Source organism: Amblyomma maculatum, chromosome 3 (assembly GCF_055883805.1).
Source record: "Amblyomma maculatum isolate TAMU_Amacu chromosome 3, ASM5588380v1, whole genome shotgun sequence".
NCBI lineage: Eukaryota > Metazoa > Arthropoda > Arachnida > Ixodida > Ixodidae > Amblyomma > Amblyomma maculatum.
The window spans coordinates 143,251,692-143,323,780 of record NC_139346.1 but is presented as its reverse complement, the minus strand read 5'-3'; positions in this window follow the sequence as shown (position 1 = coordinate 143,323,780).

Below are 72,089 nucleotides of genomic sequence, written 5' to 3'. Positions count from 1 at the left end.
TCTGCTTGCTGCAGTCGACGCCGGGCACAACAGTCCAGTCCATTGCGCCGCTCATTGACGGTGTTGGGCGCGGCACTTAGAGCGCGGGTTTTTTCGAAGCACGCGTATTTTCGACATTAGATACACCGAATGTGTGGAGCAGGTGATAATAGTTTTTTTTTAGTCTATGCAGTGCGTATTAGTTAGATGAGCTACTTACTATTCTCCCAATACGGCGTGCTTTTAAATTATATTAGGAAGCACCGATAAAACTATTATGATATGCCGGGTGCAAAACTTTATTGCGGTGAGACGCCTACCGATAACAGGTAAATAATAATTACAAAAACCTCGATGACTTTCTTACCACTTCATAATATTTCTCTCTTTTCTGACGACCGCATCTTTCGTGCAACTTTGGTATGGAAGCAGTGTTCATGTCTTGAAAATCCTGTTTTAAAAATTGAGGTGGGCTTCCTTCAATACCTGGGTCGTTATCTTCCTCAGACGCGAAAGAATTGCCTGTGAAACGCTCTAAGCGGTAAAGGGCGGCTATGCACGTTTTTTGAAAGTTAATAAGAAGTGGGAAGAGAGGAAGAAAACTTTATTGTCGAAAATAGAGATAATGGGTTCACTTAGTGGAAACGCCGGGTGGCCGCCAGCTGGTGGCTTGCGGCGACACCTTCAAAATAGTTTATGGTACCTAATTGTACATCGGGGTTTGCGTTGGGCAGAAATGCCTTCCAGGATGCAAGTCAGGAAGCTTCTAGACAGCCTTGGGAGGAGGATCCTCAGAGCAATTCTGCAGGATGTGGTTAAGGTCGGCTTTTTCCGTGCGGCGCTGGCGCAAAACAGAGGGTGGGAGCCGCCGCTCGATTCAAGATAATGTTTCAAAACAAATAATAAGAAAAAAAAAGATACTGTGGACAAATATAGGAGAAGTGTGTCATGAGACGTATGCCATTGTGAGGATGAAGAGCATGAGAAGGCATCACATAAACTCGTAAAAGTGATAAGCGTCCTTTTTTGCTTCTTTATTGCCAATGTGAAAACCTCATTTTATCAAACAAAATATTACGCGAAAAATACGAAATATGGGTTAACAAACCATGCTACCTCGGGCTGCTTGATCCAATAAAATTTGTGCACGTGTAGCAGTGCTTCCAGTCACGGTAGCCGCTCAGGCACTTTGTACTGTGTCTTACTCTACCAACGGATTCTCGAAAATACTGCATTATTTTTCTCACATAAATGTCTGCATGCCAGAAAGCCATTCTGATTCGCCAAATACTGTGCAGGCCCAATACCATGATCATGTCCAGCGGTAGCCCATCATCATTTGCAATTGGCAAAGGTCAAATTTCGAATGCATCCTCCAACGTTTGAATGTCTTTTTTGTTCTTGAACATGTGGCTCCGCAGAAACCAAATATATTTGCACGTCTAACAGACGTTGCCATGTTTCCAAAGTGAAATACCTGTAAAGGCTCATGAGTGTGCAGCCGTCATCAGAAAGTATCGTACTCAAGTTATCAAATAAATGAGGGCTGAGTTCTATTTATTCTTTAAAAATAATCCTCTAGCAAGAACGCCAATCCTACCCTTCCGATCACCAGCAAAGCGTGTGAAACTACTAAGCCAGGCCGTGCACGTAAGGAACATATCTCTCTTACTTTGTCTACCCTCCTCCCAACGCGGGTACCCACCCGGGAGGACTGGAAGACGACCCTGCTTGGCTGCTCTTACATAGAGGCTCAAAAGGCCTTGGTGGAGCGTGCCCTGGCAGCGGTCTACGCCATCGAGGCCCCCGAAGTAGGGACTGCACCTAGCGCTTGTGAGGACTAGCCCCTTGAGATTTTATCCAATCATGCCTCATTGTACATACTCACTTCGAGTTAATAAAGGCCTTCACCACCTCCACCATCAATGCGATTGCGAGGGAGACAACCGCTGCTGACGCCATGGCGCATGCTAACAACGTGACCTCATGGGGAAGGGCGGCAACGCGATGACGTCGTGGGGAGAGAGCGGTGGCTCGCTGGAAATAAAGCTTAGAAAGTTCATGTGCTCCTCCTCCGTTTCAGGCTCTTTCGACTTGTGCCAGCATTTCACGATACTACGAGCACGTCGCGCGATAGAAGCGACTTCGTACCATCAACCCCTCACTTAAATGAACACTGCAACAAACCCGCGCTAAGGAACGCCACGCCATAGGATCGACGGTGTACCTCAGTACGGTAAGAGCCTTGGCCTTCCTAGCAAAAACTCTACAATAGGCGCACATTATACCGTGTGCAGCAGCAACACTCAGGCTTTCACATTTCTTCAGCGTAGATCCTGCAGTGCTCTCGGAAGTATATTTTCCACTAAAAGCTCTGATTTGGCCGAGAGCTAGATACGGTACAGCACCTTTTCGTGACCTAGAGGACAAGACAGCGTAGCCATGCTTTTCATCTCTACTGGGCTATCGAGGAAAGCTTGCGAACTGCTTTACGAAAATAGGTTTTAGCAAGAGTTTTTTTCGGCCATTTTCACTCCTGTTTCTTTCTTCGCTGAGGAGCAACATCACCGAGGCACGTTTTGGCCACCTGTCTCCTCGTCCGAGAAGAGTCATTTGTCAAATGTTTCAAGCCGTCTGTCTTCCTATTTTCTTGACAGCAATCTTTATCTCGTCTGCAGCCATGGCAGACAGCTGAACCCCGGCGACTCCGAAACTTGGAATGACTCTCTTAAAGCAGATTCAGCACAGGACCGTTTGGCGGTAGCTAGAAAACTCGTGCAAAAGCATTTTGTCCTGACTATTAAACATTTGGGGCAGTAAAGACAACGAAATCACTGCAAAGACAAAGAACTACATCTGCGTAAGTTCGGATATAAATAATCTGACTAAAAGGAGAAATAATGAGCGAAGAATACTGAGCTATAATTTCCAATCGCATAAACAAGGGACATTCGAATAAGCATAGCTTTTTAAGCCGCTGAACTATGTGTCTGTGTACCTGACGAATTTATTTAACACATTATTAAGGCTCTTGGAAGTCTTCTTCCGCGAGTGCGCTCCACGAAATCCGCGAAACTAAGAATTGCCGCACATCTCATCTGATTGTTGTCCGTGTGTGTGAATCGCAACGGGTTTGCAGTAGAACTCACTCGGGAGGTTTCTGAGCAAGGAACACGGATGACGCCGAAGCACATTGCTTCCTGAGTATTTTCGTGGCAGGAAAAGCACTGGCAAGCTTCGTTGCTAGGAAACCTGAATCATGCAGATCGACTCATCAACGCCATTTATCACAGTTTTTGAACTTTAAAACGTTTGAAGCAGGATCGATCTACTCTCAATGTGTTGATAAACACTGCAAAAAAACATGTCAGGCCAGATCATGCGCTGTATGCAGGTATTATATTGGCTAGAAAGTAACTGAATTCTAGATTGATGTTTCAAAGCTATGCGCTTCACTCCTCAGATTCTGTCCTCCTACCGCCCCTCGCCGCGGCTACGCCGCCAGCTGCATCGGGCGCCGAGCGAGAGCACGCGCCGTCTGCCGCCATGAAGGTGACTGTGGAGGGCGTAGAACTAACGCCCGTAGAATTTGCAGCAAGTGAATGGCTGACTAAAGTGAACAAGCTCCGGGAAGCTAGAACAGTGAAGGGGACACCCGCACCCGAAGTTCCCGGCTCTCAGGATGAAAAACCAGCGTCCCAAACGACCCCCGATGCTCCGGCTGATTGTGAAAAGGAAGCAGACTCGCTTACGCCTCGCCAACGTGGACGCAAAACTCGCTAGACGCTCGGTAGCTTCCAAGCAGCCCCGCCTGCCTAGCAACACGCTCAAGCTCATCGTCCGCCCCAGGGGAGGATTACTACTCTCCAAGACAACTACATTTCAACTGCTCGAAGCGGTCTGCACGGCAGCAAACTTCAACCGCGATTCCATCCGGCATGAGGACATTATACAAGCCAACTACCTACAAAACACTTTTGCCTACTGCACACCAAATATCGAATGCGCTGAGCGCCTCACACATCTTAAAGAGCTCGTCATCGACCAACGATCGTACGGAATATCAGTTTACTGTGCACCAGACGACTGGTCAGGAAGAGGAGTGATCAGAGGGGTTGATCTCCGTCTCGATCATGCAACTACTCAAGCAGAACTCCAGGACAACTGAAACCCTCCTATCGAGAACTTCAGAAGACTCGGCAACACCACTGCCATGCTGATCACCTTCGCCCAACCTAAGGTCCCTGCATGGATCTATTTTTGTAACAGCAGACACCGCTGTACCATCTTCAAAAAGAAATATGAGGTATGCTACCGCTGCGCCGAGCTCGGCCACCGATCCGACGTATGCGTGAGCACAGTTATCAAATGCCGAGGCTGTGGGCTTCCCAACCCGGCCAGCGACCACTCCTGTACGCCGACCTGCCGTCTCTGCGGGAAAGAACACCTCACGGGCGACAGCCGATGCAAATAAATATTTCGCACTCCCTACGCCGTCAAGCACCGTCAGTGGGAAAATCGCAGACGGGCTGAAGCTGCTAAGCAACAAAAACAAGCCTCCTCACGCCGGGTAATTTTACAACACGCCAGCCGCTGGGACCGTCAACGTTCCGGCAGCAATCAACGCAGTCTCAGGGACCGCTCGGACTCCTTCCCACCCCTCGGGCCAAATGCCTCAAGACTATCATCTCGCGCGCCGTCGAGAACGCGGCCAGGTACGCCTGCAGTCGTCCAGCAGCAGCAGCAGCAGCAGCAGCAGCAGCAGCAGCAGCAGCAGCAGCAGCAGCAGCAGCAGCAGCAGCAGCAGCAGCAGCAGCAGCAGCAGCAGCAGCAGCAGCAGCAGCAGCAGCAGCAGCAGCAGCAGCAGCAGCAGCAGCAGCAGCAGCAGCAGCAGCAGCAGCAGCAGCAGCAGCAGCAGCAGCAGCAGCAGCAGCAGCAGCAGCAGCAGCAGCAGCAGCAGCAGCAGCAGCAGCAGCAGCAGCAGCAGCAGCAGCAGCAGCAGCAGCAGCAGCAGCAGCAGCAGCAGCAGCAGCAGCAGCAGCAGCAGCAGCAGCAGCAGCAGCAGCAGCAGCAGCAGCAGCAGCAGCAGCAGCAGCAGCAGCAGCAGCAGCAGCAGCAGCAGCAGCAGCAGCAGCAGCAGCAGCAGCAGCAGCAGCAGCAGCAGCAGCAGCAGCAGCAGCAGCAGCAGCAGCAGCAGCAGCAGCAGCAGCAGCAGCAGCAGCAGCAGCAGCAGCAGCAGCAGCAGCAGCAGCAGCAGCAGCAGCAGCAGCAGCAGCAGCAGCAGCAGCAGCAGCAGCAGCAGCAGCAGCAGCAGCAGCAGCAGCAGCAGCAGCAGCAGCAGCAGCAGCAGCAGCAGCAGCAGCAGCAGCAGCAGCAGCAGCAGCAGCAGCAGCAGCAGCAGCAGCAGCAGCAGCAGCAGCAGCAGCAGCAGCAGCAGCAGCAGCAGCAGCAGCAGCAGCAGCAGCAGCAGCAGCAGCAGCAGCAGCAGCAGCAGCAGCAGCAGCAGCAGCAGCAGCAGCAGCAGCAGCAGCAGCAGCAGCAGCAGCAGCAGCAGCAGCAGCAGCAGCAGCAGCAGCAGCAGCAGCAGCAGCAGCAGCAGCAGCAGCAGCAGCAGCAGCAGCAGCAGCAGCAGCAGCAGCAGCAGCAGCAGCAGCAGCAGCAGCAGCAGCAGCAGCAGCAGCAGCAGCAGCAGCAGCAGCAGCAGCAGCAGCAGCAGCAGCAGCAGCAGCAGCAGCAGCAGCAGCAGCAGCAGCAGCAGCAGCAGCAGCAGCAGCAGCAGCAGCAGCAGCAGCAGCAGCAGCAGCAGCAGCAGCAGCAGCAGCAGCAGCAGCAGCAGCAGCAGCAGCAGCAGCAGCAGCAGCAGCAGCAGCAGCAGCAGCAGCAGCAGCAGCAGCAGCAGCAGCAGCAGCAGCAGCAGCAGCAGCAGCAGCAGCAGCAGCAGCAGCAGCAGCAGCAGCAGCAGCAGCAGCAGCAGCAGCAGCAGCAGCAGCAGCAGCAGCAGCAGCAGCAGCAGCAGCAGCAGCAGCAGCAGCAGCAGCAGCAGCAGCAGCAGCAGCAGCAGCAGCAGCAGCAGCAGCAGCAGCAGCAGCAGCAGCAGCAGCAGCAGCAGCAGCAGCAGCAGCAGCAGCAGCAGCAGCAGCAGCAGCAGCAGCAGCAGCAGCAGCAGCAGCAGCAGCAGCAGCAGCAGCAGCAGCAGCAGCAGCAGCAGCAGCAGCAGCAGCAGCAGCAGCAGCAGCAGCAGCAGCAGCAGCAGCAGCAGCAGCAGCAGCAGCAGCAGCAGCAGCAGCAGCAGCAGCAGCAGCAGCAGCAGCAGCAGCAGCAGCAGCAGCAGCAGCAGCAGCAGCAGCAGCAGCAGCAGCAGCAGCAGCAGCAGCAGCAGCAGCAGCAGCAGCAGCAGCAGCAGCAGCAGCAGCAGCAGCAGCAGCAGCAGCAGCAGCAGCAGCAGCAGCAGCAGCAGCAGCAGCAGCAGCAGCAGCAGCAGCAGCAGCAGCAGCAGCAGCAGCAGCAGCAGCAGCAGCAGCAGCAGCAGCAGCAGCAGCAGCAGCAGCAGCAGCAGCAGCAGCAGCAGCAGCAGCAGCAGCAGCAGCAGCAGCAGCAGCAGCAGCAGCAGCAGCAGCAGCAGCAGCAGCAGCAGCAGCAGCAGCAGCAGCAGCAGCAGCAGCAGCAGCAGCAGCAGCAGCAGCAGCAGCAGCAGCAGCAGCAGCAGCAGCAGCAGCAGCAGCAGCAGCAGCAGCAGCAGCAGCAGCAGCAGCAGCAGCAGCAGCAGCAGCAGCAGCAGCAGCAGCAGCAGCAGCAGCAGCAGCAGCAGCAGCAGCAGCAGCAGCAGCAGCAGCAGCAGCAGCAGCAGCAGCAGCAGCAGCAGCAGCAGCAGCAGCAGCAGCAGCAGCAGCAGCAGCAGCAGCAGCAGCAGCAGCAGCAGCAGCAGCAGCAGCAGCAGCAGCAGCAGCAGCAGCAGCAGCAGCAGCAGCAGCAGCAGCAGCAGCAGCAGCAGCAGCAGCAGCAGCAGCAGCAGCAGCAGCAGCAGCAGCAGCAGCAGCAGCAGCAGCAGCAGCAGCAGCAGCAGCAGCAGCAGCAGCAGCAGCAGCAGCAGCAGCAGCAGCAGCAGCAGCAGCAGCAGCAGCAGCAGCAGCAGCAGCAGCAGCAGCAGCAGCAGCAGCAGCAGCAGCAGCAGCAGCAGCAGCAGCAGCAGCAGCAGCAGCAGCAGCAGCAGCAGCAGCAGCAGCAGCAGCAGCAGCAGCAGCAGCAGCAGCAGCAGCAGCAGCAGCAGCAGCAGCAAGCAGCAAGCAGCAGCAGCAGCAGCAGCAGCAGCACAGCAGCAGCAGCAGCAGCACAGCAGCAGCAGCAGCAGCACAGCAGCAGCAGCAGCAGCAGCAGCAGCAGCAGCAGCAGCAGCAGCAGCAGCAGCAGCAGCAGCAGCAGCAGCAGCAGCAGCAGCAGCAGCAGCAGCAGCAGCAACCTGCTCCACCGGGGCAGCTCCAGGGCCCGGCTCCGCCAAGACCGCCACCGGCTCCACCTCAAGCGGTGAGTAAACTAGGAGGGACTCCCACTTCTCACGCACTCGAACAAGCCATTACACACCTCACGGCCGTCGTAACACAACTGGTTCATAGAGTCGAAACTATCGAAATACGCTTAGACGCTCCTCCTCCTACTTCCCCCGCACCATCTGGCACTGTCCACAAACGCAAGGCTCTTGCCGCAAGCGATACGCAAACGGAAGACATACACGCACAGATAGCGCGCCTCGAAGCACAGGGCGTCTTCTTTTAAGGCCGTATTCAATCGCTGGAGGAACATATTGAGAACCCCTTTCGCACCCTCAACTCTCTACAGCTAGAATCTCTTGGTAAGGCAATCCACTCCCTCTGCAAACATGAAGGCATGACCCCGCTCCCGGTACAGAAGCCAAATAACCCAACGACCTTCACTCCGAACTTCTCCCAACCTAATCATGGCGGCTCGCTCGGGTAACACTACCATCTGACAATGGAACTGCAGGGGTTCGCGCGCAGGAGGGCGGTCCTTCAGCAGTTCCTTACCGCGAGCGACCCCCCAGAAATCTTTGCCCTTCAAGAAGCAGGGAAACATGCGAAATTCGGACATACACATCGGGATGAGCAAACTCCCAGGTGGCTACTCTAGTTAGGCGAAACCTTACGGTTATCTTGCATGAGCTAGACTCCATTTTCCCAGACCATATCTTTCTCGAAATTCTCCCCCAGCCCTCTCGTGCGACCAGGTAATGCCTCAGTAATGTTCTCTTCTGTGTTTGGGTGTCCGCTCGTGGATGAGAGCGGCTTCCAAGGAGGTACTCAGCAGACGGTGCCGTTCAAGATAGCACAACAGGCGTGTATTTGGTTGCCTTGGACATAATACAACACACACACAAAAGACTAACTGTTAAGCAGTACGCCGCAACGTACTAGTAGTACCGCGCACGGTACACTCACGGCTCGCAAGCCGTTAAAAAGCGGGCCAGGCGCGCACGACTGCCGGTAAATACGCGGAGCCCTCGGGCGACCGCGGGAGCTTCAAACCACGCGACTGCTCACAGACGCGGCTCCGTTCTAACTCGAGTTCCCTCCCCGCCGGAGCGTAGCACCCCGACGCGCAGCGCTCCCTCTCTCTGTTTTACGAGCCGTGTCACTCGTGTCCGCTTTACTTTCACGCGGCAGACAGCCGAGATCATAGCTTCTCCCCGCGGGGGCATTGCCCGCCGTTAGCAATGTTTAGTCTGGCGGTTTCTTCCGAGAAGTTCCGCTCTTTGCAGACACATGCGAAACCGGAGAGCGATCCATTCCTACCGTCCCGGTGCTCTGTCTCCGGAGAAACACGGCTGTTGTATATGGGCTTCGAGTGCGCGCATCGGGGCCCGCCCGGCGGGGGCAGAGGATCCTCTATTGCCGACGTCGCCACAGCCCCCACCGAAAGTCCGTTGCTGGGTTTGTGACCCTGTCGGCGGGCATTGACATTAGCCGACTTCGGCAACTAGGAACAAGCTGCTAATGGCCAGCAACAGATATATGATACTTAAGACAGTGAGCGGAATAAAATGCAGAACTCGGCAGCACGCACCATGCACTATACAAACACAAGACATGAAATAGCGATGCGCACTCTGCGAGGATGAAACCAAGTACACAGCTAGGTTCAATAGCCGTCCCTTTGGGGGTGCGCTGTGTCATCCCCCCACGAGTGCACCTTGGAATTCACAACACGCGCACAAACACGCTGCACTGCACTGGAACCGGCACAGTTCGCGATCCACCCCCGCAGCGTTACCAGGGGAGCGCACCGCCGCAACACACTTTAAACGCGCTTCTCTGGAGAAAAAAAAAAGTATCTTTTCACGCCTGTACCACTAACGCAGAGGCCAAACAGCTGCTTTGCAATCTTGACAGGGCATCCGCGTTATCATGCACCTTGCCCTTGCGATGGGTTAGTGTGATTTTGTAACGCTGAAGAGCGAGCGCCCACCGAATAAGTTTCGCACTATCGGAGTGCCGGTGGTAAGATAGGCAAGGGGATTGTGGTCAGAAACTATGTTTATTTCAGCGCCAAAAAGCCAATTATCAAAACGCCCTAATGCCCACACGACTGCGAAAGCCTCTCTCTCGATCGTCGCCCACCGTGTTAGCGTTTCCGTGAACTTATGGCTGGCGAACGCAATCGGCACTTCCCCACCCCCATCAGTGATCTGCGACAGACAGGCTCCTGCCGCTGTTTCAGAAGCATCTGTGAAGAGCCAGTAGGGTCTGTCGGGGCGTGGCGTGGAAAGAGTTGTTGCCGCGCATAACGCGTCTTTCAAGGCCTTGAAAGCCGTTTGCTCCTCCTTGCCCCAAGGTACGTTGTTAGGGATGCGTTTGGCTGTAAGCTTAGTCAGCGGCAATGCGACCTGCTCGAAATGCGGGATGTATTCACGGTAGTAGCCGCACAAGCCCAGGACGCTTCTCACCTGTTTTTTTGTCACTGGTCGCTCAATTTCTTTAATAGCAGCTACCTTTTTGGGATCTGGTGCATGCTTGCCCGAGCCGATCACGTGCCCAAGATAAGAAATTGAGGGTTGAGCAATCTGACACTTCGATGGAGCCACCGTCATGCCCGCCTTGTGTAGCCGCTTTAGGATGGTGTGCAGATGCCGCAGGTGGTATTCCCACGACATTGAGAACACGGCAATGTCATCCAAGTATGCACAGGCGTACCCGCGACAATCCCTGAAAAGCGTGCTCATAACACGCTGAAAGGTGGCCGCCGCGTTTTTCAGCCCAAAGGGCATCACTCTCCACGCGAACTGGCCATCTTACGTGACAAAGGCGGTGTATTTCTGACTTCGTTCTTCTAGCGGCACCTACCAGTATCCGCGCTTCAGATCGAACAAGCTAATGAAGTTCGCTCGCCCCACTGTACAAATGAGCTTCTGCGTGAGAGCTGTTGGGAAAGCATCGTCCTTAGTAACCTCATTGAGGCCGCGATAATCGACGCACATTCTCATGCTACCATCCTTTTTCGCGACGCTAACGATTGGGTGCGCGAACTCGCTCTCCGTTGGGTAAATTAGCCCCATTTCTAGAAGCTCATTTATTTGTCGGCTGACCTCAGTCCTAAGAGCCTCGGGAATTCGATACCTGTGAGGTGTTTTCCGCGAAAGTCCGTCTTGTAGAGTGATACGATGCTCGCTCACGTCTGCGATCCTGACCTGTTCTCGGTAGAGGTCTGGGAAAGCTCGCAAAGTTTCCAACACATGATTGGCTTTGCTACTTTCCAAATGGGCGTTGACGCTTTCGAAAATGTCCGTGAGCTCATCGCTCTCTGCCTGCGGTCTCGTAGGAGCATATTCAACCACTCCAAACTCCTCGTCTTTATGGTACATAACGCCCACACGGTCTACTCGAGCGACAAAATGCTTGAGTTAGTTAGCATGCACCACGCTTCGCTTCCCCTTATCATCTTCCACGACATAAGAGCGATCGCGCTGTCTACCTACCACAGTTGCTGGTCCCAGCCATTTCGCATGCATTTTGGTTGAAGGCTCTGATACAAAAATAGCGACTTGGTCCCCCACGGAAAAATTCTTAGGTTTTGCTTTTCAATTGCAGTATGTAGCGTACCTTCCCTGCTGGTGATCTGCCGTCAGTTTCGCATCCTCAGCTGCCCTCTGTAAGCTTTCACGTAGCCCACGAAAGAACTCCGTCGGGTTCTCACGCAGCGTGGGGGGAACCTCCACCTGTCTGTCCATGTGTCCTTCAATATAGCTAGCGGGCCTGTGGGTGTGCGCCCGTAAAGAAGTTTAAAAGGCGGCACTCCAGTGGTCTCGTGGGGCACCTCCCTGTGCGCCCACAGCAAGAATGGGACGAACTTGTCCCATTGCCTACCCTCCCTTTGGATGACGTGATGGAGCATGTTTTTGAAAATTTTATTCCATCTTTCGACGGACCCGTTGCTTTCAGGGTGGTCAGGTGTCGAGAACATAGGGGAGCAGCCCAAGCGCTGCAAGAACTCACGCGTCAGGGCCGCGGTGAAATGTGTTCCCTGATCACATGAAATGCTCTCAGGGATCCCTGTCCTACTAAATATCTGCAGCAAGGCCTCGCACGTTGCCTTTGCTGTTAGGGACCGCAGGCAGACCACCTCCGGCCATCTAGTGTGCAATTCCACCACGCATAGTGCGTACCTGTGCCCTCGTGCAGATGGCGGGTCAATGGGCCCTATCACATCTATGTTCAGCTTTTGGAACAGCCACTCTGGCCGTGTAAGTGGTGTGATTGGAATCCGATCTGCCACCCGGCGATCTGCCCGTAGCTGGCATCCGTGACACGACGAGCAGTGTCGCTTTACGTCCGCCTCCATGGATGGCCAGTAAAAACTATACTTAATTCTGGCCTTTGTCTTTCGAATCCCCAAATGGCCACCCCAAGGCGACTCGTGCGCTAGCAAAAGTACTTCCTTGCGTTTTACACTGGGCAGCACCAGCTGTATTACGCGATCTCCCCACAGCTGGTCGCCGTGGTAGAGGATGCCATCCTGAATAAACATTCCACCTTTTCCAACCCTGGCGTCGGCGTACGCATTACCCAGCGATGGGTCGCTACGCTGCGCAGCAGCGAATTCCTCTCTCTTCTCATGTTTACTCCGCGCCTCGAGATCGGGAGTAACTACAGCTGACGTCTCGGATTCTGACAGCACTGGGTCAGCGTTAGCATTTGTCAAAAACACATCCGCCCTGTGGGTTTCACGCTCTGTGGCTTCCACAGGATCGGACAGTTGATTACTAGGTCGTCCAGCCGTTGCTGTTATTACTGATGCTCGCGACCCCTTTGCCGCCGTCTGCAAGAGCTCGAACGCTCCCGTCGACAACAGTCCGTCTGTATGCGCAGCCAATTCATTTGTCAAATCACAAAGTATTTGAGCGCCTTCGCATAAAGATGACGTCACCACGCTGTTATTATCGGTGGCCAAGGATAGCGACAAGGTAACGAGTTTCGCGGGTACTTTCTGCCCGAACGCGGACACCAAGGTTCGCCTTGTGGGACACCAAGGTCGCACTTGGTTCGACCAGATCAGCCGGGACAAGGTTCTTTCTCAATACGGTTATTTCACTGCCCGAATCCAATATAGTATTTAAAATTTGGTCCCCACATGTCACTTTTACATATGCCACGGTAGGCCACGCGGGCTGTTTCTCCGACAAGTGTGATACTTTCGCCGCCAGCAAAAGCGAAACTGCATCTTCCGCCACTGCCACGCGTTGCACACGGGGTTTCTCTCGTGTCTCCGGCATCTTTTTCTCTCTAGTCTGAGGGCACTGAGACGCCATGTGGGACGTGTCACCGCAACTATAGCATGGTTTCAATGCTGGATTCGCTTGTTTACCAAAACGGTTTTCCCGCCTCATCAAACCCTGTCCGGAGCCCGGTCGGTTCGCGGGATCGCCGGTGAATTTCATCATGTTTTGTGCTGGGAAGCGGCCACCCTCAGCCTGTTCGTGTACTGCCAGCAGATTCGCAAGCACAGGGGCCTGGAACCAATCATTGCCTTCTCTTAAGGACACGTACCGCAAGGCATCTGAGCCGAGCGTTGACTTTAGCTGAGCAGCGACAAGTATCTTTGTTAGTTTCTCAAAGTTATCCACTCCGCGGGCATCCAGGTAATAGTTAAGGTAGCTCGTAATTCGAGTTACAAACTTCTGCCACCCTTCATCTCTCCTCTTAGTTGCACCATAAAATTTGTTCTTGTATTCAGTGGGCGTGAGACGCAGTTCCCTCAAAACCGCTGACTTTATACTTTCAAAGGTAAAGTCTTCTTCCCGGTTGAGGCTTGCGCACAAGTAACTCATTCTCGCCGCAACAATTGGGTAAATCAGATGTGCCTGTGCCTCTCGAGGCACCCCGTATTTTTCAAAGAGACACTCAACCGTTTCAAACCACACTGGAACTTCGGAGTCGGGAGGAAATTTTGGAATTGCTCCGCTGAGCATTTTTGAAAAGTGCCGCAGACTGCTGTCTGCACGGGTGTTTGCATCATCGAGAGAGGAGCCGCTTTCTTTACCTGACGCTGCCTGAAGTTCTGCCAGTCTAACCTGCAGCTCAAGCTGCCTTGTTTTCTCGCGTTCTATTTGCAACCCCTCCGAAACCTGTCCTTTTTCAACCGTATCTGCGGTAGCGTTACAGTTTACTTCGCTCTCAGGCGTGTGGACCTGACGTTCAGGCGCGTCGGACATTTCTTTTTCTTTAACGTTAGTTGCAACCTTTGACCCGCTCGCCAGAGCGTCGTCAAGGTGTTCAAGAGCCCCGCTGGCTTCTTTCGCCTTCCCCTTGGTTTTCCCCTTGGGCATAATGCGGCAGTGTAACGCTCCCCAAAGCACGGTACCGGAGTGGATCACTCACCGTTCCTGTTCCTCGCGCACAGTAGGTTGCCGTGTCCACTGCGATGCGTGTCGTCGCCCTTGCGCCGTTCTGCAACCGCAGGATGTTTACCGTTGTGCACCTTGATCTGCTGCTCCTCTTCTCCTAGTCGTCGCCGTCACCTGTTCAGCAGAACGCAAGATGACGTCCACGATCTTGTCGGGGCTGCGCCAGTAATGTTCTCTTCTGTGTTTGGGTGTCCGCTCGTGGATGAGAGCGGCTTCCAAGAAGGTACTCAGCAGACGGTGCCGTTCAAGATAGCACAACAGGCGTGTATTTGGTTGCCTTGGACATAATACAATACACACACAAAAGACTAACTGTTAAGCAGTACGCCGCAACGTACTAGTAGTACCGCGCATGGTACACGGCTCGCAAGCCGTTAAAAATCGGGCCAGGCGCGCACGACTGCCCGTAAATACGCGGAGCCCTCGGACGACCGCGGGAGCTTCAAACCACGCGACTGCTCACAGACGCGGCTCCGTTCTAACTCGAGTTCCCTCCCCTCCGGAGCGTAGCCCCCCGACGCGCAGCTCTCCCTCTCTCTGTTTTACGAGCCGTGTCACTCGTGTCCGCTTTACTTTCACGCGGCAGACAGCCGAGGTCATCGCCTGTCCCCGCGGGGGCATTGCCCGCCGTTAGCAATGTTTAGTCTGGCGGTTTCTTCCAAGAAGTTCCGCTCTTTGCAGACACATGCGAAACCGGAGAGCGATCCATTCCTACCGTCCCGGTGCTCTGTCTCCGGAGAAACACGGCTGTTGTATATGGGCTTCGAGTGCGCGCATCGGGGCCCGCCCGGCGGGGGCAGAGGATCCTCTATTGCCGACGTCGCCACAGCCTCTTCGTGCTCAACGTCTATAGCCCACCCCGATCACGCAAGGCCGTCTTCGGGCCACTTTTCCTCCGAGTACAGCAGCTAGCGCGAGGGCAAGCTCTAATTATTCTCGGTGATTTCAACGCTCCGCATCAAGCATGGGGTTACCACTACGACACGCTTAAAGGCCGATTGCTTTGGGACGATTGGCACACACTCCATCTGAACCTCTTAACGGATATCGCCCAACCCATTCGCAGAGGAACGGGCGTCTCGCGGGACACAACCCCGGATCTCACCTTTACCGGGGATTGCAGCTACCTGGTGCAATACTCGGGAAACATTCGGAAGTGACCACTACGTTCTGGAGATTGTCATTCAGGAGCCTACTCGACAACGTACGCGACCAGCTAAAGTGGTCAACTGGGACTGCTTTGGCGCCAAGCGAACAGAGCAAGGCTCTTCCCAACCTATCACAGACATCGCCGCTTGGTCAGCCGACATCCCCAAACAAGTTGCAGATGTCACTGCTGAAGTTACTGTGGAGGACTCCGTACCAAACTGCGACAGATATTATGCCCAACTGTGGGACCGCAAGCGCAATCTGGAGGCCCTGATGCAAACTCGCAAGTGAGATCGGAATCTTCGATGGCGGCTCGCCCGAGTCCATACAAACATCGAAAACCATGCCGTAGAGCTTACACGCCAAAACTGGAACAATATATGTGACCAGATGGATAAGGCTCCTAACACCAGAAGCACCTGGAAACTACTCCGTCATCTCCTCGACCCCGAAGGGACCAAGTTCCAAGCCCGCCAGAAGCTCCAGCGTATCTTCCACCAATTTCCGGACACCTTTGACGCCCTCAAACAGGAGCTAGTAGACACCTACATCCTCCCAGGACCGGTGAAATCTTTCCCTCCTTATCAGGGGAAGGAAAACGTCCGTTTAGAAGCTCCCATCACTTTACCGGAGGTACGAGCTGAGCTCAATCGTCTCAAGACAAACTCAGCTGCAGGCCCGGACCGGATATCTAACCGTATGCTTCGGAACCTCGACGACGCCTCGATTCATGCTCTCACAGAATTTCTGCAAAAATGCTGGGAGCGGGGAGCCATCCCGCAAGAGTGGAAATGCGCCAACCTCGTGCTCATCCCCAAGCCGGGCAAACCACCTACTCTCTCGAACCTCCGCCCCATTTTTCTCATGTCCTGCGTGGGAAAACTATTGGAGCAGGTAATTCAGACCCGTCTTCTTCGTTACCTAGAAGAACATCACCTACTTCCAGACACGATGTTTGGTTTTCGACCACACCTTGCGGCCCCAGACATCATGCTCTTGCTCAAGCATCAGGTGCTGACACATAGCACTTTGGACACCAAAGTCATAGTTGGTCTAGATGTCGCGAAGGCCTTTGACAATGTCCAGCATGAAGCTATTCTGCAGAACCTCCAGACCTTAGGGGTGGGACAACGAACGTATGCATATATACGCGACTTTCTCACCAACCGCAAAGTGCAACTTGACACCGGCTCAGGAGATCCTTCCACTATCTCTCCTGGAAGCCGGGGTACACCCCAAGGCTCAGTGCTTTCCCCACTCCTGTTCAGTATTGCGCTGCTTGGCCTGCCCAACCTTTTGGCAGATATTCCCCACTTGCACCACAGCCTATACGCCGACGACCTCACTCTGTGGATTACACACGGCAGTGACGGCCAGATCGAGGAGACTCTGCAGACAGCCATCGATCGCGTTGGTACCTACCTGGCCACAGTCGGCCTATCCTGCTCGGCCACAAAGTCTGAATACATCATTGTCCCAACCCAGGGAAGACGCCCCAGATCGCCTCCGGCATCCTTCAATCTGCAAGTACAGGGCACTCCCATACCCCGTACCGACCAAATCCGTATCCTGGGCCTTCATCTACAAGATAATGGAGGAAACGCCACTATTCTTCAGCGAATAGATCAATCTGTAATCCAGATCAGCCGCCTGCTCAAGAGAGTCGCCAACAAGCATAAGGGCATGCGCGAATCCAACCTTTTGCGCCTCGTACAAGCCTTCGTTTGTACGCGCATTGCCTATGTTGCCCCTTACCTTCGCCTCACGCGAGCAGATTGGGAACGACTGGATGCATCACTGCGCAAGGCATACAAGACAGCATTGGGTCTACCCATGTCCACTTCCACCACCAAACTGATGACCCTCGGGATCTCCAACACAGTCGACGAGCTGATTGAAGCGACTCTAACTTCCCAATATGAGCGCCTCTCGCTGACACATGCGGACCGTGCAGTACTGAGCCAGATAGGAATCACTCTTATGAGGGCGACTTCTACGTATATGGACATCACGCCTGAGCAGAGACTCAGTCTTCGTATACCTCCGCTTCCCAAACGTATGCATCCAGAGTATCATACAGAGCGCAGAGCCGACCGAGCCCGGCAGCTCCACAAACGTTTTACCGGTCGGCCCGACGTTACGTACACAGATGCCTCCCACCACCCCCGTCGCTCCGCTATGGTTGCGGTTGCATTGCCACCGCACCGAAATTGGCACAACACCTGCAGCGTCCTCAACGCCGCAACTGTTACCACCGCAGAAGAGGTTGCATCGCGTTAGCTCTGACCGACCCCTCCACCAAAGTAGTCGTTAGCGATTCCCAACAGGCAATTCGTAACTTCGATGCAGGTCGTATATCCCGACAGGCACACACTATCCTCCGATCTCTCCCCTTACCGTCTACACCTCGTCTTCTCATATGGACCCCAGCTCATGAGACGCTCAGCGGGAACGCACAGGCGCATGCTCTAGCCCGATAACTCAGCTACCGGGCGGAGCACACTCCTCAGCCTGCCGCTTCCTCTGACACTCCCCAAGGCACTCATTCTCTCCTTGTTACATACACGGACATCCTCCAGCATTATCGGCTCGAACGGTGTCTATACCCCCCTGCACATCGGGAACTATCCCGGCGCGAGGCCGTCCATTGGCGCAAAATACAAACAGGAACCTTTCCCAACCCATGGCTATATAGCAAAATTTTCCCAAATCTTATTGCACCTAGCTCCAAACACTGCTCACAAACGGCCACATTCATTCACATGGTGTGGACATGTATACGACACAACACAGACAATACAGCTACAATGGATGCGTGGGAGTCCCTCCTGCGTACCACCGAGCTCGCCCAACAGCGCCAGCTCATTTTGCGCGCATTGAAGGCCGCAGAGTCCCAAGGGATCCCTGCTGACCTTCTCTAAGCAGTGCAACCAGTCTTTCGGCTGGTTCCCCTTCTTTGGGAGTAAATAAAGAGTTTATCATCTATGTGATGCCCACTATTTGGTTAACCTCAGAGATTCGCACCGTGTGTATTTACATACCGAAAACCAACTGTGCTGGCAGATGAAGCCCGAACGTTACGTCGGTAGGGTTCTTCGCGAACTTTGATGGTTCACGCACACGCCGTGAACGACCGCTCGGCATTGCTAGATCCAGTTCAGTAGCAAGCTCGATGCAAATGTTGAAAGTGCGTTCTGCCAGAAAAGCAGTTTCACTGTTTTATATTTTGATCACGGATTGCCTGCTACTCGAATTACAAAGCATTTTTTTATTGTGTAACCATGAAAACTCAAACTCCTAAACAAAGGCTACATTAGCACACTGGTTTAAAGCTTCCCTTACCATAGGAAAAAAAAGACATTTTGTTTTTGTAGACTTGGGCAGTCGTTTTTTTGTGCTAAGGATTTTTATATTTAATGCTTGATTGACGCATGTAATGAAACCTGATTAAGCGTGCCTTTTAGCCATGCAAGTTTGAGCTACGAAATGTTAGTCGTCTAAGGTGTTCATGTGAAGCACAGGGTGGCAGGCGGTGATTGAAGACCTTTGCTTGGACAAGCTCTTAAATGTCACCGAGGCTCCGGCCTGGTATCCGCCTGGTAGCCGCCGCCATCACTGTCAAAACTGAATTCTAGCCGTAATGGCAGCGCGTTCACATTCTCAGCTGCTCGGAGTGTAAGAACAATCAAGCGCAGAGTAGGCTAAGTCACGAGGTTTGAAACGTTTTCAAGCTGGCCTTTATTGTTTTCTGCTTGAACGGAACCGCGCCCCTGATACGACATGGCGACTTAAGATAAAAAATGAAAACAACATTAAAAGTGAAACTTCTGTTCCAACATTACATGCCAGGTGACTCAGCGTGCCTGTAACCAACTGCACTGCAACCGTACTTTATTCACAATGTCGTCCTCGGAAAAAGCAGCAATTAGAAAACGCAATACCTGAATTACACGCGCTGTAGTTGATGCCAAGCGCAGCAAAATCGTCCAAGATATGCACGAGGACAAAAAAAAAAGAAAACAAAGCCCAAAGGTAGAGCTAAAGGCAGCCAAATTACAATACGTTTCCTGCACCTTAGCCAACTTTTTAAAAACAGCTCCAACAAACTTTTGGTGTTAACTCAATCCCAAAACAACAAATGCTAATCCAGTCGCAGATGTAGAAAGCAATAAGGAAGCGAATGCAGAGAATAATTATTTGGCTTGGGTATTCACCAAGGAAAAGGTGAATTCCTTTGAGTAAACGGATACCAAAAATATAAGAACATCTAACTATAAATGATGGTGTGGTACTGAACATACATGCTACTACATCTGAATACTAAGAAGAAGCGGCCAGGTCCAGATAAAATTCCCAATTCTTTCCTTTATAGATATGTCGAGGGGGTATCCAAATACTTACATATAATATTTATTAAATCCCTCTCAACGTGTGTTCTTCCAAATGAACGGAAATTAGCCAAAATAATACCGGTACACAAATCAGAAAATATGTCCGTTGTTACTAATTACAGGCCCATCTCTATCCCTTGCACAGGGTCAAAAATAATCGAGCCCTTAATCCTTAAGCCCATAATTGTATTTCTCGAAACTAACAACATATTGTCTTCATTCGAAAGTGGGTTCCGTCAGGGGTTTTCAACCTTAACTCAGTTATTAGAATTAGTGCATAACTCATCTTAAACAATAGACAATCGGAAGCAAACAGATCTAATTTTTTTAGAATTTTCAAAGGGGCTTGATAGAGTTTCGCACATTAAACAGTTAACAAGCTACATTAGAAGTTATTCCAAAGCATTATAGTTAACTGGATTAGTAAGTACTTCACCAACAGGATATAGTTTGTTGAAATCAACAATCAAGCATCTAATATGGTTCACGTTACGTCGCGTGAGGCAACCTTAAGGCTGCGTTTTATTACCTATTCTTGTTCTTAACCTTCATCAGTGACATAGTGACTAAGCTTAACTTTAGCAAACGGCTTTTAGCAGATAACTGTATTATATCTTGAGCAATAACTCAGCCGAAGACCACAGGGCTCTTAATAGTGCATTAGTAGCTATAAACAATCGGTGCATTTACTGGCACGTGACAGTTAACGCAACTAAATCTGTTGTCATATCTGTAACTAGGAAAAAGTATGTATAGAGATTTCAGTAAACTATAGACGGCCTCCATAATGCAGCAGTTAATGAACATAAATAATTAGGCCTATAATCTGTGACCTCAGATGGAACGCCCTCATCAACAATATAACCTCAACTGCACTAAAGCGACTATTCTTTATCAGGCGGCGCCTCAAAGTAGCTCCTTACAAAACTGAATTACTAGCTTACAATACACTGGTTTGCTGTGTCCTCGAATATGCTAATGTCGTTTGGTTTCTTTTTACCAATCAAGACATAAGTAAAATTGAAGCAGTAGAAATGAACGCAGTTGAGCATATAATAAATAAATACAGAACTAACGACACAACGACTGAAATAATGAAAAGACAGGCAATAAAAACAGTTTGAACTCTAGCTAAAATCGCACGCCTTAAACTCCTATATCAGCTACGTTATCGGAAGTTAAAAGTTCATCCAACTAAGTACATGGCTTTCTCTACAACTAAACCGGCACGTAATGAGCATTCAAATGCGTTATCTGAATATTACTTCCACACTGACTTCTTCAAATACTCAATCTTTCCTTAGCCACAAGAGAATGACTAACCTGAGCCCATCACATGGTAATTTATTGTCTGGACATCATCGTGCTTTTTTGCGCTTTCTTTTCATTATGCATAAATAAATATATGCCCTTACAATTAATCCACGCATCTTTCCTTCATTCACCCTCACTTTCAATCACTCCCCTTCCCTTGCCTTCACTACCACCTTTTTTTTTTCTGCGCCTATTCCCTCACATCACACCCTCTCGAAAGAATTCGCCAAGAAAGGCTGAGGACGTCCACATGAGGGTTCACCGTGGTGAATTTAGTCATGTCTGTTTCCAGTGAATCTATCACCAAGGGTCCTAAAAACAATATCTAGACGCTGTCGCTACAGAGGAACAAACACGTGCAACATGAGCTTCGCGTGCTCTGCGGAAAAATAGTGGTTCGTACGAGATGCATGGCGGAGGTCTAGCTAGTCTAAAAATGGGTTACAGCACGCATCACGGTATCTCGCACATTTTGCAGCGGCGAAAAGTTGTGTCATTTCCTTGTGGAGAACACAACTCCAATGCTTCAAAGGAGGGTGTATAAGAATGAGAAGCTGCGGAGGAAATATGGCTCCAAAAGAGTAAGCCACCTCTGCACTGGAAATGAAACATTAATCAGACACACATGCCTTAAGGAAAGCATTGTTCGTCACTTTACTTGAATAATGGAATGCTCGCATAGCTGATGCAGAAAAGAAAGAAGCATACTTGTAGTATGCTTCTTTTGCTGCCACGCTTGGAAATGTTGGCAGTGCAGACAAAATTCGCTCAATGCACGGATAGAAAGGCCAACCGAATCTAAGCCGTCGGCACCAGCATTGAACTTGAGGTAGGATACGAATGAGCTGAAAAAAGGCTCTAGACAGAGAACAGATTTTCCATTGCTCGTTCTAAAGACTTAGTCTTATAAATTACTAGCGTTCGCTCTCTTTCGCAAATGTTGAGCCAAAAAAGACGGTACTTATCAGACGAGAAATGCACAATGTATTGCATTATTTTCAGTTCACAATAAGCGTCGTTCCTCAGGGCAGTTGACAACATTAACAGTGCCAGAATTTACACAGTTGCACAATGTTCGCTAGTCTCCAAATGTGATGCAGATTATGTTTGTGGGGACGCGAATGCTCACGCTTGCGTCTTTAGTGCAACGAACCATGACGAAAATGTTCCTGTACACAGATATTGCATCAACTTCCGTGACTTTATTGAATGCGGGAAATGAAAAAATCGTACCATGGCTGCTGCATGCCAATATACTACACAGTGCGCATCTTGTGTGAAGAAAGTTGCAGAAGCCAAGCGATTAGGCATCGCAGATTGCCCATTGTTTGCACACACTTACTATCTTGTAGTGCATACTCACGATCCATCCCGTGACACTAACTCAAAACTGTACCAGCTTTCAGCTGTCTTAAAACTTGCGCTAAAAAGGCTTTGCTTTTTTGTTGTTGTTTTGTTGTTTTTTTTTTGTCTGTCATGCACCTGCCGTTGGCCCGCACATCTACTAAGCATCGCCACCTTCGCTGCCATTGTCCAACCCGTAAGCGAGGTCGCGGAACCGAGCACACTAATGAAAGCCCGTTATGGACTTCAACTGCAGGTAAAGCCTAATGAGGAAGCGGCCCTTGGTAATGGCAACGGGGCTGAATGAGCAGATTTGATATTATCTTTCAGTCTGAACAGCGCTTCCTATGCTTGAAGCTTCCATGCAACGTTTGTCATGATCTTTGAAGCATGTTCAGAGCCTGCGAACAGAAATGTTGGTGCACATCGTCATGATGCTCTTTATAAGTGCCTGCAAGATTTCTGCTCAAAACCTTCACCACATGTATCTAAGGATTGATACAAGTGCCGTTCTATAACGAGTTCCAGGACATTGCAAGACGTGCATGATTGCAGTGTCCTATACGCATGGACGCTGGGCGAGGTGGTGTCCGCTGTAACCCTCTTGACTGGTTACCTTATACACTTCAATTAAGGCAGACCAACAACAGCCTTCGTCGAACAGATAAAACAATTCTGCAGCAAAATAAACGTGCATACCCACGAGACCACGGTTGGGTTGGCGGATGAGGTTATATAACTGCTAATAAACTTGTACAGGGTGGAACTTCAGTGATAGAATTATGTACTTGTTCGTGCATGAACGCTATAATCCGTGTGTTGAGGCTTTTCTGCTTTGAATGATGGGCGCGCATGCTTAGTGCAACGCGCGAGGGGAGGGGGGGGAAATTTCACTGCAACCGTAAATGTGTTTTGTCCTTGCCAAGAGACATTAATTGAAAATATATACTGCGTAATTATTTCGTATATAATATGTATTCATAAGGTGGGTTTCAGTAAATGCAGAACGAATGTTCGTATTGGTCATCTGTGTTGACAGCCACACGCCAGTATATAACTTCTGGTTGTGAACGTGTGGCTACTGCCGCAATTTCTTCTATTCGAGCTGGAAAACGGGCGTGATATCACTCTTGAGGCTTGAGAAATCGTAGCAGCTAACGCTGACTTAGATCTACTGCTGTTATGCCTTGCTTGTCCGCAGTTTCAGGATCTGATGAGTTTTGGGACAGCAGGACGCTCAGCAGGCCTTGCGTATTTCGGTGTTGTTTTTTGCTGTTCTTCAGACTCGCTCTTTAAAGGCTTCAGTGACGCCATCTGGACGCCTCAGCTGCTTACCTAACTAAAGGCAACTAATGCAGAATACTGGGCGAGTTGTTGATTCATGATTAAACTTGACACCAGCTTACGCACAAGACGAACAAACAGAATAGGAACCGTATTTGTCAAAAGTAACCATGCAGCGTGTTCCGCTTTTCAGACAGGTAGTAGAAACGCTCTCCACATCTGAAGCTCTAACTCGGTGCAAAGTAAAGGCGAGCTACTGTCCTCATTTCTTAACAAGTGGTGATCCTCTGGTAGTAAGCAATGTCTTTGAATGCAAGCGACAAGTGAAACATGCAGCCTTGTTACATTTGGCAAATAGGGTACGTGGGACATTCGCTGGTCGCGTCCAGTGTCCAATGCGTGGGAAAAAAGCCATTGACCAAAACGTTCAGCTGATCGGCTAATGATTCATTTCGCCATCGGACAACCATAAGTCCGTCTAGTGCAGCAGAAGCCAATCTGTGGCCCATTTGTTTAGAACTGGTGCTGATGCTGCTCAAAGTGCTCAAAGTGAGGCACACAGGGATAACGAAGACGACGATGAACCTCCTTTGCAGGCTGCAAAGTTTCTCGAAACTGGGCTTTGGCTACTAGGGGTGCACTGGTGTTTACAGAGCTTCACCAAAGAGCACACCCCTGGGGAAGACGAGCGCCAGGCCTAGGGACGCTTGTACCTATCATTTGAAGAGGTACACAGGACCCGTGATTATACAAGTAAATACATATTCCTCTATATATACAGCCAAGTCTTTCCACACAGCCAATCACCCTTCCTACGTTCAGGTTACAGGTGGAGGGCTACTTGCTCTCTGGGTTTGGGTGTGTAGACAAATTGCAGTAAAGAATACAGTTGTGAAGCCTCTTAAATGCATTGCACAAAAAAATATCTAGCTGAACTATGTCGCAACAAATGCTGTTACAAAACGCAGGGGCCACATTATCGAAAACGTGTGGGCTGCGTGAAAACATACGGTTATTTATTAACTTCTAAATCCATCATCCTATACCTCTCGAATGCTCTGAGGCAATATGTATTGTTTAAAGAAAGGATGTGCATTGGCTGAGGAATGCAAGGAAATACGCTGCACTATTGTCATCGCCCGGAAGAACCCCACAAATTGAAAGCGGTTTTCAGAATATTTTGGCGTTTCCCATAGATTCAACGCCTTTACAGAATATGCTGGCCTGCATTTTCTGAGAGAGGGTGCTAAAATGATTGCACCAAAGATCTAGAAACAGCCGCATGGTCATATATATTTTCGAGATCTACTTATAGAACTTTTTTCTGTGTTATATGATGACATTGTAAGTACAGTTCTTCTTTTAATGACTGTAACTAATTAACTGCAATTGCGCATGACTTCAGTTTGTACAGTTCAACCTGAATTGATATTGTTATGTGGCGACAAGCAAGAGAATGGCACAACATGGTGAGGGGTGAACGATGAATTATTGGCTGGCCTAGCGCGAGGGCTCCTCTCGCGAAACTCCAAATGTTCTGCGTAACACTTCCCAGGGCCACCGAGCGATCGTCCCTATCGCATTGTTGAAGTCGATGGTGACGTTACGGGTAGATGTTTAGGAAAAGATAAAAGAGAATGATACGCTTGTCATTACGATGACGATGACCACGATGATGCTTGGGTGATCCGCCTCCCCTGGAGCTCTTCAATGTTCAGCCATACGCCACCGTAGCATCCATAAGACCGATGGCTCGACGTCGCGTCGGGCAGCTGGGCGGCATGGGGTTGCGTGTTCTTGTCTTTAAGTTTTTCAGATCCGTCGGGTCTTTGCTCTGGTCTGGGTTCTGGTAATTCCTGTGTGCGCCTTGTCTTCAAGACTGGGCTGGGGGGCCGGGCGGCGGTAGTTTGTCGGGTGGCAAGAAGGTCTGGAGCGAAGCTGCGGCGCGTTGACCCAGGGCACTAGGTCGATGGTCGTGGCGTAAGGATGGTGTCGATGCTCCAAGACGAGGATGGGGATGACGTACATAGCATCTGCAACCAAAATGTTACGTGGCGACAAGCAAAAGAACGGCAAAATATGGTGACATTGTGAAGAATGATTTAATGACGTGCCTAGCGCGAGGGCTCCTCTCGTGCCACTGCCGATCATCTTGTTCGTAATAGGCTCAGTTCAGTTCAGTCGTTTTGTCATGTCCGACTCTTCGTTACCATATAAACCATGTCACGCCACGCTTTCCGGTCTCTCACTATCTTCCTAACATCACATAACTTTATCTGCAGCGCCTCAAGGATGCCATCTAACCATCGCGTTCGCTGCCTACCCCTTCTCCGGCAACCCTCAACCTTTCTCAACATCAAATTTTTCTCCAGCGACTCATCTCTTCTCATCAGATGACAAAAGTAGCTGGGCTTTAACTTTAGAATTTGATCCTCTAATGAGCATTCAGGGTTTATGGTGACTCGACTGATTTGATCTTCTGGCAGTACAAGGAACTCTCAAGAGTCTCCGCCAGCACCACAATTCAAACGCGTCAGTTCTTCGGCGGTCAGCCTTCCAATATCGTTGGATAGGCTACCCAACGATATATCACTGAATGGATTTTGCACAAACATGTATTTTATGTCACAGTTAATTGATCACGGAAGTAGGACCTACAATTATTTAAAAATATTTACGGTCGACATACGCTACTCAACGATATTGACTGAATGCCGCAGCTTAAAGTTGAAATTTTCGTAAGCATCCCCTAATATAACAGTATCTATTAAAGGCATATATACCGCTGCCATAGTTCTCGACATAAATTATCCAATGTTACGTGACTTGATGGCACACCATAAGGCTAGGTTTTCGATCACAATTAACTATTACGGTGTAATTATTACGTGGCTTAATGGGGAAAGCGATCAGTCTATGTGCTCAAATATCGTCATTTAGCAGTTCAACGTGGCCCACTGTACTCAGCCAGAGTTGCAGATAGACTAGATAGACAGTCTAAGTTCTATTTGGACCCCAGCTGAGCAAGTTATGTTGACAGAACGAGGCGTTTTCTAGTGGTAGAATAACTAGTGCTATTGATATAAAACGAACAGTTACACATTGCTCTGCCAGACATTCCATTCGGGCGTTTTTTTTAGAATGATCAAATGGTTGCGGTGCATTCGTGCCAAAATGCACAACTATTTGGCGATTACCTAGAGAACATGGCAACCTTAAAGCAACATATGCAAATTTAGAATATAGTGGGGAGTTTGCAATTCGCGATTTATATAGATATTTACGCTAGTAAGGTGTATTAGGTTTGTCCCAAAAGTATCAAGGCCAAGAATCGTTCCAACACGTAATAGGTTGCTTTCTCTAGCTGTCACAACATATTAATATGCTGGAAAACAAACGCTATATGCCAGTACATAAAACGTTCGCAGGGCCACTTCCTGGCAGTAGCGATGAGCACATTACCTCGAAGTGTCCTTTCCGGACAACACAAGCGGCGCAGGAAGGGTGCAAACCAGGACTGGTAGAAATTGAAACCCTCGCGCGATACCACGCCATTCACTCTTTTGCATACTGTGGCTGCACCTGGGGAAAGGCTATCCCGCGCATTGTGCACTTTCGCACCCCCTTCTCCTTCCCCGCGTCGTTTAGCGCAAGAAAAGAAAAAAACTGTGTACAAGCCATGCACTAATGTAGCTCATAGCTTTGAGGATGTGTCCGTTGCTTTTACGTCACTACATTGCGTTCGGAAGCGGGCGAGTCGTTACGGGACAAAGTACTACCGATAAAACGTCGTTGTCATCAGCAGGAAGACCTCTGCTCGCTCTCTGACGGCCGCACAGCCCATGAGAGGGTGATGCCCTGATGGTGATGAGGGGTCCTCTACCACGACAGCCGTTCCCGTAATGGTTGTGGATGGCGCGCGCGGCCTCTCGATGGAATAAAAATGGTGTCAGTCGTACTGGTTTTCCTCCTTTCGTGCTCTCATCGCGACTAAAGTCACACTGCTAGAAGCACCCTGCGAATAGAGAAAATAGATGTGAATGCCGAAAGTGGGGGGTTGCAAGCAGCGCTATCAGCAAAAGGGGAAAAAATACTTCTCGTTCATTTCCGTTGTTATCCCCTCCTCGCAGTTCCCAACAGGCTTCTCTGGAGATTATGATTCTTTGTTATTGATGCACCCATTCTGTACATGTGTACTGCAATAAAAAACACGCACGGTTTGCATGTTCGGGGTGTGTATTCGGATGCGTGCAAGCCTGTCCAATTTTCACCACACATTCTGCTGCATTGTGCTCAAGCAGGTTGCTCCGTTGGCATTAGTGACCTACTGCAAATGCGTCACCCAGTAACTGATGTTTGTCACTTTTACAGGACGTCGGACGCGAGGCGGAAGACTGCTTACCATTTGATGAGTATGCAAGTTATCTCGGCATCCAGACTGGAGACTACTGACTCGACGATAGCTGCCCCTTCCTGAGTGCAGGTGGCGTTGGGAACCTTCGTGCTGTGCACCTATTACTATGGTTGTCGATACGGACTGCGAAGCACAATGGGTCGAATAATAAACGTGACGTTGGGCTGGCTCCTGTACCGACGCTGCAGCAATGTTGCTTGCGTCGGTCTGCGGACTGCGTAATGTCGAAGGTAAGGCTATTTAAACACCAACCAATTATGTGAAAGAATAAATGTCGGTGCGCAATAAACTTTTCCTGGACAAGATAGACAGTTATAATAGCAAGGGTGGTAATATAGACGATGAGGTGGAAAATGACGCAGATGTCAATAAATGAATTGCAAAATTGGCGCAAAGGTATAACCTAATGACGCGTCTTTTGGACTTAAATAATTAGCGTAACCTGGTATTTAAATGTGGCTCTGTTGGCATCAAGGGAGAAGTACGCAGATAATTGGCCGTTATCTACCTGCCAGTTCTCTAATGTTAAGTATTGGAAATGATATCTTATTGAGGCTCTTAAAACTTGCTCGCGCATTTCAGTCTCGGCGTTACCTGCAACGCAGCCGCCTTTTATAAAGTGGCTGCATATTTGCCCTTGAACCTGACCTTATAATTCTCTTGGCGGTCGTTGATCCTCTAGAAGCTACGATACGAGAGTACCGTAGTCAGATATTTTGCACCGTCTTTATTTGAAGGAGCCCAAAGTATCAGAAACCGAGAAATAAAAGATGAACACGCGTCTCTTGTTTATTTTTCTTAATTTTACTTCTCTTCGATTGTAAATCAGTAGCATGTTCTCTTTTACCTGACAGATAATTCTTTTTAAGGCGAAATATTTTCTTGCCGCATGACCGCCGTGACAGGATCCTGTATACAGAAGCTGTGGCCTAAAGGTATCGAAGGATGTGAGGTCGTACCTAGAAAAAAGGCCCCTAGATCTATGGACAAGTTTTGAAATCTAGGGAAACCGTTTGCTTGACCTAAAGACAAACAAGTAGACCAGGGACAATTTGTCTCTATGTAGACCTCCACTATGGCTAATGGAAAAAATACATGTACCCATCAGATCACGGGGCGCCTATGGATGTCCATCTATAATGAGTACAAATATATAATGCCAGAAGACTTACCGGCTTCATTATGGATTCGATGGCATTCTCAAAGTACTAAACAAGCAGAAGCAGCTTATTTTATTTATGATACGTTGCATGTTAAGGGCAATTCAACAAGGGGCCCACAACTATAAGATGTGGTCGAACCGACGTCGGGACGAGCTCCCAGATAGAATCGCAATGCTTTCGCTTTATCGCACATAACGTACTTAGCCGTACTACTAAATGTATTCTTCAACTCGGTAACCAAGGAATCACTTACAATGAATAAACTCCTAAACAGATGATAACATAATGTCCTGAATTCATGTTTATCTGACACAAGATTTAAAAAGTACTCCCTTAAGCTTTTCTTAGCTCTTAACTTCTGACTTCTTTATATTTTTCCGTTCATTTCCTTAAACGCTGTGTTGGCTACTTCCCCAAAAAACTATATTTTTGTGCTATCTCTGAAAACGTATAAAAGAAACTATAACTGAAGGAAGTTCCGTAAATATTTCGTGGCGGGCATTGCGCCCTATAACAACTACTTCATAAAAGTGGTATATATTCAGACTTCTGCCGAATAAACCCTCTGCTTTAAAGCTACCATTTTTAGGGATAAAATATGTGTTTAGATGAAAGACCTACCTATCTGCGCAACAGCAACCCCTGGCCCACCTTAGGCAGGCGAAGGAGTGCATTTTGTCACTCGGCTCGGTCTGCGCACCGTGCAGGTTTGGTATGTGGAGTCAGCCCGAGCACCCTAAGTGCATTCGTCTGCAAACTGAGCCGATAGAAGTGTAGGCGTTATTATAACCCACCTAACTACTATTGTTTCACTCCTTGAACTCACTGTATTGTTAGTAGCGTATGCCTCGCTTTGCGAGCACCAGCTGCAAACTGGGGTTGTTTGTTCTATCCTTTAAAACATTGTGCAGTCAGTAAAATCTGCTATCACCTTTATAATCCCCCATGGCGGTTCATGAGCTCAGTACTGGCAATATCTATCATGCTGCTAGCCTGTCGACCTCCTTGTTTCGATCTGACAGGCAGGAGAATAGTAATTTTACACGCGGCTAGATAAAATGGTAATCCGCCCAACCGTTGTGTTCGCGCCTCGTTCGCGCATAGGAAGGCGCAGTACGGTTTCATAGTGGGACGCAACTTACCTTCTTTCCTCCAACTTGTTCTTGTCTGTGACGCAATCAAGAATACGTACAGTACCATCTAATGTGCCCTAAATATCTCATATTGAAAAAAAAACACATTGGAGATAGAACCAAAAGAGGCCTGTAGGAAAACAAACGAGTAACCCGTTGCTCCAAAGGACTCCACTTGAATCAACAAGAGGTAATATTTTGGTAACACAACTGATCTTGTTCCCTTGCACTGTTTTTGAGGCGTGTAAGTTCCTTTCCCGAGTTTCCCTTGGATAGCAGCGCCGAGCGTCTGAAGTATTGTTGAGCGCAAGTGTAGCCTCCTCGTTCGCCATTTTTTGCTGTGCTTTTCGTGATGACGAATACAATTCGCTGCTGAACCAAATTACTTCCACGCGTAAGCATACTACTGGGAAAGCGACATGCGTATGGAGTCATGCGGGCAGTATACATTAGGAATTAGGCCTTCACCAGTGAGGGCGACGAAGGCACGGACCGATGCTCTCGCTGTGTTCAACAGGGCTAGAGATTTCCCACCGGACAATGGAGGATTCGCAAACAAATTCCTACTGCCTGGTGGAATCTCTACCACCAGGCGTGCAGCGACAGATGGCACAGCAGTACAACCTATTACCCTTTCGTTATGTACAGGAAAATGCAGTATCTGGCGAGCCCATCAGCTAGCTATACCGCACAAGGCATGCAGGAACCACCCATTCGATCAGCGGAAGGCTTATCTCATTCCCCGCTAGCATCTCTGGCACCTTCTACAACGCAGGACCACACATTCGACCTGACGTAATTGGCTGCCTACTCCGCAGCTCGGCAGAATCAACTAGAAGCACTCAGGGACATGCTGAAACCAGAGTTGGTAATTTTCTTCTGCGTGCGTCCGGAAATGGTGGCCCTTTGGTAATTAGCTAGAATACGAAATTCAGAAACCATGGTGGAAAAAGGGCATGAAATTTCTAGATTCCGATAAAGGTAGAGGTAAGAAAACTGGATTTGGTTGACAATCGCAGTGCAGTAGTTAGAGAATTCTATGATAGCAGCTGGTTCCTCCCCTGCACCACTAGTATCAATTCCTTCACTTTCCTTGCCCTCAGTTCCTTTGCTGGTAGAAATATTTATTAAAACACTCTTGTTTACAAACGCTGCAAAGCAAAGAACGACCAGGTGCAAGCCTTAAAAACCTTCCCCCCAAAAATAACTTAACGCTGGACATTTACACAAAACTACACTTGTGTTTGATGCTTAAAAACAGCTAAACAATTACTTATCAACATATGGAAGCGATATGACAACGCCTGATATATACTGCCACACTCTAAAATAAATACATACATACATACATACATACATACATACATACATACATACATACATACATACATACATACATACATACATACATACATACATACATACATACATACATACATACATACATACGTACGTACGTACGTACGTACGTACGTACGTACGTACGTACGTACGTACGTACGTACGTACATACATACATACATACATACATACATACATACATACATACATACATACATACATACATACATACATACATACATACATACATACATACATACATACATACATACATACATACATACATACATACATACATACATACATACATACATACATACATACATACATACATACATACATACATACATACATACATACATGAAAGCGTGGGGCCATAACTACGTCATTTCTTGCTGTTAGGTGTTTTACGCTGGGAGTAGCTTATGCAGCCATAATATTTACCGGGAAATGCACGCGAGGAGAGGAACCAAGCTTTGCATTGTTTTCTGGCACCGTTATCATACAATATGCACTTTGCACTTCACACGATAACTTTGAATGACGTCTCCGTTTCGAAGGTCTTGCGTTTTTTTTTTCTTCACGACAACAACACGGAACTTTATTTCGACGATAGAGGTATACTTACTGCTTCGCTCTAATTATAGTGCTGGAGCTGCTGGCAAAGCACTCCTGCTTTAGTAAGCAACAATAGTGCTGCAATCGACAGAAGCTCGTCTGTCACCTCTTGCAGCAAGAGAGCGTTCAGATTTAGGCTTTCACTTGCCACTATATTCGTGCTTAAAATTCAAATCACTTGTTCGCCGATGCAGGATGTCATGATAGAGAATAAGACATCGTCGATGTCCAAAACGTTGTGCAGAAAAGCTCGAAGAAAGAAAACAATATATAGCAATTTTTTTATTCCATAGGCTTCTCCGTTTCACCAATCACGCCGAAGTGGCTGAGTGCTTTGTTAAATTGAATTTTCTTCAACCGCAAACAGGGGGCGAAAAAAATTCAGAGCACGTCTGCAAGAACTGATTGGCTCCTGGTGAACACTGTGCTTAATAAGATTTTTATCCGGCTAACACTGTTTTTCTCAGTGTGGTTACTCCGTGCAGAGTGAAAGAAAGCACCACTGTAACGATCAGCCTCTTTGAGCCTTAGCCTCCCAGCCCTCTCCGCCCTATAAAATAAAACCTGAACGACGCAGCGATCCTTATATACCTGCCGCTGCAAATATTCTAACTTTCCACACTTACTTGGTCATTACCTATGGAAAATAATCTTCCACATACTTCCAATGCGGACCAAAGATAGTGCTTTGTAGTTGTTCGAATAGAAAACAGTCATGATCTGTAAAATCGGTGAGCAGCCGCCATCTTTACAAAAATAGCTGCACTTGTAGTAACACGCGAACCTCTATCGGTCGTTGTTTTAAAGAAACGAAGCAAAAAAGATTGGCAATGAACCAAAATAAAACTACAGGAGTGTAATATAGTTGTGCTCGTTTTCTTACCTGCAGGCTCTCAAGCGTGGCTTTTAATACGCCGCAGCATCATCCGCTGGTCACGGGCGCCTGCAGCATCAATTACATCGCCCAACAGAAGCAGCCTTTCCGCGCCCCGCCCAGTGGAGTTTTTTCTGAGAAAGCGCACTTCGGTTGTGCAACCCCTCGCTGACACCGCATATTTACGAATGAGGGAGGGTTGTGCTGCCCTCAGCGGTTTCTATCCATCAACGCAGCCTACCCCACCATGGAAAGAAGTGGATTACGTAGTTACGTCACGTAGCCATTTCCCCCCTTTGTGTGCTTCTTTTCGTTTGCCGGTCGCGGTTAGCGCATGCGTGGTTGCAAGCGTTTTTTCCTGTCTTTCATTGGAACCTAATCTGCCAATGAAAACCTACGAAGGTATCTACTCGCGTCCTTTGTAGTCAGCAAATATTTCTTCCGAATTCAAAACAAAATTAGACCATCTTTTTTTGTGCGAACTCGCGTTTGAAAAGATATTATTACGACTTGAGCCTTCCCACACGCCCCACAATAGATTTGCATCGTGATACTTGGCGAAGAGAGTTTGCTTTGGCAAGATGACATCAGCCCAACTATTACCGGAGCCTCAAAAAGGCCTTCTCCCTATGTCTGTAAAGTACCCGTTATATAGTGCTAGAGGCGGCGGCGCTATACCTGCAACTTCCTCATCTAATCCGCCCAAATTTCTGGTGCCCTCAACTACGCATACCTTCTCTTGCAATCTGGTTCGTCACACTCAAAAACTATACCTTGAGTACCTCGCCTTAGTGGCCAGCTCATGCTCTTTTGCTCTTGATTTCGACAATGATCTGGTAAACAAATAGCTCTTCTCCAACACGTTCTGGTCATTGCCTGTCTCTTAAACTCTACTCATCATTTTCCTTCCTAAACTCGTAGCATTGTTATGAAATGCTGCTTATTCCTTTGTGTTCTTGATACGTTTCTACTGAGTTGGCAAGTACTGGTAAAGTAGAACCTGTATATATTTTGCCTCAAGGTGTGCTGGTAAACTCTCCTTCATAACCTTAGCGCCCTCGCTAATTCGCTCCGCTCAATGTTATTCTGCTAGCTATCACAGTTTGATGGTCCCCATTTGTTACCGCTGCCTCTCCCAGACATATGTATTTCCATCCCACTGCCAGTGTCTTGCTAACTATTGCAACTTGCTCGTCCCTTCCGGAAATTCATTTAAGTTATTCTTAGTGTTCTTCTCTGGTTAGGTTTTTCATTCCCTTTCTGCCGCTAGACTATCGGCCCAAAACGCATTTCACGCATAAAACCTAGCCGCGACATCTACGCTGGCGTGACAAGCGTATCTCATGAAAGGCATTATTTATGTCGTCTGTTTCGGTGTCTGCAAGTGATGTCGCCGTGCTATTCTGAGCCTTCCCCTGGGTCCTTCGGTTGGCTCAACCACTATTACTCGGTGCATGACCTCCCGGGGACATTTTTTCTCCCTTTCGTGAAGCAAACTCATTTTATTTCTCGCCTATTTCAAGGCCTGATATGGACACCTTCTCTTGTTACCAGTCGTTTGTGCTTAGGGGTTAACTGCGCGACATCGTCGGAGCTCCTTAATCGCGATTCGTGTGCGTCGCTTCATTTATCTCAAGGGCCAACGACCGTTGAATGGAGGCTAATTTGCATACTACACTTTCGTCCTCTCCAGTAGGCTCTTTAGCATTGACTACAATGCAGAGTTCACCGCATTAGCGTTTCTTTTTTTTTTCTGCAAAGAATGCATACTGCTTTTCGTTGGTGCCAAATTGACATCTCGCATTTTGTTTTCTTACGGTTGCCCATCTTGTTCGCCAAAAACATCATTACTGGTGACAACATTGAGCCTAAGCTATTTGCATTACCTAACGTCCTTTCCTTAGTTTGCTGCAAAAACTAGCTCATGAATTACAAAGAGACGTATAGGATGATAATAACAACTTCATTGAAAGAAAGCTTACTGTAGAACATGCACACCTCCAGCGGTGCTAAACCTTTTTTGCTTTGCGAGAGTGCCTACGTCTTCAGCTGGTTATTACAAACGCCTTAGACAGGCCACGTAATTAGGTATGAGCAATACAGAAAAAAAGACGCGATAAGCCCGTTGCCGAGTGCTGAAAAGATGGCTCTCAAGATCTGTTCACAAAAGGCGTCTTAATTATTCTGAGTTCTGTTCCTCTACACTTCTTTATCCACGTCGCTCTCCGGAGCCTCTATGTGTTTTGGCATTTAACATTTGCACTATGTGACGTTCACAGCCTTGCACAGCAGCATATTTCTACGTGGTATAATTTTAAGAAACAAAAGCAATTGCTACGCCACTGGAGATTTTTTCTTTAAAAGACTGACGTGAGAAACCTTTCTGGAGATTGGGCTACGCTTTCATCTTCATCATCATCATCATCAGCCTGACTACTCCCACTACAGGGCGAAGCCCTCTCCCATATTTCTCCAATTAACCCGGTTCTGTGCTAGCTGCATCCACTTGACCACTGCGAACTTCTTAACCTCATCCGCCCACCTAACTTTCTGCTGCCCCCTGCTACGCTTTCCTTCCCTTGGAATCCAGTTTGTTACCCTAAGCGACCATCGGTTATCCTCTCTTCGCGCTACATGCCCTGCCCATGCCCATTTCTTCTTCTTGATCTCCACTAGAATGTCAGTAACTTCAGTTATTTCTCTGACGGGCTCTGCACGATTCCTATCACTTAATGTTACCACTACCATTTTTCGTTCCATAGCCCTCTGCGTTGTCCTCATCATGAACTCTAAGGGCCTTTTAAGGCCTTTAGAGTTCCCTTTCTTATGAATCAGGATAATGTTTGCATTCTTCGATGGTTCCGGTACCGTCGATGACACCAGGCACCGCGTATACAAGGTGGCCAGTTTTTCCAGCACGATATCAACCCCGTCCTTTAAAAAATCTGTAGTTATCTGATCCTCTCCAGCTGATTTCCCCCTTTTCATAGTTTCTAATGCTTTCTTGACCTCGTCCTTCGTCACTGATGGAATGTCTGACTGTTTTTCCCTACCGCCAATCTCATTACGTTCCTGACTACTTTGGCTACTGTAGAGATCTGTATAGAACTCCTCTGCTACTTTGACTATCTTATCCATATTCGTGAGGACGTTGCCCGCCTTGTCCCTTATCGCATACATCTGGTTTTTGCCTATGTCCATTTTTTTTTTTTACCGTTTTAAGGCTTCCCCTGTTCTTAACAGCATGCTCAATTTTCTCCATGTTATACTTCCTTATATCGGCCACCTTGCGCTTATTGATTAGCTTTGATATCTCGGCAAATTCTATCTGGTCTTTTGGATTGGAAGCTTTCATACTCTGGCGTTTCTTAATCAAATCTTTCGTCTCCTTAGACAGCTCACCGGTATCCTCTCTAACTATCATACCGCCTACTTCTACAGCGCACTTAGTAATGATATCTCTGAAATTATTGTACATTGCTTCTAGAGTAAGGTCGCCATCCTCGGTTAGAGCTGAATATCTATTCCGTAGCCAGATCTTACGGTGTCGAAATACCTATCTTTCAATGTGCGAAATTCGTAAAAGAAAAATGGTAATGTAACCCTCCCATATGCTAGCCAGGGTCATTCCAGCTGCCAATTTGCAAATTATGCTTATATATAATACCAGAAAAATTCGAAATAAATAAAGATTTTTGAGTAAGAAGACCGTTGTTTTCGCCATGTTATTGTAATTGGTGTGCGTCTCAGAGTACAAGAAAAAAAGACTCTCACAATGTCTCTAAAACATACGTATTATCTTTGTGCGCCTCATTTCTCGAGATGCCTCTTGCCCACCACAAGTAATAGCATTTCCTGTCAACCAGACATTCGGCGTGGTAGATAGTGCACACTTGAGTCGTATCCGATAGCACATGTGAAAAGAAGTTGTGGAGTCCAGCCTACCTGTACCCTGAACATGAAACTATAAAGTTGGCATATCTTACGGCTACTCATATATGGTTTAGAAGTGTGGAGGCTAACGAAACGAGATACAATGAGGGCCACTGTGCGGGCTATAAAAAAAATCCAAGATGTAACTTTCAGTTTCCGGTGGGCAGAAGAGTGGACGCGGAAACAAACACGGGGAATTATGTTCTGGTAGAAATTAAGACAAAATTGGCCTCGGAATTCGGCGGAATACGAAAGCAAGATGAACAACAGCCTTTAAGGGTAGATACCTGGAGTCACCCTGCCCGCCTCCCGCAAAAAAAAATAATATAGAAGGAGGCGGCAGAAATTAAGGTACAGCAAATGAAGTTACGAAGCTTGCGGGGGCAGTGTACTCGCCGCAGGCCCAATATAGAAGTAACCGGAGGGATAGGAAAATGTCTCTCTTGCAGGGCTTGAGGTAAGGTTGGTAGTTATGATGATTACTATTGCGTGTGAGGATGAGTTGTGTGGTGTATCTAATGCGAAGAGAATTTTCACCAAAAAACATTTTCTTTCGGCTTTTCAACAGTATGCAGGCATCAGCAGTAAGTTTACCTTCAGTCACTGTGCTAAATGGTAAAACGGTGTTTTCGACGACAATAATATGATAAAATACAGCTACATGTTGCACCTAAATTCCTTAGACCTCATAAGTATATTTCATTTCTCTTGTGTACGAGCATACTTCGGACAATATTAGATGTTTGGCTGAATTTTTATTTTTATGGTTTAGTTCTCTAATTTGTCTATTCGCTTCTGGATCCATGCTTTTTTCACGATAATAAAACTAGGATCATCCACGTTCGAAATCATTGAAAAGAAAAGCATCGACCTCTATTTGGGATTGTGTTGTGGCCCCGATCGAAGCCCATGCGCACGATATGAATGCGAAACGAATGTAAGTCTTCGATTAATATTCAGCACTAGCTAAGGTCACGTACTAATGTCCTTCGAATCGACGGCGTCGTCTAGGACGGTATGGCTGTGATCGAAATCACTGACCTAAGTATCGATGCCGCACGAAGGAAAACATTCAAATCATTCACTCCATTAAATATGCTCATGTATTGATTCCCCTGAGATCGATATGTTTCGCTCGCAGTTTTGTTTTACGTTCTATTGCGGAATGACTGTTGATTTTCGCTACAGCTTTCTTCGGAGATAAAATATTCTTCTATCCAGGCATATGCAGTCGTCGCGTTTGGTACTGTACCTTTTGTGTTGCATTCGTAAACAATATCTGCTAGCATTTTTTTCGAGGAGTCCAAAATGAATCGTGTTTTCGTAAAGTGCATTTCTCCTACGGCGAATACGCCCAAAAGGCTGTTCAGAATATTTTCTTTAAAACCAGTCCCCATATTGATCATTTACGTTAACTAAGGGTCTGTCAATATTGAAAGGGCTGAAACAAATAGAGCAATGAAAACAAGACAAATAATTTCAATTGTGTTACATTTCGAAATATGTGTCCGGTTTAGAAATATTCAGATAAAGACTATTCGAGGAGCATTTTTGCCCTTATTTTGTTCTACATGCCGCAGGTCTTTGCGACTGAATGTAACGTACGTAGTTAGCCCTGTAAAGAGACATTATAGGCAATATACGGGTACTGTATGAGGGAGCAGATTTAGAGTCACTCAATCAGTAAATGCGGTGGTCATTGAGAATGAGGACCGTGCCGATAACCATGAACTAACAGTGAATGAAATCTGAAGGAGTCGAAAAATAAGCGTGATCAGCAGTAAAATATCTTTAATACTCACTCCCAATAACGAGGAAAAATTATCATGATCATAAAGTGGAGCTATAGATGCTTTCTACCTTCAGAAACAAGCAATGAAATAAATCTGCTGGATATTGAAAAGTGCTATCATGTGCTGTGCCCAAGTACCAGAGTCAAGCAAATAAAACCCTTAATAACCAGGCTTCATCGACGGGCTAGAAAAGCAGATCACGGACGTGAGGAGAGCTCACACAGGCGCTGAAAGGAGAGACTCGGCAGTTTTGAACAGGGGAACCCTCCCGGTTAGGGGGATGGGCTAAATTCGATTTGAAACACGTGCGGAAAGCTGCAATGAATGGGCGGGAGGCCCGGCAGTTACTCTGAGTATGCCGCATGCCGACTCGCATACCGCTATTACCCCATTTCTCTAACCGATAGCCTCCTCCCCCATTCCCTCATATTCCAAAGCTTTGAGCTGTTTCTAAAGGGTTGCAAGGCGAGACTGTTTTTACAAACAAAGGAAAATATCAGCGATGCTTCAACCGATATCTGCAAGCAGTGCGCAGTGCGTTCAGACGTGTGGTGAATTCAGGATTGCTTGCTGACGTAGCTCTGGCGCATAATTGCGTTCTCCCAACGCTAGTTCTCATGAGAGAGCTACCGTCAACCATGTACTCTGAGGATGCAGAGAGGACCCCCCAACTGCAGAATTACGAGAAGTCCTGCCTCCAAATGACTGGGAGACCGTGCTGCGCAGCTGGGACCCGGGCATACAAGACAGGATCCTCAAGCGCGCCTATGAGGTCGCCAACAGGCTTGACCTGCTGGTCATCTAGTAGGGCAATGTAACTCGGCCCTATATAACTATCCGGCTAAATAAATGTTTCTTCTCTCTCTATCTTTCTCTATCTCTCAACGGTAGGGTCCCGCAAGTTCTTTCTCCTCACTGGTTGTCTCTCAGTGAGTTAAACGGCGATTGTTTCTAAGAGGTGTCTGTGAACGCGATATAATGGTAATATGCACTCACTGATGACAAGAAAACATTACGGTGAAGGTAATATCACAGTGTTGCCATACCGTCACCTCTTGGTTCTGTTCACTGCTGGTTTTACGGTTGTGAATAAGAATCATCGCATAATGCAACCTAAATAGGAACACATCCTAGAAAAGAGTAATTTATTTATGGCAAAAAAAAATCTGAAAGAATTGTATTTGATAGACTCGAAGAGCTGATTCAGTGCTGAGCTAATTAATGTTATTCCATTGCGTCACAGAAGCGACTGGAATGGTGGGCTTTATTAGCGCTCTTATTTGTTTTTACAGTATTTCCGCTATTTGGCGGCAGTTAACGCTGCTCATAAGACCCTGCCGTTTAAAGATCGGATTCAGGCAGCTCTGTCTTCAAGGGAAAGCCTAGAAACTAATAATACGTGGAAAGATGTTTCTTTCTTGTCTTGCGAAAAGGACCTGCGGTTGTTGAATACCTAGCTTTAGGCAAACATCATAGGTGCTTTTTAGGCTTGTTGGCACATGATCATAACGAGGCTGTAGCCGAGAACAAGACAGGACACATGAAGAAACGGCCAACACGAGCGCTCAGATTTATTGTTTCTTCATGCGTCCTCTCTTGCTCCGCGATACTGTCTCGTTATATCTACACGTTCGCTAGCCTAATGGTTGAGATTGATACGCGCGCCTTCTGAGGGGGACGCGTGTAAAACTCGGCAAATGGTTGTTTACAAAAAACTAATGGCTGAATTTCAAGCTAGTATTTTCCTGCGTATACAAGACGATCTGTCGTGGCAGCGGGCATTAGGTGTGCAGCGCACTATGTCGCAATGAGAAAATAGACGTTTTCAGGTCGTGACTGTTTGAAGCGAGTGAAGAACAGTTTTTGGTATCACTTTTATTATTTAAGAAAGCTCGCTTTTCCGAATTCTGCCTGGGGTCGACGCCTGTCAGCATGCGGAATCGCCCTGGCCACGCATTAAGCGTCGAAGGAGAAAGTGGCGGCGTTGTCCTGGTATCGCTTTCCTGACTCGTTAATGCAGATTTTGAGATATCATTCATAGGTAGCAATTTCATTTTGCCTCGGCGGCCTTTTAAAAGCCGACGCGTTGTGCTAGCGCTGCTGAATATTCCGAAACTGCGAAATACTGATTCCTGGAATCGAACATCTAGTAAATACATAAAAATAAACACTTCCTAATCAGAATTCTATATATTTTCAACCCACCTATTGTTACCATACCACCTGGTACATAGTCCTCCACCCCTAGTTACCTGTTTTATACCATAGAAACACCCAGGCTTTTCCTCCAAAAAACAGGCAGTGGTGGGCTGAACGCCTTCTAGAACGTAGGCACGGAGTGGTTATAGCTTTGAAGTACCTTATGTGGTGGCGGGACATTACCAATCGTTACAAAGGAGGAATGCAATTAGGATCCAGTAATCAAATCCCGTAGTGTACAGTCACTGAGGAAACAGCGACAGCTTTGAGTAGGAGCATGGATCTGAACAAAGAAGCACCTTGCTTTCGGAGTGGCTCGCCCTCGTTCAGCACTGATTACGCGCCAGTTTGTGATGTCCGAAATGCTTAGTTCTTCTTTGAGCATTGCTGAATCTTGCGGCGTGTTGGAGCTGTAAATCGCAAGGAAATTCTGGATCGCCTACTCAAAATATTATATAAGAAGATCCCACAAAGGTGTCTGATGAAAATATCGCAGCGAAATTTTAGACAAGGGATAGGGATTACGAGCTGGTTTCGAAGACTGAGTTAGATAATGCAACAGTAATCTAGGTCCGGGTCCACTTCCCCCCTCCCCCCCCCCCCCTCCCCCATGCCGCGCATGACAGCATAGTTCGCGTTCTGGCCACATGTTTGTTTAGAATGTAGTTAAACCTGCTGTACTAATGTACATCAACGTTTCATCTAACTACAAAAATGATTGGCCACTGACATCCGTGTCAACGAGCCAGGCTATGCGTAAATTAAGGATTGGTCCAGCGGGTATTTAATATTTAATATTAAGCTAATCATTTTTAATTGCGTTTATGTAATTAGTCTTGGAATAGAGCAACATGAAAAAAAATGAAATTAAAGATGTAGTAAAAATTTAAAATATAAGAGGTATGTATCGCAAGAGACTCTGGAACAAATTTATTTTTATGCTAACATTTATTAAATTGCAGAAATGCGAATCTCTAACATAAACCTACTGTGTTCTTTGTTTTTTTCAATACTAGGTGGCTGTATGAACACATCTTAGTTTGCCAACTGCTTTATGTGAGGAAACGTACAATTATCAATTCCGCATTAATACCATGTACATTGTAGTATAAGCTGCTTGCAAAAAGTGAAGGTATTTTCGTCCAACCTATCATCGTAGCGCTTATCTAAACTCTCTAATACGAGATTTCACCCGGTGGCATTTTGCTCATTGCATTTTCGCCAGCAAAACAAGGCAAAAAATGCGTCAGAGAAGATAATAAACAGGCAATCCGGGTGAGCAAACACAACACGCGTCTTTCTTTCGTGGTTGCCACATTTGTCACTGTGATTGCGGCCCGCCGTGAAAGAGCAAGAGTGCGTAATTGAGGGGCGTGTTGGATTTCAGCATGTCTTTGCCGAGGTTTGCTTCTTTCGCTGCGACGCTTCTTCTGACGGTAGTAGCAGCAAATCCTATCTGGTCATTAATCAGGCACCAGAAAAGCGTATCTGCTGCACAGGAATAAGGTCTTTTTGCACATGCAAGCTTTTCACTGGTAGCATGTTGTGCTTTGCCCATTGGAACAACGTAGTCTAGGTATTATTACAAGCTTCTTCGTGCTGGCATAGCGGCGTGCCGTAATACTAGTTCGGGGGCATGGCCATATAGAAGTAGTTGAGGTAAAAGTTAGAAGGGCTGTTATTCCTATCATAAAATGAATTATATGCTTTCCTTGATCTTTAATGCCTCTATTTTCTTTGTTTTTCTTCTTTTAATGACAGATGCTGCTTCCACAGCGTTTGCTGCATCGTCTTATTAGCCTTCAATTTTTTTTCAGTGTTTTATTTTGTTTTGATCCCGGCTTCCAATACTCCATCTATAATTATAACACTAGGCGAAAGTGTGCAAATAAAAACCTAGGCTGTCAAAAAGCAAGTTTCTTCCTTCCTAGAGATATTTCTAATCAGCCACCCCCGTGCGGCCGGAATGTAATCGGAATTTTTTTAGAAGAGCCTAGCGTAGTCATTTTAAACAGCGGCATTATTAATGCGCTCTGCTTCCTCAGGCACCTCTAAATCGCGGTCTTCTGGTGATCCGCTCAGTCTCTCTGCACAAAAAGACCTCTCTCTCTCTCTCGATTTTACCCAATAAAACAAAAGGCAACTGCACGTTTTTCACATAGCGGTGCTCCCACAACTCATACTATCTAACGCAACCTTTGTGACGATTCGAATAGACAATGAGAGGCGTGTGAAGTTCAATTATCTAGGAGAAGTAGAGTATGTACGCAGCAGGGCGCGGTGTTACGTAAACAGCGGCTGATATAGTACAAACGTTCAAGGGTCGAGAGTTGGCCAATCAATTCATCTACGGTGCATGCATAGTTCTCATGACAAGACTAGACGACAGGATTCTTAGGTAGAACACTGCGGCATGACGATGCTAACCATGCAACGGCCTCAAAGAAAGAGAGTAATTAAGTTAATCATTATGTGCTATTGACTTTAGTTTAATGTGCTTTAAGACAATCAGAATCAGCGGTATGTCTAGAATCACGTGGTAATTTAAGCATGTTGAAATGCACCTACCAAGCACAGATCAGAATGCGTAGCGAAACGTGAATATTTCCTTTAGAAAAATGATTAGCTTTATGAGGGAAATTAGGCTCACTCGCCCTTTCAGACTAATGTCTTTCAGGTTAGCCATGTGATTCTTAGCTAACAACAGACGTTTCATTTCAAAACGAATCTGTTCTTTAAGTACATAGGTTTCTAAATTTTTTTCTTTGTAGCCGACCCCAACATTATGGAAACCGGAAATATGTAACCGCTGAAAAAGGCGAATATTGCTTTTGTTTTCGTACCACCGCTGTGCTTCCTTCCTTACTCATACTTTCAAGTCAAAATATAAAGATTGAGGTTTTATTGGACGGTTCTAAAAACAACAAAATAATCCTGGCTTTTTAATGGCAATTTTAATAGGTTTTCTTTATGGTGTTTAAAACCCCAAAACGACTCATGCTTGGAGGGACGCCGTAGTGAGGGGCTTCCAAATTTTCTGCCACCAGGTGTTCTGCAAAGTACGCTGTCTTTGGGCAGCACATGGGCACTTTGCTTTTCGTGTCCATCGAAAAGCGGCCGCCGCGGCCGGGATTCGATCCCACGTCATTGTTTCAGCAGTCGAGCGTGTACCCACTGAGAGTGTGCCCATAGAGGATGTAGTGTCCACCATGAAAATACTGCGCAGTTACGAACTAGTGTACAAGGCATTTGTACGGTATAGCACTGCCATACAGTCTAGCGTTTCCGTGTACAGAGTGGTTCGCGTGGCTCCTGGGGCGGTCGACGCCTCGAACCAAGCGGGTGCCCGCAAGCGCTTACGCCCTTCACAAGCCAAGATGCTGCGCCGCATGCCGCAATCCCATTGAGGTAAAACCTCAGTGTCAGACAAGGCTGAACATGTTCCATACTCCATGGCGCCTATGCCCGCCGCCGGCACCTTAGCGGCACCCTCTCTTCTGCCTCTCGCCGCCAACTACTAGTTCCACATAGGAGAATTCAAGTGGCAATCGTTTCCTGCACTACATAAGCAGGAGCGCTGCCGCTCGGAGGAGAGACCGTCAAGTGCAGTACTCCGCACCTTGAGGGGACACGGCGGAATCTCTCAGCCGTCGCGGCCAGCCAACGCAGGTTTGACAACAGGACACGTGCTGGGAACCGCGGCAGTGCAGTGACGGATGCCTTTACGAAGAAACGTTGCAAAATCAGTGACAACTTTTGAAAACAACCCCTGTTGAAAACTAACTGCGCGGAAAAAGTTTGAGAAAGCAGCTCTAATTTAATGCATTTTATGGAATTTTCGTTATGGCAATAAAGTTCGTAGATAAATAACGCAGTCGTCATCGGTTACTGTCCTATAAATGTTACTTACTTTTCAATGGCTGTAATTGATCGCTGTAATGAGTTACATTTCATATAGAGTAATTGTAATTTTAATCAGGTACTTATCTTACACGGGCTAACCAATTTCAGAAAGAACTGCGCAAACAAGTTAATTCACACTGTCACATTCAGATGCCCGGTAACAAACCCCCGTTATGTCTCCAAAAAGACACAGCAGTATTTTTAAATAAAAATTTCCGACATCACTGCACAACCTGCACTAGAGAATTTCAAAGTCCTGAGCGTTGCTTCTACACACGATACATTGCGCGCCCTTTGTCAAACTCAACCACCGTTCCGTTGAACACATCAGAGCTCAAAAGATGGACGTTCTATAATTGGTTTACAGGAAAGGAATTGCGGAGTATCTGTCACTCGCGCCACTCGTTGAGTCATCTCGCGGACAAATCCAACCGAAGCGAGATTTTGACACTTGTTATACACTTCTGATCACCATCACGTATCTATTTGGCTAATTAGGTCATAAATACATCCACTTCCGTTTAGCGTGACGTCAAATCCTTTGGAGGTCGACATTATTCGCATGGCTATTCCGACGTCTGAAGGAATTTACTTTTATATTTTCGGCTTTTATTATTTACAGAATCATCCTATTGGCATATTTTTTCGTCAGCATCCTCACATCATCATCATCTATCAATGAGGATCATTCGTTTGATCCCAACTCTTCTAAGACCGACACAACGGTGACGGACAAGTTCTGTACAGGCGACCGTGCCGATATAGCCTAGTAATAAAACGTGTACAAGTCTGGCACTACTGGAACCCTGAAGCGGTAAGAAGTGACGCTGCAAGTCCACCAGCGCAATTCCTGTACAGGGCAACAAAGCACGACGGGCTGCGACAGTGCTGACGGTGGCGGACGGTTGGCGGACGGTGTTTCGACATGGCGGCTTCCAGACTTAGCAGAGAGGAGCAGAACACGTGCCCAGCCAAGCATCTAACTGTGGATGGCGGTGCCCGCCAAGGGGATTCCTACCTCTCCTCCCGAGCTGTTTCCCACAAGGAAACTCAACTAACTCAATCTCGAATATTGACGCAATTTGTTTGCCGGCCTGGCTTTCGTCAGAGAGAGTGCCTGTCGACGCTAGAGAACATCCAAAGACATCCATCATTGTAACAGAGGGGGACGAAAAAAACAACTAATTAGATTGTGCTTCGGCCGTCTAGGTCACCAGTGTGTGCGTGGCTGCCTTTTCACGCTCGAGCTGCTACAACGGGACCGGAGAAGACACGGCTGACGTCAGAAAAAGCGAGGCGCAACGCTTGTAGCATGTAGACATGGGGTTTCTATGGAGCCATTTTAGCGGGGGGTTCCCAGGTGGAGGAAAGCGAACTTATCCTTCCTGAAAAGAATATTGTGTTCATGTACTGAGTTCAATTCCATGAATTGAACTTAGCTCTTAAGCTTCAGATTGTGCTGTCCAGAGCCCTTTGGGGCCGTTGTATATATATATATATATATATATATATATATATATATATATATATATATATATATATATATATATATATATATATATATATATATATATATATATATATAGAGAGAGAGAGAGAGAGAGAGAGAGATGGATAGATAGATACATTAATTGATTGATTTAGGTAGATTAAGTAGACAGACAGACAGACGGATAGATAGACGGGTAGATGGATGGATGGATGGATGGATGGATGGATGGATGGATGGATGGATGGATGGATGGATGGATGGATGGATGGATGGATGGATGGATGGATGGATGGATGGAGGGATGGATGGATGGATGGATGGATGGATGGATGGATGGATGGATGGATGGATGGATGGAGGGATGGATGGATGGATGGATGGATGGATGGATGGATGGATGGATGGATGGATCGATCGATCGATCGATAGATGGATAGATGGATGGATGGATAGACGGATAGATGGAGACAGACAGACAGACAGATAATGCTGCTCCTGCTTTTTATATAATAGATGTATAGGCGGGAGCCACATGACTTTATGCGACAACATAACCGAGGTTTAGCTTATAGTAGCAGGTGGTTTCTTTAGATTCGACGCTGTATATCCACTAGAATCCAAGTGAACATACTGGCATCATCTGCATGCGATCAAGGCTCTTGAAGTGCTGCTTCAACTTGCAATGACGCCATCTCGACATACACCCTCAAGGTTTCGAAACACAGGGTAGACTATATGCACTCCTATAGTACTTGCATCAGCAGTTGTGGCCCGCCAGGAGAAAGCTCTCCCTACGATAGGATGTGAACGACGCTTCCATTCTAAATACTCCTATCACATAGAACACGACACGAAAACGCTAGCATTTTTGAGGCCTAGTGTCAGAGCAAAGTTTCTAGGCCTCGCTTTGATTCCAAGTCAATCTTGAGTAATCACTCGTTTGATATGCACGCATGTCTTATAGTCCAGACAGTGGCCACCTGTTGTTCTTGCATACTAGTGATGCAGCTAAATTTCGATCCAGTGTGAAAAGCAACGATGGCAATGTGAGACCTTGATGTGTAACTACTGGCTGCTCGCTGCTCCGATTCTCATCCAGGCTGTAAAGAGCAGGAAAAGAAGAAAAACCAGAATATGAAAATTAAAAATGGTCTGCTTGAAAGACCCTATCTTTCACACAGGAAGAAGCGATGAGTGGGTATTTTATATTATATTAGCCATGCAAAAATTGGTGAAACCGATAATTTTTGTGGTCTAATATCTAGTTACAAATTGCTCGTGAAACGCGTGTGAATATGTGAATGCTACAATATATAAATGACTTACCAGAGCTCCTCTCATGTAATATTCGTCTATTAGCTGACGACTGCGTAATCCACCGCTCAATAAAAAACATCTGTGACCAAAATGCCTTTCAGGATGATTTTAACCGCGTTGAAAAATGGTGCCATGATTGGCTAATGACCATTAATCCAAACAAAGGCAAACTCAAAGAAAACATCAACCGTTTTCTTTCTCTTACAGGCTTGCTAATACTTCAATCGACCTCATCTACTCATATAAATACCTGGGTATCATTTTAAGCCATGACTTATCTTGGCGCGAACACGTTACTAACATAATTTCTTCCGCTAATAAAACCCTCGGATTTCTCAAGTGCCATTTACGTCATGCATCTACAGATCTAAGATTACTCGCCTACAACACACTGGTCAGACCTAAACTTGAATATGCGTCCCCTGCTTGGAGCCCCCATCAAAGATACCTCATCGATGCACTTGAAGCCATCCAAAATCGCGCAGCTCGTTTTATTCACTCCCAGTATTCGTACGAAGTCAGTGTATGATCCTTGAAATCGCAGTCTAATTCACGAAGTCTTTCTTGTCGTCTCCGCACCGCCACACTTTCTCTTTTCCACAAATTCTATTACAGCTCACTACGCCAAAAACCATACATCTGCGCACCTCCGCCACGCATATCCCATCGCATCGGCCCCCCACTTCAAATCTCTCGTCCACGTGCCCGTACCGTAATCTTTTCCTATTCCTTTCTTCCACGAGCCGCGTCAGACTGGAACGACCTACCCCACTTCGTCGCTACCATCACCTGCCCATCATCCTTCTAGGCCAACATTAAAATGTGTACATCATGCGAAAATCTGGGAAAAGTGTAAAATTCGATGTTTATCTACCCCACCCCTTATGTAATACCCCAAAAGGGGCCTTTAAGGCTAATAAATGAAATGAAATGAAAAAATGAATGATAAAGGTCTTTGTTTATTGCGCCATTATATCGTTCTTCGCGCCTTTCTCCTTGACTCCATTTGATATTTATTGGCTGACAGCTTCCTTCCTTACAGAGTAACTCTAATGGTATAGGGACGAGCTAGCTGCATAAGTTCCCTAGTCGCTTTAAACACGCAGCCAAGCCAAAGTGTTGAGCGTAGGGAATGTTGTGATCTATCAACCGGTTCCTTCAAATTATTTCTGTCAGCTGCTTGGGCCTAAAGAATAAATGGGAGACAATGCTTAAGGTTTATGCGTACTTCGGGCTTACACTGCATATAACGAACTGTAAGAAGCAATACGAAAGATAAGGATCATCTGGCCAACCCAAGATAGCGCACACTACCTCTTTGTGCCCCTACTCTCCTGCGCGGCCATCCGTGACAAGAATGTAAATTCATGTAATGGGTTCTCTATTGACCAGTGTCGCACTTATTGTCTTTGTGCCCCTACTCTCCTGCACGGCCATCCGTGACAAGAATGTAAATTCATGCAATGGGTTCTCTATTGACCAGTGTCGCACTCATTGTTTGTTTTTCCGCAAGCTGATTATGTATGTCTTTTTGCACGTGCGTGCACGTGTGAGGTTGTGTGTGTCCCGCCTTGATATATCAGAATTGGACGCTTCATCATCTGTGCTGACAGGCACCGAAGCTTCTCCACTCTAATGTCAAGAACAAGGCGAAGGCAGCCAGTGCACCAGTCCTTGTAGCCTGCCGGAAGCCTGCAACGGAGCGGTGCGGTGCCGTTATGCAGACCGTGTTACCCCCGGAGTTTTCGTCTGACAATGTTGTGAACCTTCTATATGTGACCATCCATGCGGCCTTTTCCAGAATTATGGATTTCCTCACAGGAGTTTTAAGGGCGCGTTGAAAACTAAAACATAATTCACATGGCTATATATATATCTTCTGCGAAGAGTTAATTATCAAATTAGAGACCAATATATCTCCCCACACATTCATAAAAATATAAAAGAGCTTTTCGGAAGCACTGCCTTATTATTTACCTAACCTTATGCATATTTACCTACCGCAAAAACTAAAATTAAAAGCCCAAAATAGCACATTCTTTCTGATATATAGTAGTCTATAATATGAAAACAAAACTTGCACGATGTTTTCGTGCATGTAAGAAAGGCTTTCAGTAATATTGATCACGAGATCCTTTGCATAAAATCTGAAATTGTGATCCTTTGGATTTACTGAAGAGGTATTTGACGAACCCTAGCCAGTTTGTGTAGGTAATTTTTTGTAATACTTGAAGTCTATGCTAAGATGTGCTTCAAGGCAGAAATATGGCCCCTAGTATTGTAACTTTTGTATTTAAAATGTATTACAGGAAGTCTTTAATCGTGTAAATTGACATAATTAGCGGTCTGCCATAATCTGTTCTTATTGTATATTTTCAATGGTATCTTAGAACTCTTTACGATGAGAAATTCGTGCGGCAGTAGGATTGAGTGATTATGATGAGCTGAGAGCAGAACAATAAATCTATAATGTAGTCTCTCTTGACGGTTTCCTACAGTATTTTGTAGGGATAATATACTATGAAGAGAAACTGTACACCAGGTCAGCTCTTTAAAGAAAATAATCCATCTTAATATTGAAATCACCACTGCCGCATATGCGTATTAATTTAGGTCATTATTCTCGCACTTTTCTCTACTTTGTGCAGCAATGGTACAGTATACTAGCCGCTTGTTTTAGCGCTCGTGAACAACCACTGTTCATCAAAATAGGGTTGATTTGGTTTGTGGGGTTTAACGTCCCAAAGCAACTCAGGCTATGAGAGACGTCGTAGTGGAGGACTCTGGAAATTTAGACCACCTGGGGTTCTTTAACGTGCACTGCCATCGCATAGCACACGGGCGCCTTCCTCTTCGCCTCCATCGAAAAGCGGCCGCCGAGGCCGGGATTCGATCCCGCGTCCTTGGGAACAGTAGTCGAGCGCCGTAACCACTGCGCCACCCCGGCGGGGTCTGTTCATCAAAATAGGCAGTAATGAAGTCGTCCGGAGGTCTCCGGCTGCAAACCACATTTTTCACAAAACAAAAGAACTAACTATGGAGAAACGAACATCCATACGTCTGTCGGTTGAAATTCAAGATAAGGTTGGAGTTTGCTCATTTACTGGAGTGCTCAAACTGCTGCAAGAACTGTCGTGCATAACAATAATAGCTGATGACGTTAGCCGTCTGTTCTGTGATATTTGGTTGTTCTGTGGGTGCATGCATGTCGATGCGAATATATATTCATGTAGAATATTTTTTCCTCAAAGGCTAGTGTAGAGTCACGTCGGGTGTTAGGAAAATACGAAATATTGTGAGCATACTAGTTGTTGTTTCATTCGAATAAGCGAATTGGCGTAGTGACTGCATCTCTTACTGAACATGCTCTCAGTGAAATGTCGGTATAATTGGAACCAACTATGCAGGGAGGCTCGGGTCACCTGTCATGCTCTCGCGTCTTTAATCCATGCCTCTCCACACTGAGTCGAGAAATTAAAATCGATTCAGGCTGTTCGTGTCATAAACCGTTTTGTGTCGTATACATCGTCACATGTATTCACAGGCACGCAGAACATCTGAGAGACTCGTTCATTTCTGAACTGTAGTCGACGTGTAGTCGATGAAAACCAAAACCAATTGTAATTCAGTGTTTTACTCACTCATATAACATACCCCTGACACCTCCGGGCTCAAAGGCATTTTACTTTAGCAATCAGGTTCACGTCCTTTAAGCCTAACTTACTCTCGGTTTGTTGGCATTATCTTGTCGATTCCATTGCAATGCGCAGCGTTAAGAACGCCTTAGAAAGTTTATTCTTCTTTTCCTTAGCGGCATCAATTTCCCGGAGACATAGGCGCCGTTGGGAAAGCGTTCTTATATAGACATCATCAGATACGGACATAATTCTCGAGTTAACTTGACCGAACTTGCACTGTGTTATAATTTTCTTCTTGTTTAGACTCCCAGGAATTCGTGTTAGTGTTACTGAGCCTTTGTGTAATAACGCCAAGGATGGGCTCACATGCGCGCATGCGAGCGAAAGGGACACGTATTGTAGCGCTCGCCGCAGCTGGCTATCATTTGTACGGCTGCGGCATGGGATTCGTAGTCATCTCGGGGAAAGTGCCAGACGCTCCGATAATACGGCTGCGCGGCGGGAATCAACATAATTCCTTCTGCGCTGTTGCAACAGCTGTGACGATGTGGTCAATTTCGCGCGCCCCAAGCCCCATCTCATTTTGCGTGAGCTTGTAGGGAGGCATGCTGTGACCAACACGGTATAGCGCTAGCTTATTCGCCCTCTTTAATAGCAGAGGCACAAAGTTATGAGATTGGGCAGCCCCGTTTCAAGGAGGATTCGGGCAATGTTGTGTATTGCGGCCTTGTTGACGCAGGAAGGGTATGGCTCTGGCGTATGCAACTGCGTAGAGCATTGTAACGCTTACCTTGACGTATAGAAAGTGTAGTTATAAAACATTTATTCAAGCGGACGCAGTTTGCTGCTGTGCTCGTTAAGAGTATTCTTGTGTTGTAAAACAGAGGAATAGCGGCTTCCTTAATCGCGAAGGCAACATGATACAAAAAGCAAAGAGTACGCAAAATAATTAGACAGTAATTAGGTAAAGTTATATGTGTGCAAGCAGCTGTGAAGAAAAGGCAAGAATAACTTCCTGAATACATGAATTGCTGCTAGCTTCGATTAATGCGAGACATTAGTTTCGACAAAGGAATACAGAGGCCACTTAAGCAGCTGTCACCTCCTTTACTTGTCCGAGAAACTTTATTAACTTGCCTCGTGCTTTGGTCATAGCCTTTTCGCGAAAGATCGGTTCACATTTGCAATTAAAGTAAGTAAACGTAGCTCGATAATGTTTGTGTAGGCCATAGATTTCACAAACATTATCAAATACAGCCGTGGATTTCAGGCTGTATTTTCATACTATATGTAGCTATTCTTTGCAAACAGCAGCGTTTGGGGATGTAAACTAAATTTAACACTCCAAGAATACTTCAAAACCATCAAATAGGATTTACGCCGGCACTGACACCGGCGCCGGGTATTCTGGGTAATGCGCCTTTAAAGCTATGGGGCTAAACGTATGTTATTTGTCGAGAACAAAGGATTGAGGAAGGTTTGCCCGATATCCCCGCTGCTGTTCCTGAGTTACATGAACAATATTAAACCGAGGCTGAGGAAATCAATCTTTCTTTCCATCCCTTCCATGAATTAGGCAAAATGAACGCACAACAACGCCTTCCAGGTTTAATTTGCGCGGGCAAAGCTGCATTACTGGCTTACAGCCAGGTAAACATGCACACGTTCTTAGGTAATGCAGATTAAACTGAAACTCGCAACCTGTTCAGTCGAAGGAGACGTTTTAGGCTTCACTTTCAGCTCAGTTAACTTGAGTCTAAAGGCACTAAAAATTACAGTGATAAAGTTCTTATAATCCAAGGAGCCTCATGCCAAAGCTGGAGCAATCTAAATATCTCGAGTTGAGGGTAACCGGAAGATAGGTGTACGTACATATAAAATTAAGAAGACGTCATAAAGCCGAAGGCAAGAGGAGATGGCGCGCAATCGAAGCACACAGCTGGCTCGCGCAGCAGTGGAAACCCAATAGCTGTAGACGCCGTGAGCGCCCAAGTAGATAAAAGCAGCACTTCATGTGTCACGTGTCGAAAGACAACAAATTGAGAGAGAACATGTAGTGTCTGCTAAGTTTGAGTTGGCAATGCTACTTCCTCTAAGGTTGCATTATACAGCCATGACTTAGAAAATAGTTCGCTTTATAAGCTTATCTTTCATTCGTTTCCGTGGTGTGCCAGCATTCAAGCAGCGAATATTATCGCTTTACATCAGGGAGAAAATGACCGGGAACGCTTTTTCCGACAGCCATACTTAGCGCTTACTTCTTTCCAGCAAAATGACTTCCAGCTGCGAAGGTGAGCGGAACAGACATCGTTGCGGCCCTACTTCCGGCTTTTTACGCGAGCCGCAAAACTCTTATCCTTACGCCGATACGCTGAGGTCATCAAGTTGAGATTACGACGTGAAAACTGAAGTCAAGAGAGGATACGCGACCGAACATCATTTGAGGTGTCACTCTTTAAATTTCTTGCTGGAAAAAAAACATCGCTAAAAGCGGTTCTAGAGTCGTTATGTATTGAAAACAGGAACAGCCCCTCAGGCTCAGATATGGTTCTTCGTTTCAGTGTTTGCACAATATTGGAGATTTCTCGCCCCACAGTACGCGGAAGATAACCGCTTAGAAGAAAATTCGCCCAATATTTCTAGGTCCACGGAGTTTGGAACTGGCGCTAAAAAACCTCGAGGCATATCTTCGAACTCAAGTGCTACCGTGTGAAGCTGCTGTGGAATGACATGCTTCAGGAGGATATGCGTGATCCTTGTACAACAATAACAAAACGACGCAGACACATGTTCTACGCAACAATGAGTGCGAACAGACCACTACTCCTTCATTCACTGAGGAAGCTACCAAGAGGGTTTAAGCGCGAAATTGAGCTGAGAAATGGTATGCATTCCAATCTAACCACCATGAAGCACAGCACGGTAGAATACGAATGTTTTAGCATCATAAGGTAGGGCATAGCAAGAATACAGGCCGACTGCGGCTTTTTTCTGCCTTGTAATATTTTACTGAAATTTTCAATGTACGTTATCCGCACCTCTCAATTCCTGTTGGCAAAATATTACAGCCGCACAATGGTTTAGTGCAAATGCGTCGATATTGAGCAGAGTCACCACCTAGCGCAAAGCGGCGAAGCCTACCCAATGTGGATGCGTGTTCGCGTCACGTGCCAGCTCGCAGCGATTTACGTGCGGCGCGCGGCTTGTGCAAGAGTGCTTTTTGTTTGTTTCGCGGTTCCTGTGCGCTTTTGCTTACTATATTATCCAACGCTCTATTAAAAAAAAAAAGCTTGTCCATATCGAGTATGTCACGCTGGAAAGGACATCACTAGTCGCGGTATTCGACGCTTAGGTTTCTTATAAAAATAGGTTGCTGCCGTCAATACAGCTTCATGCAAACCCGCAAACATCGTATATTCGCGTTTATGTTTGGAATGCCGCAACTACTGAAACATGCGACCGCAGACTACTGCATAGCAAAATACAGTTTGAACAAGCCACTCTGTGCCAGTTGTCTGAGAACTTTTTTTTTTTTTTTTTTTGCTGTTAAACTTCCGTCGCTGTGTCTCAGTAGTAGTTGCGCTCGACAGCTGATTTCGTGAACGAGGCTTCGATTACGGCCGTTTCGAAAGGCGCTCTTCAGGTGTGGGATTTCACTGCACATTAAACAATCCCATGTGACCAACAACCCCGAGGCCCGCCACTACATTATTCGTCTTATAGCCGACGTCTCATGGCGCGTTAAACCCATATATGCATTTCATTTTTTCTCGTTTTTTTAATGTTGAAGGATTCTGCGCATCTGTAACGGTGGTAATGAGCACAGTTTGCTTTAGATAAATGCTCGAACGTTTGACAAAAAAAATTTCTCATTACCTGGTAAACTAAATATTACATAATACACATAGATCAATGTGCACTGGTAGCCGATTCGAATCATTAGAACCCCTTTTCGTCGGTGCTGTCTTTCAAGCAAATTGGTTGTTTTTGACAAGTGGAGTAAAGCTTAATCATCGGTGTTTAGTTCGGGAATAAATGCATATTTATAGTCACATGTTAAGATGAATTCCATTTCTATCAGTATAGTTTTATATCCGGCACCTGGTTTGGAATTTAACGACGAAACCGCCCCAAGCCACTGCTCAGCAAAACTTACAATGATAAATAAATCTTTAGCCTTCAAAATTCCTTGTCAGAACAAGAGCCACCAAGCGCTGTTTTTACGATGTGGTCGCAGCTACTGATTCGTAGCTGCGACCACATCGTAACACTTTAACATTACTGAAAATTATTTGGTGGTAGTTCTAAACTTTGTCAAGTGTGCAAAAATTCTATCACATGTTTAAATTCATCGTCATTGAAAACAAAAATAATTACACTAATAAATTACTATTTCTAAGCATCACGCACATCACATATTCTTTGTACTTCACTCGGTTTCAGGATATCATCTGCAATCACTTCACAATGCAACACCAGATTAACTGCCGCAAGAAACATCCGCCTTGTTGCGAGCTCGGCAAACTCAATCCACTCACCGCTGTACACATGAGCTATCAGCTTTCCTGTGCGGCGAGGTTTTCTGTACAGCTTCGGCGTAATCTCATTTTTGGGGAATACTATTGCCTAGTTGTCCACTGAGTCTACGGCAACCCGCCAGGCAGTACGCTGTCAGTGCTACTACATTCAACCTGCTTGCTTAATCCTCGAGTCAAGTAAGATATAATGAACCAGGCTGCCTTGATTAGTTTTAAAAGTACTGCAGATACGTCAGAGCACGAACCTTGTAACTCCGTGGGCTTGACACTAAATTTGCCTGTCTCACTCGTATAAGATACGCGCATGCTGCCGAAAAGGCGATATGTATGTCATGTTCAAACCCAAGTATCAGGCCTGTGAGCGCCGTACAACGCAAAAAGCGCGCGAAGGGATGCCAGTACGTCTAAAAGACGGGTGATTGCGTGCCTTGTTTGCCTAAAATCCGCGCATTTTTTTTTTTTTTGCGGCATTGACGAAATATACGGATTTTTTTCTGCAATACTGGCACACTCTCAACATTATGTCGCTGATGGATTGCATAAGGCACATTTTCATCGCCAACAAGCCCGCCGTAAACTCAGAAGCGGACATACGCCGCGTGCGTTTCTGCAAGCGCCGCCGGCTGCCGATCCCCACTATCGGAGCGACGCTGACGCCACATCTAGGTCCATCTCGCGGCGAATATGAACTCCAAAATTTTTCACTAATCAAGGCTTCTTCAACTGTTTTTCCAGAAGTGGCTGCAATTCTCAGCCATGACTGTGAAAAAATCTTGTGATCTAGCTTACACATCTTTGTACAAAATGTACTAATCCTGCTATTTCTCTTGCATACTTGCGCTTGATTATTTTTTTAAACACTCGCACGTTCTGCCAATCCACCGTTCACAGTGACGTACTGGTGCCAAAGTGAACTTCGAATCATTACGTAACAAAACATGAAAAATTGTTGGAATACTTCTCACCTTACATTCTGGATGAACGTTTTACAGGACTCGATTGTGAGCTGCCTATAGAGCTTATCAGAGATAGGGTGCTGATTTAAATATTTTTATTATTTTTGTTACATTCAAAACTTTCTACTTTTATGTTACTCTACATATGCATGAATGATAAACTCAGAGAAAGAAAGAAAAATTTGCCTTCATTTTGACAGAGGCAGTTCTCACGGTGATACGCATAATTGTTTATCCCTATGTTCCGTAATTTCTTGTCGTATTCTCTAATATGTTTTCAACAGCGCCAGTATATTTCAGGTCTTCCGAGACGGTGAGGTGAAGCGACGATGAGTAACTTATTATGGATAGCGACACTTAGAGATTGCAAAGAGATTAACTGAAATTTATGAAAAAAAATCTTTACAATATATACAGCAAGGTTGGCTAACACATGGATCTAGCTAGCCCGGACTAGCTGAAGATGACGAGCTAAACCATAGCACAGAAAACTCGACTGCGCCTTGGGACTCTGTGCTATTGCCTCGGGGTCCAGCCCACATTTGAATAATAGCCAATTGCAGCAAGAGTCACGAAGATTGGTTAATTGCTGCGTACCACACTCCTTCCGTGTTTCCTAGAGCTAACAACTCTTTCCAGAGACGCATACGAAAGAAAAAGAGCCACAAAAGTCAACGCATACAACACGCAGTAAACCGAGTGATCATATTAGCTTCCCGAATCCGGATCCCTGCCCCAAAACTTTAACTTCTACAAAAGCTCCTGTCTTACAGTTGGAGGGAATAACAAGCAACCAACACCCAATCCCTTCAACGCTTCCCTTTATAGCCCCGTGTTGCCTACGCATTGACGCCGTGCACCTGGTCACCCCAACGCCACTGTTGAGCACGCTAATTTGGCATTGTCGTTTCGCCATATCCGATATGTGAAGGTTAGAGGCCTTCACTTTTGCTACTGGTGCTGAAGCGACCCCCTCCAGGAGGGTGCACCTTCCCCTTGTACGCCTGCGATTCCAACAACCTCCGTAGATGCTGTTCACCAAGCAAGCGCGAATAGATTGGTGTCGACAAGCCCCTTTGTCCTATGTGCACACAGGGAATGCTGAAGCGTCAATGTGCCCACCACGTTTCCGCGTACCAACACCGACCCTTACCAGCATAATCAGCTTTCGTTTCGTTCCCGTGTCATGGTATTATGGCCTTCAAAATCCTCATATGCGATACTTACACTGCCTCTTCAGTTTTATTGCCTGATCATTGGCTAGGAGTCCGTACTCCTTCTTTGCAGAAGGCGAAGTTTGATAAGTTGAAACGAACTGCTTTTAAAGGACGTCAACCATATGCTCAGCCCCTTCACGTCCACTTCAGACAACCTTTCACATAAATGCAATTATGTTTTTGTTTACACATTAATGGGACACCTATTTTCTCCAAGTATAAACTCTAACTAAAGCTGCCAACTCTGCTCAAGGGTGGCAACAGTAGGCAATTGATAAGTTTCGGCTATAACATTGTTACTGCGCGCCTTGCCTCGCCGTCACATCGTGCGGAGAAAGGGCTGTATTCAGGATAAAACACTCCCTTGAAATGTGAGGAGGAATTGACTTTCGACGCCATCGACTGACATTAACACGAAGTGACTTATGGGGCTTTTCATCACTAGTGTATAATGGCGATAAATCTTATACTTGCATTTCCAGGAGGTGGTGGGCGACAGGCTGCTTTAACAGGTATCGCAATGTATCGCCAGTGTCGGTGATCTTGCCCCGTTGTTTGCTTCTTGCGGACGCGCCAGCTGGTGTCTACAGCGAACAAGGTGCGACACGTCCTGCTCGGCTCCCATTTGTGAAAACGTGTCGCCCCTTCTGAGCACACGCCACGGCTTCACTGCCAGAGTTACTTCTGGTGTTATCAGACGCCTGACGTCCAACTCTAGTCTCCCACCTCAGTTTTAAAGCAAGGGGCTGCTACCATGTCACCAGCGCCGCAGGGAAAGTTTCACACGTCGATAGTATACACTTTATCCCTCTTTTTCTGTGCCGGCAGTTATGATTGAAAGGCATCCTGCTAGGACTTATTGCTTCGCCGTTCCAATAGCTCTGATGGATGCCTCATCCTAGCCAGGAGAAGAAGCAGGAGGTAATATACATTATTTGCGACAACTTATGATAAAGCGAGAATTTATTAAAATATTGTTTGCTTTCTATTGCTTCTAGCATTTTGCATTTGACTGGAACTAGGCAAATCAAAATTGTGCCCATTAGTTAATGTTTTTTTGGAAACAATACTTGCTAAGAGCCGTGCCAATATTTAGCCATTCATTCTTTCTTTACGTGGTTAGATTTCGGGTTGGTTGCATACACATCACTGAACTAATACTTTTTAGAGCAGAAGCTTTACTCTCCAAGCTGGACATGTCGAGTTTGCCGGTTGTTTGTGAATGACTTTGATCACTTTACGAGGTTCCACCTCGACTTCTCTTTAAGCCTCTTTGTGGGGATAAAGTTTTATTTATTTCTTTAAATTACGCCTCATAGGCCCCAGGTGTTGAGTACTACATGAGGGAAAGCGGCAAAATATAAAAGTTATGCATTACGTGTCATGAAAAAAATATTTTTTCTATAGATTTTTTTTAAATCTTGCGGATTGGAGTGGAGCATGGCCTGAAGGATCCACTTCGCCTCTTTCTCCTCAAGCCTCTGAGTGCGGATAAGATGACACCCAAGCGCTATCAAGGTCAAAGAGGGCTTCGTCGTTTGGATAGTTCATTACCTTTCTGCGTGTAGTGTTTCGCTTTAAATAGAAAACATTGGAGCTGATCCGAACCTGACGCGTTTGAACGCTGTTACTCGGGTTCTGCAGCCGTGTGTCTTAACCACAAGGCCACCACATTGGGTGCTTTTGCTTGACATAATGACGTTCAAGTATAGCTAAACCTACACCATATTTTTAATGACAAAGATTGGCAGAAGAAAACAACTCCCAGTGAAGGGAAAATGTAGATTTCTATTTCTGAGTGGAGCCTTAGTTCGCTTTCCAGCATTACGCCCTATTAAGAAAATGTGCTGAAAGCAGGTTTGTTCACATTTAATATATTCAATCCAGAATTGCCCAAAAAGTAATCAGAAGGGCATATTTTGGACGCTATTATGGTAATTATTAATGCCAAGTATCGGCATTAAAAGCATAGTTGAGTGTCAGCGCTCGTGCCGTGTCTTTCTCGTTCTTGTCTACTGTTGTTCGCGCTGTTTTACAATTATGAACGTCTACCAACTTTCCTAATTGAACATTCTGTTATTATGGTAGTCAACCCAATTTCTTGACTATTATTAGAGAGCGGCTAATACTCGGCATGTCTACAGATGATCTGGACATCTGTAGTTCTCTACATTGTATTTTAAAACCAAACCCTATTTCCTTCCAAAGGCAGTCTTAGCTGCTCTGAATGAGAACATGATAAATTTCAAGAACAGAATTTTGCTGCACGCCTGAAGCGTACATCATTACCATCAAAAAAGCAAAAATGAGGCTAACTCGGAGGATAATATTATGCCATCTATTAGATTCAGATCAACGAAACAACCATACAGACAATGCAGCTAATATTATTCCTTAATAATGGCTCCTGGAATGCCAAATCTAGCGAAAAATCTATTCGTAATCATGCCTCATTCGTTCATGTTAGTCTTAGGGTATTATCTCTTAGATGGCCATTAGGTGGCTATATGCTTGCTAAGATGACAGACATGCTTTGACAACGCGGAATACAAGGAGAGGTAACAGAGTGAAGGGCATATTGCGGTTTTATTATTTTCTTGCCAGAAAACACGGAAAAGGCTTAATGAGGGATCAGCAGCACATGGGATTGAGAGAGAGAGAGAGAAAAGCTAGTGAATCAAGTGCATTCGCAAGATTCGCATAACATAGAAACACGAGAAACAAAAGCAGGCTTCCAGTTTTCCTACTCTGTTATCTCTCTCCACAGCTTGCTGTTAGAGAGGAGAAGAATCAAATAGCATAGAGAGATGGATGTGGTTCTCCGTTCGCCTAGTTGTTTGTACGCTGACGCGGACGGCTGCGCACAACCTGGCAGGACTCTGCGGCCGCGAGATTGAACGGCGGATGGGGAACGCGCTGCTTGAGATAAGAATACTTGCGGTCCCAGCTGGTTGGAAATCTTCCCTAATACAATTTCTGGAAAATAAGTGCAAATCTAAGCAAGAAGAATCGAAATCACGTAAAGCGTGAAAATAGCCGCACATAGCGCTGCAAAACAGCACGTATACTTGCCAAGAGGACAGGGAGGGATTAGTAAACGAAATGAAAAGCCTGAAAGGCCATAGACACCGACTCAAGAGCGAATGTAATTAAATGCACTGTGCGCCTTTGAAGACAATTTGCTGAAAAATTATGCATAGAAATAGGAAAAAAGTGTGCATAGTAAAGATAGGCGGCTGATGCTGCAAGTCTATTTTATAAGGTAGGGAGAACACTTAGGGATGATATACCAAGTTTCGAAGGCTGCAACCAGTATAAGAAGCATACGAAGCACTGGGAAGGACAGCGTCGCAAAGAATTAAATGTAAACAGTGGAGTGCATAGTAAAGGAAACATATTTTTGATGAAGGTGCTGAGAGGCATGACGACCAAAAAATTTCGGAGTGAAATGTCTTCCTCTCGTTCAGTAGTGACAGCACCTGCATTCATAGGGGCTGCTAGAGACACATGTATGGAGCCACGTGTCTGTTAAAAGTAAGCGCTTTGTGTGTGCTGAAAGTTGTGATTACTCAATGCTTTTCGAGATTTAGTCGATATTTGGTTCTGCAGTACCGTTGGTGATAGGTCTACAAGAACCTTGCTTTTAAAGAAGACTCTATAACGCGGCACGCGCAGCATGCGGACAAGGAAGGGTGACACAAGCGCGCAAAGATAAATTACGCATAATAAACTAATATAACAGTATGGAATTGAGTGAGTATTCTCAACTTCCATTTAAAAGCAGTACAAGACAGGCTTTGTGTTTTACCTAATGAAGTTTTTTTTTTTAAGATCAACATTTATTTCTCTTTGAAGACCTACAAACTTAGTTAAGCGAGAAGCTTCTTGAGCTATTGTGGAATTTATTAGCAACATCGAAAAATGGCTTGCCGCCAGAAAAAGAATGTTTTCAGTCATAAAGCTCATAACGAAATATTTTGCGCTACATTGTGCATTACATTTCTGTGGAATTATCTTTTGTTTATTATGCGCAGGTGCTCTGTACCAGAACCGCTGCTCGTCTTTGAGACTGAAACGTCTTTGTGGGACGCGCGTACTCAGTGTGAGTTTCGGATTAACGGTCTCTCTCTCCCGAAGTGTGGCAATAAGGTTTTAATTACCCTATCTCTCGTTTGCATCCTTCCAGCTTGTCCCCTTTGAGCGCAGATGAGCCTGCACGTCTCTGCGTCTGTTGAAGGGCTCGTTATCTCCGACTAAGTAGCGAAGCAATATTGACCCGGTGCTGAGCTCGCAAAGCTCTCGCTGCGGCGCGCTCTGCTTCATGTCGGGCCTATCATGTATTCTGCGCTAGGATAATTCATGACTTCGACTTAGGCTGCGCATAGCTAAGCTCCTCCTCCCCCCCCCCCTCCCTACTGTTTGCTCTTTGGTTCTGTCGCATAACAAAGAAAATGTAATGGAGGGCAAAAAGAGGATTATTACTAGAAGCGAACGCTGCAGTGTAGATGAAAATATGAAGCTCACGAGTACAAGTGGAGTGCTCACTTTAGAAGCACATTTGCTTTTGCCGTCCCCAGAGTTTAATGGGTCCTAGCCTTATGGCTGCCTAGGCCTGAGCTGGACAGCTCACTGTCTCGCTGCCTTTCTCTCAGCTGAGGAATGGGTAACAGATTTTCGCACGTTGAAAGGCACATGAAATGAGGGAGAGAATTACGAAGGTTCCTTGCATCTGCACAATATTGGGTGCTCTAAACATCAGACCTTTCAAAATTAAAAAAAAGAAGGAATTAGGAAAACATGCAAGCTATGAAACGGAAAATGATAGGTGAAAAAATAAAAGATTGGAAGCTTGAAGTGCGGGTCTGAACAAGAGATCGAGTTATTGAATTTCTATTTAAAATCAAAAAGAAAAAAAAGGGCACAGCCAGAAAATGCAATCCGAATGCAAGATAACTTATGGTCGCTAAAGGCAACAGACTGGATTCCAAGAAAGGTAAGCCTGTCAGGAGGCGGCGGAATGTGAGACATGAGATAAGGATATTCTCGAGAATTAAGTGGACGCAGCTAGCGCATAACGACTGGGCTGTTTAGATGGAAATGAGAGGGTTGGTTACTTCAGTGGCTGTAGTCTATCTGGTGTTGAACATAATGATGATTAGGAATAATGATTCTAGAGAAGCTTAACGGGTGCCCGCGGGTCGAGTTCAAGACCCATTTTAAAGAATATTGCCCGGACGTCTTCGAGACGTGCTAGTTGTTCTTCGAAACGTGGGCAAGGCACAGCAGTGTCCCACTTCTCCCCCTGGGCTAGGCACAGCTGCGTCCCACTTCTCCCCCTTTGCTGAATTAATGTGCGAGGGCATTGTTTAATAGGTCACTGTTTTCTCCAGTGAGTTTGCATTGTGTCGAAAATGCTTTCTGGTCAATATCGTATTGTCTATGTGGACTGGTGTATGTTGTGGTTGGGACCCTTCGGAGATAACAATTGTCTCACTTTTGATGCTCGTTTTAAGACGCAGTAAAGCTTGCCTCCCAGAAAGTGGGGTATGTACAGTGTCAGAAACCGTTTTGACTGGGATTAAGAAAACCTAGTCAGAAACTAATCAGTGGTCCCGCCGATGCATTTTGGGCCCTTTTTTCGCGTCTACCCGATAAATTGATGACCGCATGAGTTGTTTTTATCATAGATGTTCTTAAGATTGTCGAAATATTTTTAGGTCCCGCTTGACAATTCTGTCACGTGTGAAGTGAGGGCATGCCTTTTGGTGATTGGTGATAATATATTTTGGAGAGATAGTGCACGTCCTTAGAGCGACCGCGACGTCTTCTATTTCAGAATATTCCCTCCATCGCACGGAACGCACATTGGCCACCTAAGGTTTGCGTTCCGCGTTAGCTTAAGTGCCTTTAATACTGCCTAGAGTATCCGCCTACATTATCTGTTGAAAAAAATTTACGCAATCTCTCGTGTCGTGATCTTCGTGTGGTTCGGTGGTTGGTTGGATGCCGCAAAAAATGCATGAAACCGTCCTTTCTATTATCGGAGAGTACCTTGCTTGCCTTCACCATAGTGGGTCAGGTCAAGTGGAGCTCGACAAGTATCTCCCGTCATGTTATCCTGGAGACCAGCCAGATAGTTTGGTTTTTTTTCTTCTTTTGAATTTCTTTTTAGCACAGCTCCGGTTTTACCATAACCGCATAACCAGTGACATATAAAGGAAAATGATGTATGAAATTCCATGCTGCACATCTCGTACAATAAACTGGTATGCAAAATGTTATTTAAAATGTATAATATTTTCTCTAGGGGTGAGTGAAGAGTGTATTTTCAAACTGCATTCGCCACCATTGGATGCCAGTGTGCAACAAAAGGGCAAACCGTTGTTTACCAATACCATATTCAAGGCTGTACTACGCAGTTCATATACAGGGGTACCAAAGATATATATGGTGTTACAAACCTGACTAAGATTTCTAAGAGTTACAACAGACATTGATACTCATCATTTTGACTCTGGTTCCCGAAGTAGAGCTTCAAGAAATTCAAAATCATGCACGAGAAGGGATCAGGCGTTTTCTACTTTTGGAAGCTGAGCTTGACTTCAAGCCCGGAAAATATGCATCACTGTTTGATGCTTCGTGAAATCTTTTTTTTTTCTTTTTTTTTTTTATTCGAGGAGTTTGCCGTTAGGCATAGTGAAAAGGGAGCGGGAAGTAGGAGGAAACTAGAAGAAAGAGTGCAAACAGGTTTCCCTTAGTCACCTAGGTTGCCGATAAACTGATTGTTCAGCGTCAACTTCCTGTAATCACATTCATGGCCCCACCGCAGGCCTACTTTCCGTAGGTACCCCTAGCTCACGGATGCCGTAGCTGGAAAGGTCCACAATAGATTCTTCGCGTCGCACAGTTCCGGTGGAGCACCACAATGAGGGCGCTTTTCGGTCACTTGTAAGCGTTGGTCACTCCACCGATGACGCACAGAAGAGGTCAGAGATGCTCCTGCCCGAATCCGGCGCACAGATACCTCCTCCTCCCGAGTGAGATTACGGGGGAGAGGGTACGAACACGGAGGAATTAGAGCGCGTGTTCGCTAGCGCAGATTCGTTCTCGGAAACATGAGACATGAGCGGATCTGGGGGAAGAGGGGAAGATAGCGGGATGTCTGATGTGTCAAGGTGGGTCATTTTATCCACATAGTTATTATGTAGATCGTGAGCATAACTGCGAATCCAGTGTATACGCACAGGACAGGAATATTATTTACAGAGCTAGTGCATTGTGTAATTTTGAATTTGCGTCGAACAGCCTTAAGCTGCTTAAGGGCGGCTAAGGCGTCAGCGTAAATATAAACAGTTTCAAATGTGGGTTCGAGTGGGAGAGAACTAATTGCATTGTGTATCGCCTGAAGCTCTAATACAAAGGGGGTCATGTATTCACGCCGTACTTTGCGCAAGAGTTAAGATGAGGATGGGAGGGACAGTTCACACAGCTTTGCAGGGAGTTACCGTTGTGTACAGTCCCTTCGTGATACCTAACGACACAATGAGTTTATGAAATTTTTTATATCAGCTAATTCATGACGCGCAACAAACTTTTGTTTATTAATATATTTAAAAGCACATTAACACTGACACGAAGCCCAATTAGGCTATGAGTTTAAAGGAAAGGCGGGAACTATAGGACTTATGATTCAACATATTGCTACAAATCGAGTCACCGAAAATGAGGCAGACGAAATGTGTGCGCGTATGGCACGTGCTCGGGGCCCGAATCTTAGCAGCTGACTGTGTTTTCACGTCCGATGCGCCCTGTGCTTGTGTCTCTCTCGGTGTGAGTGTGTAAGTGTTTTACAACGCATGAACGCCTCCTGCCACTTAACACCTTGGTGGAGGTGGGGACTTTCCCAACCTCCGCGTCCTGGCTTACTGCACCACGGAGCTCCGCAGCGGTCGCTACACCGGAACGGCCACAATTACTCAATCCGGCGACTCGCAAAGCCCCCGGCTCCTACATTCGCGTTCATGGCTCATTCGCGTGAGACCTACATCTTTTCCAGTGCCTCAGGTGATAACGTCCACAAATGGAACTCGTTGTACGAACGTGTCAACACTCATAACACGTGGTACTGCACCGTAATGCTGGCAAACGTTATTTACGATTTGACCGGCGCAGCGAGGCAATGGTAAGGCACCCACGAAGGCAAATTAACCAGTTGGGACATCTTCAAAGGTAACCTTCCAGCTCTCTTTGGACCACCAGATGCTTTAAAGCTCCCAGCCAGAACACCCCTTCAGTCGTGTACGCAGTTTTCCACTGCAAGCTACGTCATCTACCTCTAAAACGCAATAACCTTATGCCACCAGGTTGACACCGCCATGTTGGAATCGGAACAGGTGAAATCAGAATCAGAATCAGAATTTATTCAATTCAATGACGAATACAAAGATTTGGTATACAGGAGCAGGCCCCAAGGCCAATGGCTGCACAGAGAACTTCCTTCTACAAGTATGCAAAACAAAAATGATTCATACAAACAACTGCATGTGAAAAACTGCCACTCTTATGTAATATAAATGTAGAACACAATGAAATACAAGATGTCGTAAATATAAACAGAACATAAATTGGGAACGTGTTAGATAAACGTAAAACAGAGGAAGCAATTGAATGCGGGATAAGTATTTCTTATCAATGAAAAAAATATATATATTTAGCGCGATAGCAGAAAAGTACGAAAACTACGCTTAAAAGCATGAATGTTAGATGATTGCTTTATTGTGAATGATAATGAATTCCACAAAAATGAGGCAGAGAAATTGTCACTGAAAGATGTGTATCCGTTTCCTCAGCTCGCTGATGCCTTGGTGTACCTCTACAGAGCCGAAATCCTCCATTGACCTACGAACTTGTTATTGGGAAAGTGCAGTGCATGACCTGGACTGGGAGACGACTGCATTTGTCACTCCGGATGAGCTAATAATGACAGCTTATATAAAGCTCCAGCTACGTTCAAACGCATGATGGACTCCTTGCGGAGAGGGTTGAAATGGGCCACTTGCCTGTGCTTTTAGACTACGTCACTAAATTCCCCCCCCCCCTCATTTGTATCCCCTATGGCCCACTCTCTCAAGTTTTGTCATTCTTCCGCCATTCCGGGGTAAGGCTCAAATCTTCAAAATTCTATTTTGCTCTTGTTCCGCTCATTATGATAGTCCATGTCGTCGATGCTACGGGCGCTCTCCCCAATATATACGACATCTTAACAATGAAGGACTTCCTGGTGCCCCGTTCGAGCAATGACGTCCGAAGCTTTTTTGGGTCTGTGTTCCTGCTTTTGTAGGTTCATACAAAATTTTGCCGACATTGCTCAGTCGCTCACAGATATTCTTAAAAATATTGCTTGTTTTTCTGAGGGTCCTCCCAAGACCAAACCTTTACCCAGCGTATAAGAAATCTTACCACCGCACCGGTCTTGGAGCGCTTTTATGTGTCAGCTCCTACAGATGTCCGTACTGATGACACCGGACATGGCATAGGGGCTATCCTTTCCCAGCGTCAATCCGGGATTAATCGTGTAATAGCCTATGTCAGCAGGCTCCTGTCCCCTTCAGAGGACTATTCCTAAAGGGAACGAGAGTGCTTGGCCCTCGTTTGACGTTTGAAAAATTTAGACCCTACCTATTAGACAGGCCATTCTCGGGTTTCGTTTACAGGCCACATTAATACCCCGAGAAAGTAGCAGGTTGGACAGCCGCCGATGTCGCTCAGCTGTTAAGAACACCGGATGCGATATTCAGAGATCGTGGGTTCGGTTCCCACCATCGGCACGTTGTTTTTGCTTTGACTTTATTTTATATTTCCCCCTAAACCGATTAGATGACTAATTAAGGCGAATACTAAAGTAAAAATAAAAAAAAACCTCCCCAACGCTCTCCTTGGCATCGCCGAGTGTTGGCTTCTTTGCTTCTTCAATATAACGATAATTAAACAAAAGGTAGAAGGAAAAACAACGTGCCGATGGTGGGAACCGAACCCACGACCTCCGAAAATCGCGTCCGGTGCTCTTCCAACTGAGATACATCGGCCGCTGTCCGACCTGCTACTTTCTTGGGTATTAATACTGTCAGTATACGAACCTTGAGAGTGTTCACTAGCGCCACACACGCACACACACACACACACACACACACACACACACACACACACACACACACACACACACACACACACACACACACACACACACACACACACACACACACACACACACACACACACACACACACACACACACATATATATATATATGTATGTATATATATATATATATATATATGCGTGCGTGTGTGGGGGGGGGGGGGAAGACAGGCGAGTCTTTCTGAGCAAGCAATGTTCTGCCGACAGCTCGCGAACCGCTTCAACGTCCTTTTCTTTCAGGCGCAACTTGAGGACACCAATATTCTTAGACACTAAAAACGTTCAATACCAGGTGGCATTACTCCCTTCCTAAAGAAAGGAAAAGCTGAGGCTGAGTACGAGAAATGGACGGTATACAAGGCTATAAAATCAGGACTGCATTCTTGGGACTTCAGTGGGCTCGGCGAAAGAGGACCGGATGGTGTGCTAAGCATGCCTCCCATCTTATTGCAGGTTAGTTATACTGGCTTATTTAGAAGTGATGAAAGAACGCTTGTTGTTGTGCCGAGCCCACACACTCTCCTATTTATTGCTGCTGACTGTTTTCATGTTTGTAAGTTATTGCTTTGTGGCGATATAGAGGAAAACCCTGGTCCTTCTGTTGCGGAAATGTTAGAGCAACTAGTGGAAGGTCAGAAAATAATTCGCAGCGATCTAGTAGATATTAAGCAAAGACTGGAGAATACTGAGAAAGCTGTGTTTGAATTTGGTGTGCGCATGGAGAAGGTAGAAGAGAATATTAAGGAAGTACACAAAACTTCGCAGCAGATACAAAGGCTGCAAGAAATTGTTGCAAAATACCGAGAAGAACGTAACTCGCAGAGGTCACGTCTAGCGGATTTGGAAGATCGTAGTCGAAGAAATAACTTAGTTGTGTTTGGCATTAACGAACAGGATGATGAAACGGAAGATGACCGGCGAAGGAAGGTAATTAATGAGGTCTTTAATCAAAAATTGGGTGTTGATTGCTTGTCTGTAGCACGCATTCACAAAATGGGGCGAGGAGCCTCTATTCGCCCAGTTATTCTCTACTTCCAGAACTACCTTGAGAAGCAAATGGTTTGGCGTAACGTACGGAAGCTAAAAGATTCTGGTATTTCTATTCAAAATTACTTCTCACCAGAAACTTTAAGAAAGCGCAAATTACTTTGGCAAAGCGGAAAAGCAGAGAAGGACGCTGGCAAAAAAGTAAATCTAGTTGGAGACAAACTGCGTGTTGATAAAGCCTTTTACGTTTGGGATGATTCGTGCAACATGCGAATGCCGGCTCGACGGGCCGTTCAATCAGATAGATAGCGGTCACAGACTCTGCAGCGTCAACTACGCATGCTCTCGCTCAACGTCAGGAGTATCGTGAATAAAACTGATAGCCTGGAACGCCTGCTTCTTTCATATGACCCTCATATAGTCATCCTTACAGAAACTTGGTTACATGATGGCATCTCTAGCGATACAATTGTGCCAACTGGTTACAAAGTATACAGGCGTGACCGGTGTTCTCGTGGTGGAGGGGTTGCCGTTATAGTGAAGTCTTCTGTTGCCGTTACTGTATTGGACCAAATACCTGACCACGAAAGCTTATTTTTGAATGTATCTCTTTGGGGCACTTCCTTTCTACTATGTTCAGTTTATCGTCCACCCAACTCTGCAAATTCGTACCTTCAAAAACTCTATGATCACCTGCTGGCAAAGCGTTATTGTAATACCATATTAACAGGCGATTTCAACCTGCCAAACGTGAATTGGCCATGTCTGGCTTATGGACAATGTGATGACAACATTACTATCTTGGATATCATGTTAGCTCTGAATTTTGATCAAATGGTTAGAGAACCCACCCGTGACAGTGCCCTTCTTGATTTGTTTTTTGTCAGTGAAATTTTTTCCAATGGCTTTTTGAGTGTTGAGCGTGGCATTTCAGATCATGACTTGTTATCGTTTTGTTGGTCTTGTAACTATGAACGGTTGTCCGAGAATGTACCACCTGTACGTATTCGAGACTTTAATCGATCAGACGACACTGCCATAATAGACTACCTAGAAACGTCTTTAGTTATTAACGAGAGCGATGATATTCATGTTTTGGGGAATAGATTTAAAGAATTAATACTTTCTGCTATTGAAACTTTTGTTCCTCTGAAAAAAATAAAACCTAATCGAAGGAATCCTTGGGTCACCCGGGAAATTATACACCTGAAACGCAAAATAAAACGACATCGTAGGCAACTTAAGGCTCCTACTGCAACCTTTCAAGAATTAAAGCACGCGTTAGCACGGAAGTTAATGATGGCAAAGAACCATTACTACCAAGTTATTCTTCCTTCATATTTAAATACTTATCCTAGCGGATTTTGGAGACATCTAAGTAAGAGAAAGGAAGTGATAGATAGAGTGAAAACGGATGAAACTGTGTTACTTGATAGCCAGAAAACTGCGGATTCTTTTAATCATTCCTTTCAAAGCGTTTTCACATTGAAACCTGTCCTTACTAAACCGGAAGAATGTATAGATCCTAGTAGTATTCCTTCCATCTCAACAGAAGGCGTATTATCATTGCTACGCCAACTTGACACAAAGAAAGCCTGTGGAGTGGACGGCATTCCAAACACTTTTTTAAAACGCTATGCTTCACAGATTGCTGAGTATTTAGCCAACATGTTTTCAGTTTCCTTCCGTACAAGCGATTTACCTTTTGACTGGAAAGTAGCACGTGTAGTGCCTATTCACAAATCAGGTGATCGATCAATACTATCCAATTACCGTCCTGTATCAATAACTAGCAGCTGTTGAAAAATTATAGAACACATTCTGGCGGGTATCGTTAGGGATTTTCTCAGTGACAAAAACATTTTATGACCTTTCCAACATGAATTCCGAAAAGGAATGTCAACAGTTACCCAACTTGTGGCAACTGTTCATGAATTATCCTCTGCCCTTGAAAATTCCGGCCAAATGGACATATTGTTCTTGGATTTTGCCAAGGCCTTCGGCAATTAGAGCTAATATGTCTTCCACAATATATAGTTCAATGGATAGAGGCATACTTGGAAAAGAGGAGTCAGTTTGTTGAGGTGAATGGTGCCACTTCCGAATCACTGTGTGTCACTTCGGGTGTACCGCAGGGAAGCGTGTTGGGTCCATTACTGTTTCTTATATATATAAATGATTTGCCGGATGTTATTCCAAATTCTGTATCCATACGATTATTTGCAGATGATTGCATAGTGTTTAAGCAGATAAGGGAAACTTCTGATCATGGTATTCTTCAAGCCTCTTCGACAGCTATTGACAAATGGTGTGTGGAATGCAGCATGAAACTTAATGTCAAGAAAACTGTACTCCTACGTGTAACAAGGAAAAAATATTTTAGCCCATTTACTTATTCCCTACAAGGCTCCGATATTAAAGAAGTAACAAGCCATAAGTATTTAGGGCTGACACTTACCAATCAATTGGACTGGTCACCGCATATCTCACAAATTTGTTCTTCGGCATTCTCGACACTCTGCTTCCTAAAACGCAAACTTAATCGCGCCCCTTCTAATATCAAACTTTTGGCATACAACACATTCATCCGAACTAAGCTCGAGTACGCCTCTATCATTTGGGACCCTCACACAAAAAAGAACATAACTTATCTTGAAATGATACAAAGGAAAGCAGTCAGGTTTATTTTCCACAAGTACAGCAGATCTGATTCTCCCACACAGCTGATGGTAGAAAATGACATCCCGCTCCTTTCAGTCCGCCGCAAAATGAACAGAATTTTGTTTCCTCGTAAGATTCTGTCACAGGAAGTTAATAGTCCATTATCTAACTTTGTCCAACCTTCTACTGCCAGACGAACACGACACACTAGGGAACATATGCTGCAACCTGTCTTTGCCCGAACAAATTCATTTAAGTACAGTTTTTTCCCACGGACCATCTCTGATTGGAATTTGCTTCCAGAATTTCTTTTCCAGAGCAGTAATTTTAACAAGGCACTGGAAG